The following is a 70,178-nucleotide window of genomic DNA, read 5'->3' on the forward strand; positions in this document are numbered from 1 at the left end:
GTCACCTCACTCCGGCCAGTGATCCCCCGAAGTCCAGCCACTGTTTTCTGCACGGCACCATCGTACTTATGTAAATAGAACCGGGGATCTTGGTGGGCTCGCTGAGCCTTGGGACACTGCTCAGAGCCTGTCACCAGGTAGGACCGCCCCCTCCCCACTGGACCCTACACGCGAGACCTTCTCAAACTGAGCGTTCACTAGAAAGTCCCCTACGGCGGCCGGTTTTCACAGCCGCTAAAGGAGCTAACGCAGTTCGGAAATGAACCAAAAGGCACAAGCGACACGTGCAGACTGTCAGAGCCGCAGGCCTCTCTGCCCTGGGTTCACACACCGCCCAGCCGTCCCCACGGCGGCCCCGAGTGGGCACAGCACAAACCACATGCCTGAGCAGAATCTGCCGGCCTCCCCAGGACGGGATCGAGGGGCACAGGGCCCCCGCCCTCAGAACACAAACCAGAGCAGAACTTCCAGGGCAGGGAACCTGGCGTGAGCTCCCTAAGGACTAGTCGCCCCATTTCCTGGGCTCACACGCGGGGCTTCTCCGGCATCTGCCGCTGAAAACGCCCGGCCGAGTTTCGGTGGCAGCGTGCAGGGGACCCCGGGGCCTGGGATGGTCTGATGCCCTCCAGCGCTGACCCCAATAAGGACCCCGGGACCAGGGGGGCGCTCAGAGGGGTCCCTTGATGGTGACATGGTGCAGGCCCAAGTCACAGGCTGGGAGGAGGCTTGTCACTCCTGGGGGTGCTACTGGGTTCTGGTAGTGGCACCGGGGACAAGTCCATGGGGGTTCTTCTGGGCCCTCGAGACCCTCTGAGCCCCGTGCACACTTCTGGTGCCCTGTTTCCACCAACACCCAGGGAGATAGAAATAAACAGCAAATATCAGGGGGAAGTCTTTCCCAAACCGTGAAATACAACCAAATAAAACATAGAAGGTTGTCCAGGAAATAGACCTGCCCACCCCCCCCCCCAGCAGGTGCGTCTCACCCGGACAGTTCACGCAGGCGTTTTCCACAAGCCCGTGCGTCTTTCCTGAGGTCACGTGGTTCTGAGCCTCAGGTCCTCAAGGCCAGTGAAAGGCTCCACTGAACATCCAGTGCTTCTCGGAATAATGTCCACGGGCTGGACAGCAGGTGGGCCACAGTGCATCTCAGCAAAGAGGTTTACGAGTCCGGTGGTGCCGGGAGCCCAGGCATCTAGCAGAGCGCCTGGCGCATAGTGGACGCTTGACAAATGTTTGCCGAAATGCATCCCAGGATTATCATATGCTATTAACTGACACGTCCTTGGCTTGTGAGGAGGAAAAAGAAGGGGAGGAAAAATGCTTGCAGATACAGTCAGTGACATGTTATTTGTTCCATCATGTCTATCCAAAAGCAAAGCTCAGGACTCATGCAGGAAGAAGGTCATGCAAGTAGCAGGAGTACGAAACATGTGCACGGAGCAGGTGCACAGAGCAGGTGGATGGGGCAGGTGCATGGAACAGGTGCACAGAGCAGGTGGATGGAGCAGGTGGATGGGGCAGGTGCACGGAGCAGGTGCACAGAGCAGGTGGATGGGGCAGGTGGATGGGGCAGGTGCATGGAACAGGTGCACAGAGCAGGTGGATGGGGCAGGTGGATGGAGCAGGTGCACAGAGCAGGTGGATGGGGCAGGTGCATAGAGCAGGTGCACAGAGCAGGTGGATGGGGCAGGTGCACGGAGTGGGTGCACAGAGCAGGTGGATGGAGCAGGTGGATGGGGCAGGTGCATAGATCAGGTGCACAGAGCAGGTGGATGGGGCAGGTGGATGGAGCAGGTGCACAGAGCAGGTGGATGGGGCAGGTGCATAGAGCAGGTGCACAGAGCAGGTGGATGGGGCAGGTGCATAGAGCAGGTGCACAGAGCAGGTGGATGGGGCAGGTGCACGGAGTGGGTGCACAGAGCAGGTGGATGGAGCAGGTGGATGGGGCAGGTGCATAGATCAGGTGCACAGAGCAGGTGGATGGGGCAGGTGGATGGAGCAGGTGCACAGAGCAGGTGGATGGAGCAGGTGGATGGGGCAGGTGGATGGGGCAGGTGCATGGAACAGGTGCACGGAGCAGGTGGATGGAGCAGGTGGATGGGGCAGGTGGATGGAGCAGGTGCACAGAGCAGGTGGATGGGGCAGGTGGATGGAGCAGGTGCACAGAGCAGGTGGATGGGGCAGGTGGATGGAGCAGGTGCACAGAGCAGGTGGATGGGGCAGGTGCACGGAGTGGGTGCACAGAGCAGGTGGATGGAGCAGGTGGATGGGGCAGGTGCATAGATCAGGTGCACAGAGCAGGTGGATGGGGCAGGTGGATGGAGCAGGTGCACAGAGCAGGTGGATGGGGCAGGTGCACGGAGTGGGTGCACAGAGCAGGTGGATGGGGCAGGTGCATGGGGCAGGTGGATGGGGCAGGTGGATGGGGCAGGTGCACGGAGCAGGTGCACAGAGCAGGTGGATGGGGCAGGTGCACGGAGTGGGTGCACAGAGCAGGTGGATGGAGCAGGTGGATGGGGCAGGTGCATAGATCAGGTGCACAGAGCAGGTGGATGGGGCAGGTGGATGGAGCAGGTGCACAGAGCAGGTGGATGGAGCAGGTGGATGGGGCAGGTGCATAGAGCAGGTGCACAGAGCAGGTGGATGGGGCAGGTGCACGGAGTGGGTGCACAGAGCAGGTGGATGGAGCAGGTGGATGGGGCAGGTGCATAGATCAGGTGCACAGAGCAGGTGGATGGGGCAGGTGGATGGAGCAGGTGCACAGAGCAGGTGGATGGGGCAGGTGCATAGAGCAGGTGCACAGAGCAGGTGGATGGGGCAGGTGCACGGAGTGGGTGCACAGAGCAGGTGGATGGAGCAGGTGGATGGGGCAGGTGCATAGATCAGGTGCACAGAGCAGGTGGATGGGGCAGGTGGATGGAGCAGGTGCACAGAGCAGGTGGATGGGGCAGGTGCATAGAGCAGGTGCACAGAGCAGGTGGATGGGGCAGGTGCACGGAGTGGGTGCACAGAGCAGGTGGATGGAGCAGGTGGATGGGGCAGGTGGATGGAGCAGGTGCACAGAGCAGGTGGATGGGGCAGGTGGATGGAGCAGGTGCACAGAGCAGGTGGATGGGGCAGGTGCACGGAGTGGGTGCACAGAGCAGGTGGATGGGGCAGGTGCATGGAGCAGGTGGATGGGGCAGGTGGATGGGGCAGGTGGATGGGGCAGGTGCACGGAGCAGGTGCACAGAGCAGGTGGATGGGGCAGGTGCACGGAGCAGGTGCACAGAGCAGGTGGATGGGGCAGGTGCACGGAGCAGGTGCACGGAGCAGGTGGATGGGGCAGGTGGATGGGGCAGGTGGATGGGGCAGGTGCATGGAACAGGTGCACGGAGCAGGTGGATGGGGCAGGTGGATGGGGCAGGTGCACAGAGCAGGTGGATGGAGCAGGTGGATGGGGCAGGTGGATGGGGCAGGTGCATGGAACAGGTGCACAGAGCAGGTGGATGGGGCAGGTGCACGGAGCAGGTGCACAGAGCAGGTGGATGGGGCAGGTGCACGGAGCAGGTGCACGGAGCAGGTGGATGGGGCAGGTGGATGGGGCAGGTGCACAGAGCAGGTGGATGGGGCAGGTGCACGGAGCAGGGATGCACGGAGCAGGTGCATGGAGCAGGTGGATGGGGCAGGTGGATGGGGCAGGTGCATAAAGCAGGTGCACAGAGCAGGTGGATGGGGCAGGTGCACGGAGTGGGTGCACAGAGCAGGTGGATGGGGCAGGTGCATGGAACAGGTGCACAGAGCAGGTGGATGGGGCAGGTGCATAGAGCAGGTGCACAGAGCAGGTGGATGGGGCAGGTGCACGGAGTGGGTGCACAGAGCAGGTGGATGGAGCAGGTGCATGGAACAGGTGCACAGAGCAGGTGGATGGAGCAGGTGCACGGAGCAGGTGCACGGAGCAGGTGGATGGGGCAGGTGCATAGAGCAGGTGCACAGAGCAGGTGGATGGGGCAGGTGCATAGAGCAGGTGCACAGAGCAGGTGGATGGGGCAGGTGCATGGAACAGGTGCACAGAGCAGGTGGATGGGGCAGGTGCACGGAGCAGGTGCACAGAGCAGGTGGATGGGGCAGGTGCATGGAACAGGTGCACAGAGCAGGGATGCACGAACAGGTGCACAGAGCAGGTGCACGGGGCAGGGCTGGGACGATCTCCTTAGGAAGGCCTGCTTGCAAGGTGGGCCCTTGGGCTGGTATCTGGGCTCCCGGATGGTAAACAGTTCCTCAGAGTGATATAAACCCTCCCCTAGAACACGAGAGTGACTGCCTGTGCCTAAATCGTCTGGGGAAGTACTATGCTTTATGAGGAACGCCTGCTTTCCTTCTGGGAGGTTGGAACTCCGCTACCTGCCAGGCACAGGGTCCTCCTAATGAAAACCTGGGGCACTGGACCTGTCGAGAGCTGCCCTGCTTATTAGGGAAGGTCACCAAATGACCCGTGAGCTGAGCCCGGGGCCTCGGAGGCTCCTCAGCCCGTCTCCTTGAGAACACCTGCACCGTACAGGTGACTGAGCCCAGGTAAGGCCTCTTCACAAACTTCTAAGATTTGGAGGGTGGGCGTGGGGCCCCCTCGTCTGGCTGCCGCTCCAGACAAGCCTCGTAGTAAGTTCGCTTTGCAGATTAAAACTGCTGCCCAATAGCCTGGAGGGGTCACCTCTTTCTTCGGTCTCTCCCTGCCCTCTGTCACTGGAGGCTCCCTCGGGGGCTGGAAACCCACCCTGGCAGACGACATCTCACACGTGCTGTCAGAACCCGCTGGGGGGGGGGGGGCTCGGTCCATCCTGCGTGATTCCACTGGGAGGCAGGAGCCTGGCTTCCTCCACACTTTGCCCCGTGTACCTTCTCCTTTGCGGACCCTCCTTTGTTTCTTCCGCGGTAACAGTCCACGTCGTGCGTGCAGAGGTGGGAGTCCTATCGGCAATTCAAACCTGGAGGCAACCCCGGGGCCGGGCAGACACATCACATTTAACCTTCGTTACACAAACAGGCTTAAAACAGCAAACCCAAATGCAGCAAACATATTTTTTCTTTTTTTTACGTTTATTTATTTTGAGAGAGGGTGCGTGCACGAACGGGGCAGGGGCAGAGAGAGGGAGAGAGAATCCCAAGCAGGCTGCGCACCGTCAGCCAGAGCCCGACACGGGGCTCGAACTCCCAAACCACGAGATCGTGACCCGAGCCAAAATCAAGAGTTGGATGCTTCACCCGGGCACCCCAAGCATACTTTTTTTCTTATCTTAATCAATATACAGCAGCATTTTTACCCTTGCATTTACAGAAATTTATATAATCCTCATCAGTACCCAAAGATTAACTTTTAAACTGATAAATCTCAGAAGAGGAAGTCACGGTGACGCACAGATTACCTTCAGTTCTGCACCCACCCGCGTCAGCGTTCTAACCCGTGGCCACGCCGCGTGTCCTGTCTGTCCAGCGCTCTCCTCTCAGCCTGTGGACCGCAGACTCGGGGGAGCCACAGAGTTCCTAAATATTCTCTCTACAGAGAAAAGCTCTCCCATATGTGATCAAGGACACACATCTCCCATCAGTTCTATATCTTATATCAGGATGCAACTATGTTTCCAATGCATATGGTGCTTGAGTTTAACAAAACACGCATCCATTTACAAGCACGGTTGCATTCCTGGAGACGATGGGTGCGTGCAATTCTACAGAATGAAATACAACAAGTTTTTAAAATCTGTGATAGCCCCGTAAAACAGTAGAAAGCGATACTGGTATTTCAGAAATTGCGAAGAAATGTGGACGGTTGTGAAAAAAATATGATTCGATCTGAAAAGAAAACAAATGAGAAAAAAAAATTGCTGAAGGGAAAGGACCATTTTGGAGGGAGAAGCTGTCCTCAGGATCGCCAAATTCAAGGTCCCAGACAGAAGGAAAGAAGAGGGCTCTTTGGGGAGCACCCTCCAGGCAGCCAGACCAGTCAGCCCCTTCCCCGTCCCAAGACAGACGGGAACGAAGCAGAGAGTGGGAAGCTGTGTCCAGCGCATTCTGTGAGGCCCAGATGATACTGACTGCCAGGAAGGACGGGAATCTACAACAGTGCCAGCCACCCCCCGCCCACCTCTGGGTTGGTCCCCCCTGTTGTAAGCCCCACAGGCAGGCACCGCGGGGGATGACAGGCATATATTCCCGGATACGAGGACACATCAGAAACCCACCAAGCGTTCGAGGAAAACCAACACTATGAAAGCCAGGAATCAGACTCAACAACCTGATGAATTAAGGGTTAAATGGCTCTGGGGCACCTGGGTGGCTCGGTTGGTTAAGTGTCCAACCTCGGCTCAGGTCACGGTCTCACAGTTCGTGAGTTCGAGCCCTGCGTCGGGCTCTGTGCTGACAACCGGGATCCTGGAGCTGCTTCGGATTCTGTGTCTCCCTCTCGCTCTGCCCCTCCCCCACTCACACTCTGTCTCTCTCTCTTTCAAAATAAATAAACATTAAAAAAAAAAGAGTTAAGTGGCTCTTGGGGCACCTGGGTGGCTCAGTTGGTTAAGTGTCCGACTCTCAGTTTCGGCTCAGGTCATGATCTCGTGGTTTCTTGAGTTCGAGCCCCAGGTCAGGCTCTGTGCTAACAGTGCAAACCTGCTTGGGATTCTCTCTCTCCGTCTCTCTGCTCCTCCCCTGTTCTCTGTCTCTCGAAATAAATGAATAAACTTAAAAAATACATACATAAAATAAATGTCTCTTGGAATAGGCTTGTGAACGGGCATGAAGTATCTCCTTCAAAGTAATTAAATAACTTGTAAACTGAAATTGTGGCCATCAAAATAAAAAATTCAACAATAAAATACTGAAATATTTTCTCTCTGGATATATTAAATAAGAACATGATAATAGATGAACGCAGAACCAGAACAAAACAAAAGAGCGGACTTGATCGGTGGAGTCCCCAGAATATTCCACCTGAAATTGGATGAAAGTGATTCACGGTTTACAGCACCCGGCAGAACCAAATGGAAAGGAACCAGCCACGTACAACACGTCAGAGAAGATTTGGAAAAGAACCAGCTAGAAATTCTAGGCTGAAAAGTACAATGATTGAAATTCAAAACTCAAGACACAGCAGGAGAGAGAATCAGTGAACTGAAGTATGTACCAGAGGAAAATACTTAGGATGAAGAACGGAAAGACAGAAAGCTGGAGATCACAGAACAGAGCGTGAGAAACACAGCGGGAGCACTGACGCGGATTTAACCAGAGCCCCAGAAGGAGAATAGGGAGAGAACGGGTTGGAAGCAATATGCGAACAAATAAAATGGCCTTAGGATCTCCAAAGCTGATGAGAGAAATCAAAACCACGGATTTAAGAACCAATGACTCTAGCAAAATAAATAAAAATAAATATACATTCAGACACATTGTAGTGAAACTGTGGAACACCAAAGACAAAGACAAGTTTTTTTTATTTTTTTAATGTTTTTATTTTGTTTTTGAGAGAGACAGAGAGACAGAGCATGAGCAGGAGAGGAGCAGAGAGAGAGGGAGACACAGAATCCGAAGCAGGCTCCAGGCTCCGAGCTGTCAGCACAGAGCCCGACGCGGGGCTCGAACCCACGAACCGAGAGATCATGACCTGAGCCGAAGTCGGACGCTCAACCGACTGAGCCACCCAGGTGCCCCCAAAGACAAGATGTTAAACCCAACGGGGGTGGGAGCAGAAGTGCCAGTTAGACCTACAGCCGACTTCCCAATGGCGATGGCAGAAGCAGAAGACAGAGAAATGGTGTTTTCAGAAACACGGTTTTGAAATAAAGACATTTGCAAACAAGGCAGAAAACAAGAGACGTCGCCGCTAACCAATTTGCAGCAAAGAATCTAAACAGATGGAACACTACAGGGGAATGAAAAAGAGGGGTTTTTAAGGTAAATATTTAGATAAATCAAAGTGAAAATCAGTCATGTAGAACACTAGTAATAATATTGCCTTGCAGGGGCATGAAATACGGACAGAATCAAAAGACAACAGCACCTGAGCCAAGAACGGAGGAAGGAGAGAACACTGCTCTGAGGCCCTCACCTTGCGCAGGAAGAAAATACCATGAGTCATGCATGTGCTCTGACCTGGGGAGGCCGATAAATAATAGCAGGAAAGTTGGGGCACCTGGGGGCTCAGCGGGTTGGGCGTCCGACTTCGGCTCAGGTCACGATCTCGAGGTTCGTGGGTTCGAGCCCGTGTCGGGCTCTGTGCCGACAGCTCGGGGCCTGGAGCGTGCTTCCGATTCTGTGTCTCCCTCTCTCTCTGCCCCTCCCCTGCTCGTGCTCTGTCTCTCTCCCCTTCAAAACTAAATAAACATTAAAAAATTAAATAAAAAATAAATCATAAAAGGGTTGGAATAAAACCATAAAGCAATTCTCATAATCTCGGTGTTTAAATGATTTTCCTCGAACAAGACATATAACCCAGAAGCCACATAATCAAAGATTAGGATATTTAATCGCATCAAAACTTAAAACACTGTGCTGAAAAATGACGCCTTCAATGCAAAGTTGATTTCCAAGCAGCAAATCAGAAGCCATCATATGTAGCACATTGAACACACAAAGAATTTACAGCCAGAATACATCAGGATCTTAAACAAATCAATAAAAAAAAAAAAGACACACAACACAATAAAAATCGGACAAATGATACGAACAGGCAATTCACAGAAGAGAAATACAAATGTTAATAACCACGTGAGAAACACAGAGCTTACGCCAGCCGCCAGGGAAATGGAAATTAAAAGACTAATAAGATACGATTTTGCCCTCATGATATTGCCCAAAATTAAGAAGACTCATAGTAATAACTATTGGCAAGAATATGAGGAACCAGTTGCTTTCAGAAACTTGCTAGAATCGACGTAAACCTGTGAGTTCACTCGGAAGCCGTCGGGCGTCCCCGCCCGGGTGTAGATGCACGTTCCCTTTGCCCCAGCGACGTCACTTCTGGAAAGCCGGCCGGAGGAAACGATGGCACTCGCCCGCGATCATACACACGCCAGGGTGGGGCTGGCGTGCTCTGTCCCAGAGGAATCCCGCACCCGAGGGACGTGGCCGCAGACATTTCGGAACAACGGCGTTCTCTGCAGACATTAAATAACGTGCAGACGTCCACCTACTGACACAGAGAGACGATCGGGACGTCGTCGAGCACAAAGAGGAAGCTAACGCGTTTGCTGGGAAACCACCTGTGCTCGCGGTGCAAGGCCTGCTGTTCGGCACCTTCGGGGTGCCCCGGGGACACTTTCTGGGGGGCCCGAGGGGCGGCGGGGCCCAGCACAGGTGCGGGATCCGGGTGGCTGTCGGAACATCCAACGGAGGGCCCCGAAGGGACTTGTTCTCTGACTTCTCAGATATGTGACCTGATGGCTGTGATTAATGAGTCATGTCTGATGACGGTTCCAGACGACCCGTGCCAGCAATTTAATCCCTCCCGGGAGGCATGCGATTTCCGTACAACGTGTGAAGTCTGGCGGCCGGCCGGGAAGCGGTCTCCTCCCACCCCCCACGTGGCTCCCCGGGCCGTGTGCACGGCAACCCCCATCAGTAAGCAGCGAACTTGGCTCGTGTCTGGAAGTGTTCATCTACCCCGGTTGGCTCTGTATCACTGAAATCTCATAAAGCAAGAACATATTAACATAATACCTAAGAAGTATCTACTTACATGAATAAATGTCCCCTAAGTGCAGCTTTCTATTCTGTGTCTTCTTGATCAGTGGATATTAAAGAATTCTCTCATCTGCAAGTTCAGAAAACATTTTGATGTCGCCAATGGGCTTCTGCGCTCAAAGGGCATTTGGGGCCAGCTCACGGGCTGGTGACCCGTCTTCTCCTGGAGCGAAGGGGGTGAGGACGGACGAGGAGGGTGTGCAAGTAGACGTGTTTTCCCTGGTGGAGTTCACACCCAAAAAGGGAAGGGCCGTCACGAGCCCGGATCCGCCCTGTAACGCCAGCCCCTCGAGCTCCGTGCACACAGACAGCAGCCGCCTGGGTCCCCAGCTGTCACCCCGGTGCCTCCAGCCTCCCTGCCTCCACCCTCCCAGCCTCCAGCCTCCCAGCCTCCACCCTCCCAGCCTCCAGCCTCCCTGCCTCCACCCTCCCAGCCTCCACCCTCCCAGCCTCCAGCCTCCCAGCCTCCACCCTCCCAGCCTCCACCCTCCCAGCCTCCAGCCTCCACCCTCCCAGCCTCCAGCTTCCACCCTCCCAGCCTCCAGCCTCCCTGCCTCCCCCCTCCCAGCCTCCAGCCTCCCAGCCTCCAGCCTCCCAGCCTCCACCCTCCCAGCCTCCAGCCTCCACCCTCCCAGCCTCCAGCTTCCACCCTCCCAGCCTCCAGCCTCCCTGCCTCCCCCCTCCCAGCCTCCACCCTCCCAGCCTCCAGCCTCCAGCCTCCCTGCCTCCACCCTCCAGCCTCCACCCTCCCAGCCTCCAGCCTCCCAGCCTCCAGCCTCCCTGCCTCCACCCTCCAGCCTCCACCCTCCTAGCCTCCAGCCTCCCAGCCTCCACCCTCCCAGCCTCCAGCCTCCCAGCCTCCACCCTCCCAGCCTCCACCCTCCCAGTCTCCAGCCTCCACCCTCCCAGCCTCCAGCCTCCCTGCCTCAGGATCCCTGCTCCCTGCAACACTGCTTCCCAGCGGCAGGACCAGGAAGAAGCACAGACAGGCCACGGCCACCCTTGCTGTCCCCCGGGCATTTCACACGCATCGCACGCCTGTCCCGGAAACAGCTTCCAGAAGAAATCCTGCTCCTGTTTTCCCTGGACCATTGAAGTCATTTGGACATAACGGAGAATACGGGGTTTCTCTGGAAATCCTGAGATCCACCCAAACGGATGGCCGAGGTCACCCACCCCTGCAAAGTTCACGCTCAGCCACCTGGAACCTGGCTTTCTGCCCCGTGGCTGGTGATCACAGAGGGAAAGAAAAGGAAAGGCCGTTTAGTTCATTTGTTAAACACACGTTTTAAAGTCAAGGTAATACACACACACACCTTCAGAATCCAGGTGACTCAGGAGGGTTTCTGCTGAGGAGTGGCTCGCCTCCTCCCCGCCGCCGGGGGCACATTGTGAGAGACTCGGGGGACATGCGTTGGTTGAGATTTTAGCGATTTTGTCCTCTCGGCACCCGGTGGGGTAGAGACCCACTCACTTCGTCCAACGTCTACCCGTGAAGCAGCTGCTCATCGGGGCCAGGGGCACGGACGGGACACAGATCAGTCCAACGTGTCCCCACCTTGCAGTGGCCTCTGTCTAGGAGGTGTGGGGGCTGGACATTACGCCAGGCATCTAAAATGCCAGAAGGAAGGAAATCACTGGTAAAATGAAAATACCAGTGGGCGTTTCAGAAATCCAGGGGGAGCCCAGCCAGGGGCCCAGGTGGGAGCCGGGGGGGCGGGGGGGGTGGTACGGGCCGCTGGGCACCCACGCGTCCCCCAGATCAGAAAGGACAACAGAGGAAGAAACGGGCGAGGTCTTGCGGGTGGGGAGCCGCTGGGGGCTGAGACAGAGAACGCTGGAGCCGGGCGCGGGGAGCCAGAAGCTCGTGGCCCTCGCCCCGCGGGCGCTCGTCTCGCTCGTCTCACTCGCAGGCCTCGGTCTCGCTCGTCTGCAGGAGGCCAGAACCGCAGGACGTAAAGCAGCCTGGAAAACAGTAAGCTCAGCGCGTCCCAGCTGATCATAGCGCCACCCGCCCCCCGCCCCGCGAGCCCGGCCACCGCGGGGCGGCGGTGCGGAGAGGGAGCTCACGGACCCCAGGGCAGGCCAGTCCCGCCGCCGTGCGCCCTAGCGTGATCGGCGACGGGAGGCCTGACTCCGACGAACCTCCGGGAGCTGGTCTGACACTTTGCAAACGCCTCCAGCGACAGGGGTACCTGGGGCCGAGATCCTTCAGGATGAGCCGAAACCCATCCTTCCCTGGAAGGGTTAATGAGACAGTCACCAGCCCCCCCCCCCCACCGAGCCCCCACCCACCTTCTGGTCTGTCTGGAGGCATTAATTCCATTATCAACTGGTCAGCCCTGGGGAATGAACTTTGAACGGCTTACAGCAAGGCAGGTTAATTAAAATCTTTGATCAAAGCCCCATACACAGCATAAAGCTTCTCGCTCTTAATTATCCTGGACGGTCTCACAAGCACCAAAGCCAAAGGCGGGGCTGGGGGGGATGGGGGTGTTAAAGAGGCTGGGAGGTGAGGGGCCCGGCGGGGAAGCGGTGGCCCCCATCAGCTCTCCACGCGGCGTGCCAGGGAGGCGGTGACGCACCAGCACCCCCCGTGCACCCCGCGAGAGGCTGGGGCTCCGGAGGAAAGACCCACACGTGCCCCTGAGGAGGCGCCAGGCTCTCGCGGGGACCCGGGAGCGGATACTTGTCGTGCGAGCCTGGGGAGACCACCACGAACGCTTCTCAAGATGGTGGCCGTGAGCCCAGACCGGGAGGTTGTGTCAGACACCGCAGAAGGCAAGCGGAGAGGCCTGGAGGGGAGGGCGGGCGGGGTCTGAAGCCTGGGCTGTATGTAGGGCCCAGGGCACTGGTGCCAGATGAGACCAGGGGGCTGAACAGGGGCCCGACCCCAAGGACAGCTGCTGAGGGCCGTGGGCCGTCGTCCTGGGGGGAAGTCTAGCTACGCAGAGGGGGAATGAGCTGCAGGGGGTGAGTCAGGAGGCAGGAAGTTCAGGTTGCTGACTGTTCAAGTGAGAGAAGTTGCCGTCCCACCTCAGGCGACGGCAGGGGAGGGAAACAGTTGGATACGAGGGATGCTGGGAGGAGACAGAAGTGTGCAGGGGTGGCCAGGCTGACTGGGTGTCCGGGCAGGTGACAGGGACACTCACTGAAGGTGAACGTGGGAGGGAGAGCAGGCTGAGGCCTGGGGAGATCATGGGGTCCATTTGGACGCTCTGAGTATGACGGGCCAGGGACCTAGTCGCGGCCCGCAGCTAAACCCTCAGTGGCTCTCCATGCGTGTCAGGATGCACCCAGCTCGGGCTCTCCCCCGAGAGCCCCGGCCTGTCCGCTCGCCTCCTGCAGGCTGCCTTCCGGCCACCCGAACGCCTGTCCAGTCCACATGAGCCCCAGGCCCTGTCCCACCTGGGGCCCCTGCTCCCTGACGTCCAGAATCCTCCTCCCTCCGCCCCTCTGTCATTCATTCCCGGTGACTGTCCAGAGGAGCCCCCCCCCCACACCCCTCAGCAAGGACTAAAGAGACTCTGGACCGGCCTCTCCCCACGTCCAGACTCTGACACAGCGGCTCATTTTCAGGACCCAGGAATCTGCGTTTCCAGCAAGCATGCCCAGCGGTCCCCGGGCAGGATCTGAGAAGCCTTGCACGCCACACCCACCAGCTAGCGCGTCACCCCCACCCCACCCCCATGCTGGTTGCAATAATTTTGGAAAAGGAAAATTCATGTTTCTGTAATCTTAAAGTTTTTTTTAATGTTGATTTATTTTTGAAAGAGAGGGAGACACAGAGCGTGAACAGGGGAGGGACAGAGAGAGAGGGACGCAGAATCCGAAGCAGGGTCCAGGCTCCGAGCTGTCAGCACAGACCCTGACGCGGGGCTCGAACTCACAGACCGCGAGATCAGGACCTGAGCCGAAGTCGGACGCTCGACCGACTGAGCCACCTAGGCGCCCCGTGTTTCTGTAATCTATTTGTATTGATCTTTATCAACATATAATCCAAGCGATAACAACGTACTTTCTAAACAGTTACAGCGTCTGGGGTTCACCCCTTTCAGCAGAGCTGTTCCCGTTCAACCTCCTGTGCACAGAAATCCGGGCGTGGCTGTGGCGAATCGAGTGTGAGCCCCGCGCCCGGGGAGAACGGCGGCGGTCCAGGGCCCCGCGCCCCGCCGCCCCTTCTGTGGCGGGGACACACATGGCAGTCGGCAGGCCCGCCCCTTCCCCACGTGCCCCAGCTCGGACGGGCAGATGTCCCCCTCGTTTAGCTGCCACGGGGTCGGACACAGACCCTCTCGATTCCCTTGTTTTGTCTCGGGGTTTAGCTGCCACGGGGTCGGACACAGACCCTCTCGATTCCCTTGTTTTGTCTCCTAAACGATTGGCTGAAATGCTTGTCCTCCTGAGACTGTGTAGACAGAGATCAACGCTTCTGACCGGCCCGGACTCCCCGCTCCGCCCCCGGACCCCATCAGCCCCGGCTGTAACCTCCCCGACCTATACCTTGGCTAATCCTCCCCCACAGGAGTCTGAGGCCAGACCTCCCCGAGGAGACACGGATGGGCATCCAGGAAGCTCTCCCGACTGCATAAATGAAAGCAGTTTTGTCTCTGACGGGCGTCAGCGCTGGGAGCATCTGTGATCTGGGGTCTGGGGACAAGGTTAGAACGTGGCTTCCGGTTGGAAAACGGGTCATTGCCCAGAAGAGGGGCTCTCGTGATGGGCTGTCCTTCCGTCTCGACTTCCTAACCCGGAGGCGTCGGCAGGCTTAGGTTCTGGTTTGCTGCCACACGCGGCCGAGCCGTTAGAACCACGTGGGTCTAACGGGTTCAATCAACTTAACGGCAGCCGCCAAGGGAAAGTTCTGGTGAATGACACTCGTCCACCTCCTGTCTGCGCCCGTCCTGTTTCCTCCACCTTAGATAGATAGGCTTGTCCCTTCCCTGCCGTCCTGGGGATGATTCAAAGGCCCCCTCTTCCAGGAAGCCCTCCGGGCTGGTCCTCCCTCCAGAAATGCAGGGAGGACTCCTTCCCCAGTGCTCAGCTCCCCGGCTGTGCCGCAGCCCAGGCTTCCCCGACACGATCTGAGCCCCGACGCTGCAGCACAGAGTGGGAAACAGACCGGCTCATGTCCCCGTCGACTTCTGTTGCCTGCGGCCTCCACCAGCCGCGCGGTTCCCACTGGGCCTCTGTTTCTTTATCTGCAAAATGGGGATAAGAATCTGGCCAGCACCCCGGGGTTCCTAACAAGGTCTCAGGAGACGCCGTTGCTGTGGGTCCACGACCACACTTCAGTAGGACGACCTGGAGTGTTCTAAAGGGCCAGGCCCGTATCCGGAGCTCAGTAAGCTGGGGGCCCTACCGATACTGTAATTATCAGACACCAGAGCCTGACACACAGTAGGTCCAGCGGCTGCTTCCACCACCAGTCACCTCCCCCGCTCCCGGCAGGACCCCGAGGGCAGCCAATTCCTCCTTTGAGATGCCTTCCCTCAAGGAAGGAAAGAACAAAGTCGTTTCTATCAAGACTTGGGGGGAGGGGCTCTGTTCTGGGGAGACCAGGCCGTCCCGGGTTCTGAGCACAAATGCGGAAAATCCCAGAAAATCCCGGCCGGCCGCTGTCCGCCCCAGGCCCACAACCCCGTCCCACAGGACACCCGCCAGTCCTCCCCCGAAAGCTTCCCTCCTCCTCGGAGGCCAATTTCTGATGGAAACGAGTTCCCTGCCTGAGCGCAGCTGTAAGCTGAGGGGAACAGTTGGCTTTGTAACCTTGGGGGAAAAAAAGACAAACAGAGGAGCCTCGAGAGGTTTATCAGGGACCCCGGGAAGCTGTAAAACATATGCTGTGACATTTCGGTCCTTGACAGGTTGTGGCAACCGGGGAACAGCCTTTTCCTCCGTGCTGACTCAGCCAAGTTAACGAGGCTCTCTGCTTTGCCTCCCTCCCCGGGCGCCGGTGGGGCAGCCTTCTCTGGAGAGCTCCTCAGGCCCGGCCCGGCATGCCGCTGTCTCTAGGACCCCCAGATGCAGGCGTGGGTCCCCAGGTCATGCAGCTCTCCCACCACCACGGACAGGGAGGCCAGGCCACCGTCCCGGGGTGACCCGTTCTGGTTACACATCGCAATCACTTGGCAGATGCTGGGATGCGCCCTCAGGGGTTCTGAATTCCGGGCACTGCCCGAGCCTCAGGGTTCTGCAAAGCCCCTGGGTCATCCCGCATCCGAGGGCCGGAACTACCGGCTGAGAAAAAAAAATTGTGTCGTTCAGATTTAATTTTCAAAACGGAGCTCTTAAAGATCCCATGGGGCCGTCGTCAGAGCATGTGGATTTGCAACAGATTTTTCTCTTTCAACGCCACCAAGAAGGATCAGACCCTGGAGGACCAGCATCACAAAGCCGGAGGACGGGGGACAGAATGGCGACAGCGAGAGCCTCCTCCCTCCTCACCTCTGTGTGGCTCGGGGACTGTCCTTGCACGCGGACCCCACCGGTGGCTTCAGCAGGCCTGATCCAGCAGGCTGGGGCCTGGACACGGAGGGGCGGGTGGCAGGTGCGACAGCGGACCCCCAGACCAGGGCACCTGCCAGTGGCTGTGAGGCCCGTCACCCTTCCCACAAAGGGACAGGACGGGAGGGGAGAGGAGAGACGGTTCACCCACAGGTGACGGAGCGATAAGTTACTCTGAATCCAAAGCGGGTTTGTCTCCGCCTGGGACCCCGCGAAGCTTGGTTACAAAAACTGAAGGACGTTCCGTTTCCGCACTTCTGAGCGTGGCTGTAAATCTTCAACCCGCTGTGAGGTCTGTTCGGGAAGCAGAAAAACACACCGCCAATGAATGGGAAGAGACCGCCGGCCTCAGCGCCCATCCGAGAAACACAACTCAAAACACCAGTGACACACACGGGGTCCCCCGGATGGGAGCGCTTTGAAAATCTAACAGCCACGTCGGCAAAGGCACGGAGGCCAGCGTCTGCCGGGTGAGTGATGGATGCCGGCCGTCCCCCGTGGGGGGGGGGGGGGGGGGACGCCTGTCCGGGGAGAACCGAAAGAATTGTCATAAGCACACTTTGGTGCAGTAATTCTGGGAATGTGTCCTTTGGAAATAATCGGGGCTTATAGGAAGGTCCACAAATAGGACTGTTCATCAGAATTTTTATTACGATCCTGAAAAATTGGTATAAATATCCAGTAACGTAGAACTGGACAAAAGGTGTTATATTAGAAATATTTCATGAGGGGCGCCTGGGTGGCTCAGTGGGTTAAGCGTCCGACTTCGGCTCAGGTCATGATCTCGCGGTTCGTGGGTTCGAGCCCCGCGTCGGGCTCTGTGCCGACAGCTCGGAGCCTGGAGCCTGCTTCGGATTCTGTGTCTCCCTCTCTCTCTCTGCCCCTCCCCTGCTCAAGCTCTGTCTCTCTCTCTTTCTCTCTCTCTCTCTCTCAAAAATAAAATAAAAACATTAAAAAATTTAAAAAAGAATTATTTCATGAAATGATATGAACCATTAAAACAATTTTAGAAATATTTTTAGTAACTTGGAAAGGTATTCAGAATACATTATTGAGAAAACAGGTTAAAAATAACATGCTTACTGATTCCCAATCATTGGAAACATATATAACATTTACGTATGATTCACATACGCGAAATAATAGAAGAAATTACCTCTGCAATATTAGCAGTGTTTTTTGAGGGGGTGGGGTAAGGGCATTATTACTCTGATGATTTTTTTCTTAACTATTTTTTTCGGTTTTTCCACAGTAAATCTGTATCACTTGTGACTTTATGAAAAGACCTCCGTTAGAGACGGTGGGTCAGAACGTACATTTAGTTTCTGCTCTATCCCCAATTCCGCTAAAACGACAATTAAACATTTTCTTTGAAAGGATAAGGACGCACCCATAAGACTGTTTGAGAGAAAGTGACCCGAAATTTTGGAAGCCGGCAAGTGCTGGAGAAGCAGTGGGGGGCGGTGGGAGGTTGTGCGCTCCGCGGAGGGTAAGGGAGGCCCAGACCCCCTCCCCCGACCTGCCACCTCAGGGGGAAGCAAGGCTGTTGGTTGAAAGTCTACGTAAGAAGTAACCAGACTCCAGGACGCTCTCCTTATGCTCACAGAGGACTGAAGGCTTAGCCTCTGGACGCCGTGTCCTCCGGGCACAGGGGCCTCGAACGCCAAGAACAGTGCCGGCCGGCTCCGTCCCTTGGCTCCCAGAGCACCAAGCAGGATGTGGGAAGCCCTTCCCTGGTCACCCCTCGTTCCCAAAGGAAAATTCTACAGACACCAACATGGGTGGGGCGGGTAAGAAAACCTTTTAAAGAAGGAAAACATAGCTTTCGGTCATAACAGGGGGGAGAGGGCCATCCTCAGAGTCCAGAGCGAGGAAACTCACAAAGAGCTCTCGGAAACGGAAATTAGGCAGGAATGAAAAATTCAAGAGAAAGGAAGAAGACAAAGGTGAGAGAAAGGTCCGGAAAGCAGAACCAAAGACTAAGAGATGGGGAGAAAAATACAAGGGGTCGGTGGATTGTTCCAGAAGATCCAACGTGCAAACAACTGGACAGACAATTGAGAAAGAAAAAAAAAAGGAGAGAAAACTCGAACAGGCCTCGGGTTGAAAGGGGCCGCCAGGCGTCCCGCACGGAGGTCCAGTAACTTGCACAGCGGCACGTGCCCCCACGGCACCGGAACGCCGGGGACAAAGGGTTTCCAGAAGCTTCTGGACCTCACAAAAGGATGGAGAAGCAGAACGGCTTAAACTTAACAGCAACCCTGGAACTCAAAACACTCCGCGACGCCCCGAGTGTCCGAGGGACAGCGATTTCCAGCCCGGAGTCCGTACCCCCCCACGTCACCAGGCAAGGTCAAAATAAAGATGTTTTCAGACACGAGAGATATCAGACCATCTACCTGCAGGCAGTTTCTCGGGGGGCCCTGCAGACGTGGCCGGGCAAACAGGGAGAGGGAGAGGAACACTGACAGGGGTAGAGAGGACACAGCAGACCCCACGGGGCAGAGGCAGCGGGAATCTCGGACGAAGGGACGGGCTGTGGGTGAAAATTGCTGCCTCTGGGGACGGACACAGGGAGGGACTATTCCCGGGGCCCCTGGTGGCTCAGTTGGCTAAGCATCTGACTCCCGATCTCAGCTCAGGTCACGATCTCACGGTTCGTGGGTTCGAGCCCCGCGTCGGGCTCTGTGCCGACAGCTCAGAGTCTGGGGCCTGTTTCGGATTCATTGTCTCCCTCTCTCTGCCCCTCCCCTGCTCGAGCTCTGTGTTTCAAAATAAATAAGCTTCAGAAAGGGGAGGACTGTTTCTAGAAACAAGTTTCACCGGCCCATTGGGCCCTTTATATTATGTATAATTCTGATTAAAAAAACAAAAACAAGCAGGAAGAAACTCTCGATGTGCTGACCTCGGCAATCCCACTAAAGGATTCTGGAGACACCTGGAGCTCTAACAGCCTGTGACTCTGTTGTTTCCCCGGGATTCACGGGAGGCAGCTCCCTGAGCTCTGGGGTCCTTGGGCATCGCTTGGGAATTGTGAAATGACTCCCCGATGTCAGCGAATAGATCAGGTTCTCCTCCCTCTGTGCCCCTCCTTGGGGCTCCTTTGGGCACGTCACTGCCTGTGGCCGCGGGAATCAGTGTAAGTGCGGACTCACCCCTGCTCCCACCCTGGCCGGACCCCTGAGCCTGGGCCCCTCGGGGCAGCTCCTGACCCTGCCGGAGACACCCCAGCGCTGTCCCCTCACCGCACCCCCTCTGGGATGCGTGTTCCCTGAGCTGGCACAGAACCAACTCGGTCAGGCACCAGCCTTGTCTCCACACGTTGGTGCCTCGGCGTCTCCTGGGGCCGCGGCAGCTTCCAGACAGAGAGCGGGGGACACCAGCGGCCACCAGCTTGGCCACCGGGGAGCACGGCACACGGGCTTTACCACTCGTTGACTTAGCATCCGTTTCGCTTAAAATAAAGTGGTGCCACGTGGCATTAACTCAGGAAAAGAAGCTGAAAATCTTAGGCCCTTTTGGAAGATGAGTTTTCACGACGAATTAATGGACCTTCATTTTACTCTGTTCAACAAACAGGGCCTCTGAAGGGATCCAAGGAGCCGCTTTCCGCCCTGGACCTGGCCCTCGGTGGCCACACAGGACCAAGCTGCTCGCCCGGAGCAGGAGAGAGGAGACAGCCAGTGTCCCCTGACCACTGACTGTGACTCAAGCACTGTGCTCAGTGCGCTTCCTGCCTTATTTGTGCTTGCTTCACAAAAAGCCTCTTTTGTTTAACGTTTGTTCATTTTCGAGAGAGAGAGAGAGAAAGAGTACGAGCGGGGGAGGAGCAGAGAGAGAGGGAGACACAGAATCCGAAGCAGGCTCCAGGCTCCGAGCCATCAGCACAGAGCCCGACGCGGGGCTCGAACCCACAGACCGTGAGATCGTGACCTGAGCCGAAGTCGGAGGCTCAACCGACTGAGCCCCCCAGGCACCCCCAGACAATTCTGGATAAAATATCAGCAAATTAAATTCAGTAGTGCGTTAAACGAAGACTCTCTTTGCATGCACAAGCAGGATTTACTCGACCAGTTCCAAAATTGTTCAACACCAGCACAAATATTAACGTCCTCTTGCTATAATAAGAAGTCATAAAAAACCCACCGGGGGATTTTCGGCTTCCAGAAAGATGGAGTAGGTGTGGTTTTACGGGAGGACGCGGTGTGTGAGGGGAGCACGCGCAGACTCAGGGAGGCGGACAAAAGACAGGCTGGGAACACCCAGACCCAGGGAACGGTACGCCGGTGAGATCGGCGTGTTTTCTCTGGGCCTCGTGTACCAGACACGGAGCTGCAGAAGCCAGCCACCCGCACACCGACAGGGCAGACGGGAAAACCCCAAGGGAAGCTTGCTCTCTCAAGCCAAGGGCCCAAGGAGGCCGAGCGGAGAGGCGGGACGTTCATCCCCACCCAGATGCGCCCGGGAGGTGCCCCTGGAAACCACCTGCAGAACCGTGATGAGACTCCCACTCCCCTCCAGCCAGAGCGCATCAGTGGCGGCCTCACGGGGAACCAGGGAGCCCACCCCACCCCCGGTGCTGAAGAGGCCACCAACCAGTGTCACTGGGACCAGGACATCTGCCCCCACCTGGCAGCAACAAGGCAGGACCCCCTTCCCCTGCTGGCGTGGGGGTCACAGGAATCCAAATAAAACAGAAGGTTTAAGTAAGACCCAGGGTCTCGTTACCTAATATCCAAACAGTCCCCAAATACCCAATGTTGTTCGTCACACTAAGCAGGACAATCGCAAACCGAATGGTAAAATATGACCAGTCGGTGGCACGATGGGTTGAATCGTGTCCCCCAAAACAGTGTTGAAATCCAAACCCAGGACCACCAAATGGTGGACCTTCTTTGGACACAGGATTGGTACGCATGTAATTAGCTCCGGGAAGGTCACACGGGAGCAGAAAGGGGCCTTGATCCAATGTGACTGTTGTCCTTAAAACAAGAGAAGAGGGGCACCTGACTTCTGCTCAGGTCATGATCTCACAGTTCGTGGGTTCGAACCCCACGTCAGGCTCTGTGCGGACAGCTCAGAGCCCGGAGCCTGCTTCGGATTCTGTGTCTCCCTCTCTGTCTGCCCCTCCCCCACTCACGCTGTCTCTCTCTCTCTCTCTCTCAAAAATAAATAAACGTTTTGGGGCACCAGGGTGGCTCAGTCGGTTGAGCGTCCGACTTCAGCTCAGGTCACGATCTCACGGTCCATGAGTTCGAGCCCCGTGTCGGGCTCTGGGCTGACGGCTCAGAGCCTGGAGCCTGCTTCTGATTCTGTGTCTCCCTCTCTCTCTGCCCCTCCCCCGTTCATGCTCTGTCTCTCTCTGTCTCAAAAATAAATAAATGTTAAAAAAAATTTTTTTAATTAAAAAAATAAAGAAATAAACGTTTAAAAAATTAAAAAAAAAAAAAAAGAGGAGAAGAGACACAAAGACAGACAGACAATGCCAGCCAAAGATGTCACCAGCAGTTAGGAGAAAGATGTGGGACAGATTCTTCCCCCGGCCTTCTATTGGACTTCCATCCTCCGGAACCGTGGGAGAATAAATAGAATAAATTTCTGTTGTTTTTAGCTTGCCGGTTTGTGGTATTTTGTCAGAGAAGCTCCGGGAAATGAATACAGATTTTAACACCAATACGACAGAGAGGCTAGAATAATCTGATAAGGATTTTATACCCGTCGTCATCAAAATAATTCAGTGAACAACTGCCAAGCTCAGTAGAGACCAACAAAAAGCTAGAAAAAAAAAAAACCCAGCAAAGAAATAGAAGCTATAAATAGAGAGACCAAAATAGAGACTCGGATGATGGACGTGGAAGGAGAGGAGGGGACAGAGGTGAGAGCCAGTGGGCTTGAATACAGACGACAGAAAGTGGAGGAACATTTAACAGAAACCCAGGGACTTGTGAAACTACAACCAAGAAACAGACACTTGTGTCAACAGAGTTCCAGGGAAAAAAAAAAAAAAAACAGGAGAAAGAGGGCGGGGCTGAAAAATTCCTCCCAAAATGGCAGAAAACGTTCCAAATGTGGTGAAAGACATACACCTACAGATTCAAGAAGCTGAGTACATTCCAAATAGGATAAAACCTAAAAACACACCGTAGTCCAACTTCTAAAAATTAAATACAAAAAAAAAATCTTTTTTGAAGAAACTTATTTATTTTGAGAGAGACAGGGGCAGCATGAGCAGGGGAGGGGCAGAGAGAGGGAGGGAGGGAGGGAGGGAGGGAGAGAGAGAGAATCCCAAGCAGGTTCTGTGCTGTCAGTACAGAGCCTGACGTGGGGCTCGAACTCACAAACTGTGAGATCATGACCTGAGCTGACATCACGAGCCAGATGCTTAACCCACTCAGCCGCCCAGGTGCCCCAATAAAAAATCTTGAGGGGCAGGGGCGCCTGGATGGCTCAGTCGGTTAAGCATCCGACTTCGGCTCAGGTCATGATCTCGCGGTTCGTGGGTTCGAGCCCCACATCGGGCTCTGTGCTGACAGCTCAGAGCCTGGAGCCTGTTTCAGATTCTGTGTCTCCCTCTCTCTCTGCCCCTCCCCTGCTCATGCTCTCTCTCTCTCTCTCTTTCTGTCTCTCTGTCTCTCTCAAAAGTAAATAAACATTAAAACATTTTTCAAAATAAATAAGTAAAAAACTCTGGAAAGCAAGCTAGAGACCGGGTGACGCAGAGAATCGTTGAGCCACGACATCGTACGGCTGAAACGAGTCCTACGCTCTATGTCGACTACACTGGAATTGAAACAGGAACTGAAAACAAGGTCTCCAGGGAGGCACAGCACCTCACCTATCGGGGAGAAACCGGGTATCTCATCGGGAATCGGAGGCCAGAGGCGAGAGGGAAGGTCTCCAGTACCACCTGAAAGCCTCCGCCCTCCGCCCAGAAGAAGAATCGCAGAACAAAGCCAGATCCGGTGGGAGGAGAGAAACAGCAAACAGAAGAGCAGAAATCGATGAACTGAAAACAGAAACTCGGCTGAGAAAACCAGTGGAACCAAGAGCCGGTTCTCCGAAGAACGCGATGACGTCGCCACACCTCGAGGAACACTGACAAATGGGGGCGTCGCCGACTACCAGGGCGGATCTCAAGGCGGCTAGGGTGGCGGGCGGGTTGGCGGGGACAACGGTGTCTCTGTCTGAACCCTTCTACGTGGGACACTGCCCTGCTCAAAGCTGTTTTGGAAAAACCCCTCGGGGCAGAGTGCCGTCAGCAGAGGGGTCTGGGGCCGCGGAGCTCGCAACAGACGAGTAAGCCAGTTGGAGTGTAGACCCAGGAAGCCGGCTCCCGGAGGAGGGGCTAGAAGGTGGGTCACCAGGGCCTGGCAAGGACAAGCCGCTTCGGACATGCGTCCCCAGGGCTCCCCGAGCCCGGCGCCCACAGACGAGTGGACAAACAGGGCTCGCTGCCCCCACGTGTGCTTATTCACCACCAGGGTCAGCTCAGAGACCCCCCCACAGCCTCCACGGACGGCCCCGGTCTGGCGCTCCCTCTGGCCACCCGGCCATGAGCAAGGCAGGACCAGGGACCTCCCCACGTGGAACCTTCTTTCTCCATGCTTCCCTGGGGCCACAGGGGATGGGGCTCAGGGTCCTCCCCGCTCCAGACCCCACGGGCCTCCCAGAGCTCTTCCGGCAGGCGGGGGCGGGGGGCTCACGACTTGGGTCACACTGCAACCACACTCAGCCTTTTCCCCACCGTTTGGGGATTTCTGATTTCCTTCCCCAGCATCTGGGCTTTTTCCTGTGCCACAGACCAGATGGCAGAATCTCTTCCAGACTTAAACATTTCTGTCTAAATGTCCAAAAGAGCTTTCTGTCCTAATAGTGTTGTTTCTGGACCAAAAAATCCAAGCAGAGGACGCACAACTGTCTTTCCCACCACACACACACACACACACACACACACACACACACACATCTCTCCTCCGGGGAGACACCCACAGAATGATGGGGCGGCTGAGAACCAGCGGGAGGGCTGTGCTAAAGGAGGAAAAGAAAGGTCCGGAAGGTCTGGGAAGTTCACAGGCCGGTTATTCATCCTTTAATAAGGTGACGTCGCCTCGGTGGCACACACCTGCTTCCACAAAGGGGTCCCAGACGCTAACGGGGCCCGACCACAGCCTCCCCCGAAACGCCTCTCCGGGGGTTCACCCGCGTCGATCTCCGTGTCTCACAAGCAAAAAGCCCCGATGGAAACATTTGGAAAGACCCTGGTTCCCCCCACATCTCACATTCCCCCCACGCACGGCTCAGCTCAAGAAGGAACATTTTGACAGAGTCGCTCTCCCATTGGGCTCGTTCCAGAGGGGGTGGGCGGCCAGGCTTGCACGGGAAATACGGCAGATGGGGGGCACCCGGGGGCCCGGTCAGCGGGGCGATCTCGGCTCAAGTCACGATGTCGCGGTTCCTGAGTTTGAGCCCCACATGGGGCTCTGCACCGACAGCACGGGGCCTGCTAGGGATTCTCTCTCTCCTTCTTCCTCTGCCCCTCCTCCACTCTCTCGTGCTCTCTGTCCCTCGAGAGAAAGAAAGAAGAAAGAAAGATCTACGAAGAGCAAAGTAAAGCCCTCCGTGTGGGCCCAGAAATTTGGCTGTGTCAGCACAGGAGGCAAAGAGTCCAATTCTGCATCCACAGACATAGGGGAAAAAATAAACTCGGAAAAAAATTAGTTAACCAACTTCACTGAAATAGCAGCATGATGCGGCTAGCAAGAAATGAATGCCTTCTGGGCCACATCAATAGAAGCAGAGTGTCCAGAATGTGGGAGGTGGCCGTATGCGACACCACACTCACCTGGGGTACCGAGGCTCCCACACTCTCCAAGGTCCATGAGTGAACTGGACTTGACCAAGTGAGCGTGGCTTCAGCTACACAAAGGACCAGAATCCACTGCGTTGGAAAACATCGGGAGGGGGTAGGAGTGCTCCTCCTGGAGGAGGGAAGACAGAGGGGAATAGGACAGCCTGAAGGGCTGTCACGGGTCAGCGCAACGGGCTTCAGCTGTGCGGCTCTGTGCTCCAGACCCAGTCCAAAGAACCCCAGTGGGTGGGAAACACTGAGAGACGGGCCACGGCCCGTCTGAGTGTGCCGCTGCCTCAGCGGGACGGGGGCTGGATGGACCCTGCAGGGCCCGGACAGAAGGACCACTGGTGGGTGCTGTCTGCGGGCCGAGGACTGAAGTTGGCGCCCCACGTGTCCCCTGGGAGGCAGGCACGACGGGCCCCGCTCACAGGGAAGGAGACCGAGGCTGGGGCGGGTGGGAGATCCGGGAATAGAGACCCCGCCCTCTGACCCCAAGGTATGTGCCTAGACGTGACCGAAGTGGAAAGACAGAAGCGCCAGCTGAGAGCCCACGGACGACAGTGGCCAAGGTCTGCGTGGCGCGTCGGAGGGGCCGGGCGCAGTTCTGGGGGTTTTGCGTCATCACGGCGCATTCCGCCACAGCTCTTGGAGACTGCGGCCTCCGCGCCCGGCTACGGGAGGGGAAACTGAGGCACAGAGAATTGGAGTTACTCGTCCAAGGTCACTGGTTAGGAACCGGTGGCACAGCTGGAGCACACGTGATCCCCGCCCCCCACCTGAGCCAGGACGATGTGGCCTCCCAGACCGCAGTATCCGCTCCTCCCCATCCGGGGGTCTCAGGGGCAGGCAAGCCCCTTCCCCACACACATTCTCGCCGTTCCCTCGGCCCCCTGCAGCCGCCGGGTCCGGTCCTTCCTCAGGCCCAGCGGCCGGCCGCTCCCGGAGCCCTGGCCCCCGCCTCTCCGCCGCGTCACTCCAGACTCTGACGAGGGCGGCTACTTTGGGTGAGAAATGGGGCAGGGCAGGAAAAAAAATTTCATTCGAGCAATTAAAGAATCACTTCATTTGTCACGATCAACCTCCTGGGCGCAGGCTGAATGCAAAAAGCTGTTGGCCGAGCCCTTCCGTGTCTGCACCTGACGGGAGCAAGGGGGATATTCGTTCTACCCGGGAGGATTGCACCTCCCATAAGTCTCCGTTTTATTGAAAGTTTAAATAACAGACAGACACAATGTGATCAATTAGCGGGGTAATTCCGAGGAGATGTCATAGTAAAATTAAATCCCGAGCACATTCGGGGCAGAGATGCCTGTGCCTTCTCTCCGGTCTCTTTCCACTGCAGTGTGTACATTTTAATTGAAAGTTTATTCTGCTCTGCGCCTCGTCTACTAAATTTTAATTTAACATCGTAATGAGAAGGGTGTTTTCTGAGCAGCTCTTTGTAGACAAGCGGAGGAGGCTTCACAGACAAAGACAACGAGGGAATCTACAGCACTTTCCAGGCAGCCCCCATCCACCCACCCCCCTCTGGAGAGGGTCCCAGGGCCTGGAGGACCAGCCTAGGGGACATTTGGCACCTGTGACAGCTGGCCCGAGAGGCGACCACACCACAAAAGCAGCAAGGGGACCCAAGAGACGGGGCGGGGTGGGGGGGGGGGTCTCAGGCCTGGCCACACACAGGAGCGTCAAGCAAAATCAGAAGGCGGGGGTCTCTCCTCCCTAATCCCACCTCTGGTTTCCCTCTGGCGCCTCCTCCTGGCTAAACCCGAGGGGCAACCAACTGGCCGGGTGAGAACGCGGTTTGGGGAGCCCGGCCTGGCTTTGCGGAGCAGAGCGTCAGAAGGGGCGGGTCTGGAGGTGAGAGGCGGGAGCTCAGAAATCAGAAGATACTTGTGGGAACGTCACTTGGCCTCTCCGACCCTTAGCTGTAAAATGAGGACAGTGAGGCCCGATTCTCAGGGCCGCACGGGACCGGGACCGTGAGGGGGGTGGGGGCCTCCCATGCAAAGGTGGGAAGGGTTGTTCCTTTCCACTGCCTCTCGGGAAAGCCACAGGGGAGCTTCTCCAGGAGGGTGGACCCTTTTGTCCTGGAGGGTGACCCCAAGCAGGCGCTGATTTCCTGCCTGGATGCAGGCGGGTGATGCACCCCGACCTCGGACACAGACAGCGGCCTTGCCTGGAGGGGGAGGCGGTCCGAGTCTCAGGCTGCAGGAGAAGGGAGACGAGGGACACAGCCTCGTTGTCCCCAGCGGCAGACCAGCCGGCTCTGTCTCATGGTCACCGCAAGGACCCCCGTCTGGAGTCTCAGCGCCCCCAGACTCCTCTCACCTGCTCGCCTGCTCCGGGGGGACACCTGTGAGGTGGCTCAGGTGCAGGGAGGCGCGGGGGGCGTGGGGGGCGCTAGTGGCCACTGCTGGCGAGAGGCGGTATTGCACCCCAGCCCTCGGAGGAAGCGGGGGCTTCCGCCACCTGCCAACGGGGCACAGAGGGGCGCCCGGAAGGGGACGTGCCAACGGTCAGGATTCAAGTCGTCCAGCGCCAAGGGGAGGAAACAGCCACAGGACTGCCTCCCGCTCCTGCCTCGCTCACATCCACCCCAGCCCTGCTGCCTTCCGGCGCATCGGGGACGCACCGCACACGCTCCCCACCCCCACCCCCCACCCCCCGTATCCCTGCCGCCCGCTGCCCCTGCTTGCTTCTTGGTCCCTGCTCACGTGTCACCTCCTCCGGGGAGACCACCCTGACCACTGCATCGTTAATAGCTCACTCTTCCCACTACACTACCTGCCATTATACTGCATATCTCGTCATGTTTTCCTTCCGTGTCTCGGGAATGTGAATCCCCCTGGCGGTGGGGGGGGGGGGGGGCTGTCTTCACTGTTCTCTGCTACGTCCCCAGCACCTAGTACGACACGACATGATAGTCACTCAAACATCATGTGTTGAATTATTAGAGAGAAAAGAACGTGGCATGACTTAGTGGCGGTCCACTGAAGGACATCCCCACACCCCCTAACAGACTTGGTGTGCACTGTGCTGTGAACACATTTCTCGGGGGGGGGGGGGGGACTTGGCAAGGGTCCCGTGGGAAAGGAGCCTACCACCCGAAATCGGGAGTCCGTCAGGGCAACCGCCGGGTCCCGCCATGGTCCATCCTGGTCTCCCATCGGTGAAGCGCGCCCCAGAACCCGGAGGGGACCCCACGTCCGCAGCGGAGGGAGCATGTCCTGTGCTCCCGTTGGGGGTAAGAGAAAAGCAGAGAGGCCGGTTCCCTACATGGCATGTTCCCCTCTCCTCGTGTCCACACAGAGAACGGCCATTAAACTGTCACGGTTAGGGGCGCCTGGGTGGCTCAGTCGGTTAAGCATCCGACTTCGGCCCGGTGGGGGTGATCTCACGGTTCGTGAGTTCGAGCCCGGTGTTGGGCTCTGTGCTGACAGCTCGGAGCCTGGAGCCTGCTTTGGATTGTCTCCCTCTCTCTCTGCCCGTCCCCAACTTATTCTCTCTCTCCCTCTCTCAAAAACAAATAAAACATTTAAAAAAAAAAAAAAAGTCATGGTGACATATCTCTGCCCGAGTAACAGAGGATAACGGGGAGCTAGGGTTTGCTTTGCAGAAATTCTCTTTGCCACCAACCTGGCTTCGGTAGAACTCACTCGATGAAGCAACAGCTGTCTGACCCTGCTGTCCTCGATCCCAACGGGGCGGGTGGGGGGTGGAGGGGCAGGCCAGGCAACTAACAAGCAAGTATTTGCTAACTCGATAGCACAAGCAAGCAGACACGATCACACCTCACAGGTGTCCAAGACTTTCTGGCCCTTAGACCCCTTCGGCCTCCTCACGAGCGTCTCCCAGAGTTTGCGTCCAGTGCAGGAGGGTTTGCGGCCCGGGGACCTCCCCACCCGGACGTTTCCCAGCCGCCCCCTCCATAGCCTCGCAGACCTGCCAGCTCCCCGATTCCACCTTAATTGCTTGCATTGTGCTCCTGGCCTAGAGGGAAATGTTTCCCACAGCAAAACTCCTCAACGGGTTTCGGGTTTCTGATTTTCTTATCAGAGATGTCACTCTGACATTGTAAATACCGACTGTGTCTCTTCAGTAAGGTGGCTTTGCTCGGGGCCTTCCTGCATCGAGAGAGATCTTCAGTTATGACAACCGGGCCTTCCAAAAAGCGGGGGCCCCACACAGCCCCCACCCGCCAAGGTCAGAGCAAGCCGCACCCCGCTCACGCTCTGGGGAACAAAGCCGCAGCCAGGGTGACAAGGCCCCGGGAACAGGAGCCTGGTGCCAGCAGGGACCCAGCTGGTCCGAGAGCCCACCTGAGGTCAGGGGAAGGACGGGGCCCAACAGAAGGGACCTCTCCCGGCACCATGGGCCAGAACGAGGGGACCCAAAGCTTTGCAACCGTGGAAGCCATCACCACCCGTGGGCTCAAAGGGGCAGAAGGAGGAAACAGTAACAGGAGCCCATCAGGCAGGGCATGGAAGGATCCAGCAACTTCCAGGGACACACCCCAGGCCCCCCAATCCTCTCTTGGTGCTTGCTGGCCAAATCCAACAGTTCACTAGTCAGCCAGGACCTGCCCCCTGCCCCCCGCCCCCCGCCCCGGCTGGGGTCCTCCAACTGGGTCAGCCCCCACGGGCACAGCAGCGGCAGGGGGGGGGGGGCGCGAAAGTAACAAGCATCCCTCCACCCCCCCGCCACCGTGCTCTGTCCTGCTTCTACAGGCTCAGTCTGTCTGTCGTCGCTCAAGCCCGCAAGGCCATCGGTGAGCCCGAGAGCGCAGAATCTCCTTCCCTTGTCTTGCAAACTCCCTTCCCGTCCCATCCAGTGCACCTCCCACCTAAGTCCTGGTCCCGGCCACTTCGCGGAGCCGGGAGCCAATTGGTAATGCCAGCAAAGCACAGGGGATTTGAGGGGTCAAATCCAGGATCCAGGGGCCCCACATGGGCCCAGGGCCTCACAGTCTCTCCTGTGCCACGGGGCCAGGGCGTGGAAACATGGCCTTTCTCTACGGGGTTCTAAACCCAGCGCAGCCACTCACCCCCCTCTGGCGGGCTATTCTCCACGTGCCTCCAGGCGAGGCTTCTTCTAAAATCCATGCAGGGCGATGAGGCACGAGGCTAGAAGCCGCTGTCGTTGTCCCCTTGAGGTAACAGGGTTGGTGGCGAGCCCGGCGCGACAGCAGGAACACGCAGCGAAGGAAGAGGGTTCTGCCCAAGCCCCGGGGGCGGGGTGGGGTGGGGGGAGACCTCGTCTTGTCTCGTGGGCGGCCCCCTCCTGCTTGCCTGCTTTCTGGGGTCTCGCGGGTGCCCGCGGGGCGGGGATGCCTGGGAAGAACGAGCCCCGCTGTCCGTTCTGCGGATTCACAGCCTTGCCTGGCAGCTCGCAGTTCCGTGGCCAGGAAGTGCAGCAGAGTAAAGGCCCAATTACGGCGGAGGAGAGCCCCGGACAAAGGGCTAACTGCGCTAACAAGCCATTTGGGAAGGGCATTTCGGCCCGCCTGCTGTCAGGGAGGCAGCAACACCGGGCAGTGAACCGGCAGCCCCAGGCTGCGGCCTGGTGTTTGTCATGAATCTGTCTTGTTCATCAGTGTCGGTGACAAAAAAATAAAAAAATAAAAAGAGAGAGGAGGAAGACATCACGAGGCAAGGAAGTGATCTTCGCCAAGCGCCGTTCTGGATGGCTGCTCCCGCCCAGGCTCCAACACCTTCAGTGCGGTCCCCGCTGCCCCCAGAGCGCGGGACGAGTGCCCTGCCCCATGACCCTCTTCTGGTCTCTGGGCCTCTCAGAGGGCGGTCTGGGTCCTGGGCACCAGAACGGCCCCGGGCACTTGCTTAAAAGGCAGATTCCTGAGTGAGAATCTCGCGGGGAGGGGGCTGGATCCTGATGCTTAACCGGCTTTCCTGGGGGGGGATCTCAGCTCACTGGTTTCGTCACTGTCCTGCCCCCTGCCCCGTGCATCCAATCGGGAAGTGAGTCTGTGCCAGGCAGTGTGCTGGGGGCTGGCGAGGGTGGGTGAGCGCTCACGGTCTGCTCCCCCGGGGGAGCCCCCGGGCAAAGTTGTGCCGCGCACAGCCGAACACAGGACGCGTGGCCGGAGCGCCCGCGTAGGGCCTGGGGAGGCAGCACCGGCGGGGCTGAAAGCCGCCTGCGCCCCGACTGTGTGGCCCCGGGGGAGTCCCTGCACCTGTCCCAGCCTCGTGTCTTCCTCTGATCACACACACCCACCGCCCCTGAACCCGAACTCCGCTCCCTTCGGCAGGTGCGCACGGCAGGCGGCCGTGGAAGGTGCTTCCCGAGGGAGTAGGAGCAGTTTGGCTGCGGTGCCCCAGGCTGAGAAGCGCAGTGTCCGCACGGCCAGCGGCCCGGCGTCGCGCAGGAGCGGGGCCGTGCCGGCCTCGCCCGCCAGCCCGAGCTGAGCGGGGCCCCTGGAGGCGTTTCCTTTCCTCACCTCCTGTCTCCGTGTCTCCAGGCGGGGTTTGCAGGCCCTCCGCTGTGCATTCGGGGAACCCAGAGCCAGGCCGGACTTGGAAGGAGCCACGGACAGGAGCTCGCGGAACCATAAGGTCACGTGACTGGGTCACGTGACAAGCCACAGCCACGTGGCCGGCAGCCCAGAGGAGGGACATGCGCTGTGGGGCGGAGGCCTCGGCCAGGATTACTCCCCCTGTGGCTTCAAGGGTGAGCGGGCCAGCCTGGGCCAGGTGAGGCCATTAGCACAGCGCCCCCTGTTGAGTCCCAAGTACCTTTGCTGTTGGTGTCGGGTTTCTGAGGGTCACTTTTATAAATTGTGGTGGAAACACACATCCCGTAAAAGGTGCCACCTGAACCACTTTTAGGTGAATGGGGCTCATTCACCAGCGAAACCGCCACGGCCGTCCGTCCCCGGGACTTCTCCACCTTCCCAAACGGAAGCGCTGTCCCCATGAAGCACGGGCCCCCGCCCCGCGTCCCTTCTGTGCCTCTACGACTGTGGCTGGGCCGCGTCCCTCCTCTGAGCGGGATCACGCAGTACTTGTCCTCCGTGGCGGCTCACTTCACTCCGCGTCGCGTCCCGCAGGGGCACCTGTGCTGTCGCAGCAGGTGTCGGAACGTTCTCCCTTTATGAGGCCGAATGACCCCCCACAGCGTGGAGGGGCCACATTGTTCTTGTCCGCTCATCCTACCGTGGCTTCTACCTTGAGGCTCGTGACTAATTCCGTTATGAACGTGGGTGTGCACATACGCCCGGAGACACCGCCTTCAATGCTGGGGGGCCGGGCAGTGGAGCTGCTCCCCCCCTTCGTCATGCAGCACGGCTAGGGGGCTCCGCGCCTTCTCTGCTCGCCCTCCACGCCCAAACCAGCCCCCTACTGGTGGCGCAGACCCGTCGTGAGGCACAGCCTCTCTCACTTGGTGTGCACCTGGCACCTGTCTGTGGGTTATCCTCTTGGGCTGGGGTCTCCTCGCAGCCTTAACAATAAAAGGAAACCAAGATTTGCACCTTTTTCTTAATTACTCTAAATAAGCCCATCTCCGGGACTTTCGGGTACAGTTTTTCCCACTTGGCCGGCAAAAGTCTGTCCCCTCAGGCCCCAGTCGGTTTCCCAGGGAGCCTCGCTTGCGGAGAAAGCATCCTTCTCATAGGGCTGGGCTGTGAGGACCGGAAAACGGGGCAGAGGCCCAGCAGTGCCCTCCCAGGCCAGCTGTGCAGAAAGCGGAGACCGAGGGTGGCCCAAATCCACAGGGACAGCCGGGGCCGAACGTGGCAGTGGTCTGAGAGCTTGGAAAGGGGGAGGCAGGTGCAGGGAAGGGGCTGGAGGTTCCCTGAGTCCTGCCCTCGCGAACTTGTTGAGAAGAAATCTCTGCCACGCTAAACCGGGTCATCTGGCACAAGGGCCCGACACAAGTGGCGGCTGAAGAGGAACCCAGTGCGCCGAGAAGGTGGCCGGCTCGCGTCCGAGGGCGCCCGGGGTTGTTTTACGGGCGGCCCCTCTCCCCTGTGTGTGACTCTGAAGGTGCCACCTTCAGGAGGTAGAGTCCACACCCCCCACCCTCGAACCCCCCTCCCCAGGGGCCTTTGATGCCCTTTGACCAATAGAATTCAGTGCAAGAGATGTCCACGCCGGCTTGTCTGCTCACACCCGTTCTCTGCCCCGAGACCGCCACGGAGCCCATCCTGCCGACAGGAAGAGCGAGGCAACAAGAAGAACCGGGGAGCCCCCGCCCACAGCCACAGCTGGGCCTGACCTGGGGGCGAGGCAGCCAGGACCCTCCGCCACCAGCCTCTCTAGTGAGCCCCTCCCCATGCATGAGCCCCGCCCCTGCGTGAGCCCCGCCCCGTGCATGAGCCCCGCCCCCTGCGTAATCCCAGCCACTGCGTGAGCCCCATGTGCAAGCCCAGCCCTGTGCATGAGCCCCGTGCGTGAGCCCCGCCCCCTGCGTGGGCCCTGTGCTTGAGCCTCGTGGGTGAGCCTCTTGAGTGAGCCCAGCCCCCCGTGCGTGGGCGTGAGCCCCGCCCCATTCGTGGGCCCCTCCCATGTGTAGGTCCCGCCCCCTGCGTGAGCCCCGCCCCGTGCGTGGGCTCCGCCCCGTGCGTGGGCTCCGCCCCGTGCGTGGGCCTTGGGCGTGAGCCCCGCCCCATTCGTGGGCCCCTCCCATGTGTAGGTCCCGCCCCATGCGTGAGTCCCGCCCCGTGCGTGGGCCCAGCCCCATGTGTGAGTGAGCCTCCTGTGTGATCCTCACCCTGCGCATGAGCCCCCTGCGTGAGCCCCGCCCCCTATACAAGCCCCGCCCCGTGTGTGAGCCCCGCCCCCTGCGTGAGCCCCGCCCCAGCAAAGCAGCAGGGGGTCTGCAGGCCAACCCGGCGGGTCATGAGGGACAAAGTCACGGTAGTCCTGTCGCTGAGGCGTGGCAGGGTGGTTGTCGCTGAGCCATCGGTAACCGAAGCTGGGGGCCCCGCCGCTAACCTGCCCCGTGGCTTCAGGACGACGTTCCGTTCTCCGGGCCTCTCGTGTCCTGCCATAAAATTCCAGGAGCGGAGGAGCGCAGAGCAGTAGGAAAACCCCTGGACTCCCGGCTCGGCCGCTTAACTAGCTGTGTGACCTTAAACAAATGACATACCCTCTCTGAGTCTGGATTTCCTCACCTCTCGTGGAAGAGAAACACGCCCGGGCTGGATTTCTGCTGGGATTGACTGAAATAAGGTGTTTGGCAGTAAATACCGAGGCCTTATTATGGTTTCGCGCACGGACGCCGGAGCCGCGCTTTCTGGGTTCAAATCCTATGTGTGCCATTTTCCAGCCGTGGGATCTCGGGGAAAGGGCTTAATGTCTGAGCCTCAGTTTCCTCGTCTGAGTGATGGGGAGGACAAGGAGAATTTAAAAGGTCGGTGTATGTAAGGTGCCTGGAGCCCACAGGCGGCTGGGTGAGTGTTGCCTGGGGGGTGTTTTCGCGCCATCTCCTGGACCTTCACCAGGGCAGGATCGGGGCTGAGGAAGCTGCCCGGGGGCTTTGCAGGTGACTCTCCAAGGTCGCAGAGCTGACAAGCCCTGGAGGAAAGATGTCTCCTCGGGCCTGCGGGACTCCAAGTCCGGATGGGTCAGAATAATTCAGCCCCCGCCCCCTGCGCGCCTGCTCCGTGCTGGTGCTGGAGCCACAGGAACCAACGCGGGCCGCCCCGCAGCCCCGAGGGCTTAAGGAGGGCGGACACGCGCACAGTCACAGCGCACAATGAGGGCACAGAGGGGGGGCAGGACCCCGCGGCGGGCCCTGGCCGTCACGGAGGAGGGTGTCCTGAGCTGGATCCCGACGTGGGGACGACTGGGTCTGGGCCACGTGCCCTTGTGGGGGAAGGCACGCGTGTACAGGAGCTCAGAGTATAAACGCACAGCTGGTGTGGACCCGGGTCCCGGGAGGAGGCTCCTGGGAGGAAGCGTGTCCTTTCCGCCCTCGAATGAAAGGCCAAGCCGGCTTGCGAGGGGCGACAGTGCCCAAGCGCCAGCCAGGCCCCTGGGCTTCCGGACCCCCTCCCCACCCTGCCGCTGGCCACCCCCACCTGCGTCCAGGCTCCCAGAGCCCGCATCTGAGGCCCGGACTGGAGAGGTCTGCTCTTAAATGCTGAGCCGGCAGCTGACCCCGGCATCCCCCCATTTCACAGGGTTGGAGGGAACTTGGAGGTCGGGAGCCCAGCCAAGGGGGTCTAGTTGGGGAGCAAAAGGCCGGTGACCCCCCCCCTCCCGAGGCAAGCGGGGTGCCCCACTTTTAGATGGGCTCTCGCCCTGCGTGTGCCTGGCGTTTGGGTCTGGGCGGCCCGTCGCCTTCGGGGTGAGCTGCCCCCAGAATCCTGAGCCTCCTGTCTGTTCCACACGTCTTCACCGACGGCCCTGCATAAATCACGATCCTCGACAAGCTTGCAGCCGAGCAGGGGCTGGCGGGGGGGGGGGGGGGGATCCATCCCGGCTCTCAAATTCTCATCTCCAGTCTCCTCAAGAAATCATTGAGAAAATCAAAACCCCGTGTTTCCAAGTGCTCTTCAAACTCACCGCAGTCAAACGGTTACCATAAATCCAGAACGCAGAAGCCATACTTCAAAGGTTTACTGTTCCCCAAATGACAATAATGTCATATTGACCGACTCCTGGGGAGCTCTGGGAGTTTGGAAAAAGCCAGGCAAGCAAGCAAGATCTTTAAGTGAAAAAAAACAAAAACAAAATTGGTGAACTTGACAGTTTTGTTGAAGTTCACCGCATTTTCCCGGTGTCACAGCACGTTTGCAGGCCTGATGCCTCCGGTGTCGGTAACGGCACCCCCTCCTCCCTGGATCTCGGGCCACCAGCCTCCCCCTGCAGCCCCCACCCCCGCCCCCGCCACTGGGGCCACGTTTCTGGAGCACAGATCCAACATTCCTGCCGGAAAGCTCACCGCGGCCTCTGGCGTTTTTCCCGAAAGAGACGACGAGGGTCCTTCAGCTTCTGGGGCCCCCCACCAGCCTCCGCGGAGGGTAGCAGACGCTGGCCACACCGAGGGTCTGGGAATTGCCATCTAGACCTGCAGTCAGCCGTTCCACAAACGTTCATTAAGTAGCTATCCTGCACCAGACCTTGGAGATGAGGCAGTGTTTACAAACCAACAAAGGGCAGCCAGAAACCCGTGCCCCCCGGAGGAGCTCGTATTCTAGAGCGGGAGATGGGGCGAATCCGATAAATTAGTGACAGGCCGGACATCAATTTCTGGACGGTGGGAGCCGACCCTCGGGGACGTGGGCCCGGGGTACGGAGGAAGGGGTGTCGCATCCCTACCAGGGAGGCAGACAGGAAGGGACGTGCTGCCCGGCGGGGAGCAGGACGCCCAGCTCGTGCACGAGTATCTTCCCTCCGAGCCGCCCCTCCCCCCGGGGCCAGCACACCCCTGTTCCCGGGAACGAGCCCGAACCCTGTGCCTCGGTACAAGGCAACGTGCAGCCAGACGTAACAATGAGACTCTTGCAACAGAAATGAGACAGAGGGTCCCCGACGGGTTTCCTAATCACACGGGAGGACTGGCCCAGGGGGAGGTAGGAGGCGTGGAAGTTCCCAGAAGCAGAATCTGAGGACGCGCGTCTGGGAGAGAGCCTGGGCTGGGACCCAGAGGGAGGGACCCAGGAACCCAGCTGGCCCAGAGAGGCAACGGGGCTTGCCTGTGGCTGCACAGCTCGTGAGAAGCACAACTGATGCCAAGCGTGGGTCTTCTGGGGGGCACTGGAGTACGGGGCTTAAGAACATGGGCTTTGGAGGCGGAGAACCCGGGTCCCACACTTCACCCCGCCTTTTGCCGTCTGTGTGGATGTGTATCCAGCGGTTCTGAGCCTCGGTTCCCTCGCCCGGAGAACGGGGTGGTGCTGGGGAGCCCGGATCCCGGGAAGGTGTGAGTGATAAGGGAGGTGAAGCCTGAGATACACGCTACACGGTCACGTGCATGTGGGTGTCAGGAAAGTCAGCTCTTGTCACTGTCTTGCTGGAGGGTCACACGTCAGCTCCCTTCTCTCTGTCTTTCTATCACTGTCTCCGCGTCTCTGTGTACCTTGCTGTGTTTTCTCTGTGGGTCTGTGCATGTTGGGTGATGTCCCTCCCTCCCTCTCTCTCTTTCTCTCTCTCTCTCTCTCTCTGCCTTCTACGTGTATCTGCTTCTAAATCGTTTGGTCTTTATGTTTTTCTCTCTTGCCTCTTGCTTTCTCTGCATCTGTCTTGTCTCTTCCTCCCTCCACGTCTCTGTATCTCTCTGTCCCCCTCTCTTTCTCCCTCTGTCTCAGTCTCAGTCTGTCTGTGTGTTTCTGCCTCTGTGTGTCCGTCTCTGTCTCCTCGAAACCAGGAGTGAGCGGCAGCCCCTCACAGGTCATTACGAGGAGAACACTGAGTAGTCGTTCTTGGCTCGTGCAGGGAGCTTTGCAGGCAAACGGGGAGGAATTCAGAATTAACGGGGTGCCGATTACTTCCGGGGGAGGGAGGAAGGGGGAGACATAAACGAAACAAAAGACAACCTAGCAACAGTTGGGAGCCTCCGCAGGTGGCCACAAAAGCGATCCTACTGAAGCCAGACGGTGCCAGTGACAGCGGCCACCGCGGGCGGAGAGGAAGGGGGACAAATGTTAGTGTCGCCCAGGAGCCAAGAGGGGCCACTCGGGGGCCCCCGGCGCAGCCCCCAGAACCCCCGTGTTGAGGACCCCGGAGATCCCAGCCTGTGCCCGGCTCTGGACCCCTCTTGAGCGGTTCCCCATAGAAACATTGTCACGGGCACCTGTGATGCAGGTGGACGTGACCCAGATGGGATCCCTGGGCACCCGGACAGCAGGGGGGAGCAGACAGACAGCGCTCTGCCACGGGGAGCTCCAGCGCCGGGCACCGCGAGCCCAGAGCATCTGTACCGAAGGCTGCACGGAGCCACGTTTCAGAGGAGGTGACGCGAGCGGGCAGCGTCCAGGGGGATGAAGGGCGGGTACGGGAGGGAAGGGAGGGGGCTGAACGAGCAGGAGGACGTCGCCCAGCAGTGAGAGACGCAGGGCGCATGGACGCCCAGGCTCCACAGCCGAGGCGGTCCCCCGGAAAGCTACACCGTACGACCCAGGGCCTCCACTCCGGACGACGGACACAGAAGAACAGAAAACAGGGACAAACGGACCCTCGTATGCGATCGCTCGCGGCGGCCAAGAGGTGGAAAACGACCCAAAGATCCATCAACAGTCGAGCGTGGAACACACGATACGACGCGGATGAGCCCCCACAAAACCGCGCACAAAACATCACATAGTCAGTGATGCCACTGATGTCCACAACAGGCAAATTCGTAGAGGCAGAGAGCAGAGGCGTGCTGGCCGGGCGCTGGGGGGACGAGGAACGGGGTGGGCGGGTGCCCGTGGCCGGGGGGCTTCCTTTCGGGGCACCGAGAATGTCTTGGACGTCGGAAGAGGTGAAGGTTGCACAGCAGCGTGAACTCACCCCATGGCAACGACTCGTACACCTTTGAAGCAGTTAGTACTTGACTTTAGGCGATGCAGTCTTTTTTTTTTTTAATAAAAAAAATTTTTTTTAACGTTTATTTTTGAGACAGAGACAGAGCATGAACGGGGGAGGGTCAGAGAGAGGGAGACACAGAATCTGAAGCAGGCTCCAGGCTCTGAGCCATCAGCCCAGAGCCCGACGCGGGGCTCGAACCCACGGATCGCGAGATCGTGACCTGAGCCGAAGTCGGACGCTCAACCGACTGAGCCACCCAGGCGCCCCCAAGCCGATGCGGTCTTTACCTGCGTGAAATAAAGATCATAAGGGAAAATACAAAGGAAAGTAAAGAAGAAAGAGCCGAGGTATAGCCCCCGTGGAAGCTGGGGGAAGGGGGGCGGGACCAGATCGCGGGGGGCCCTTGAGTGACGCTGCCTGCGCCCCGTGGGCGATGGGGGGCTCTCCAGGCCCCGGCCCAGCTCCAGAACCGTTAGCATCAGCTTGTGCGCCCGTTAGGACTGTCTCCCAGGCTCGTGGGCAGGAAGGGCCAGCAGGAGGCCGGCGGGAGCGTTGGAAGGGAGGCTGGGCAGGCGGGAGGCACATCTGAAGGGCGGACTGTCCCACAGGGATGTGGGCTGGACCCAGAAAACCCTCAGGAGCCTCGGGAAGGCGGGACCCCCGAGCTCCGACTCCAGGTCGAGGGAGAGGAGGTCGGGGGCCGGAGGCCCAGGCCGTTCCTCAAGGAGCCGGGGAAGGAAGGGGCCGCGGGTGCAGGGCCCCGTTGCGTCGTTAGCGGCTCCCCTGAGGACAGGTGTCCGTCCCCAAGATTTCCATTCCCTCCGGGGCCACCTTCCAGGTCCTGCGCTTTAAAGATTGGTTTTAATTCGGCCTGCCTCCATCGGAAGCACTGAACTTCCTCTCCGTCTCGGCCCCTGCTGTCCTTGCTTCTGTCTTACTGACTTCCAGAAAGTCTGCCAGCCACATACGGACTTCGAGGTTTTTTTCACAAAGGAAAAGGCAAAGCGAGCTGTCAGAGGCACGGAGCCCACGCCTCTGGAGAGTTCAGGGCGGAAATGGAGGGTGGGGGTCCGACGGCCTTTGAAGACATTTCTCCGCAATCCCCCCCACCCCCAATCCGGTGCTAATGCTGCGTGTCCCGGCCATCGGACGCTGCTGAAGGCCCCTCGCAGGGCAGGCCACGGTGGAGGGTCGCAGGGATCAGAAACCAGCCAGACCTGCCCACACGCCCCGGGCAGCTGAGTGGGGGCGCCAGACAGAGGTTCGGGGAGGCGGGCGGGGGTCTCGGGCAGGCCGGCGGTGGCCCTGGAGGCGGTGGACGGAGACAGGACCCGGGGCTCGTCGCTGCCCACGCGAACCCGACTACACGTCCACCCGCCCACCTCTCAGTCACTCAGTCTTATACGGAGTCATTTCCACCCATGACTCACCCACTCTGTCTGGTGACGGTGCCTTCACTCGGCCGAAGGCTGTGTTGGAAGATGGAAATGGGTGCAGACAAGAACCAGGGGCCGCGGAGCCTCCGGAGGGGCTGAGCCTGTGGCGGGTTGGGGAGCGCCAAGCCAGCTGAGAGGCTGGGACACTTCAGGACAGAGGCAGGGACGGAGGCCCAGGGGCCCAAGCCGTGGGGCCCCCCCAGCTTCACCTGTGCTCACCTCTGAGCCCGCCGCTGGCCAGCGTCAGGGTTCCAGGGACCCGCTGGCTCCGAAGCCGTCCCTGTGTTTCGCCGGTGAGGCCAAGGCGGAGGCGTGGCCGACAGAGCTGTGCCTCAGGGTAGACCTCCGTTTGCTCAAGTTTGAACAAGTCAGAAACCAAGGAGGATCCCGGCAGGCCCCCGCTGATCCACTAGTGGCCTCGACAGCCAAGGGGGAACGTCCTCCCTGGAGGAACGTGGTAAGCAGAGAACGGGCGATTCCGGAGCTCCTGGTTTGCCGGGTCGAAATCAGAGCGCACGGCCGCTTGCCCGAGTATCCGGAAAGGAGACCCAGGCACAAGTGTGGGGCATCTGACCTGCAGGATTCGGGCTCAGCGGGCGGGGCCCACCAGGCGGCAGGTCCCCCGCAACCCCCGTGTTGGCTCCCTGGGTGCCAGCGCAGCCCAGGGAGGGAAGCAGAGCCGTGGCCGGAAAAGGAAGCTGCCATTGGTTATGCGACAGGCCCGGGTCATTCAGTGGGTGACCGGTCCGCATGGACACGGAGGCCTCCCACCAGCAAGCTCACTGCTCCAGCCACCGTGTCCTGCGTCTGCCGGGGGCAGGCGGGACTCTGGTGACTGGTCGGGAGCCCAGGGCTGGGAGGGGATGGTCCTTCCCCCCGCCCCCGTGCCAGGAAGGCTTGGGGCCGAGAGCCACATGGGTGGAGGGGCTGAGCCCCAGGACCATTCCTCAAATGGGAACGGATGTCACCCCCCAAAGAAGACGGAGAGGAGCAGAGGCGGAGTCAGGTGCCACAGCAGATGAACGGGAGGATGTGTGCGTGGGCCCAGCCGCCAGCCGTACCCCACAGACGGCCCCGATTAGGGTCCAGAGGGAACATCGGGGACACGTAGGGGCTTGGACGGAGCCCCTGAACTCACCCGTACCACGTACGACGGCCCAAGAGGGCGCCAGGCAGACAGGAAGGCGCTCCCGGGCCAGCCCCTGTGCCGCCTCTTTGCACAAAGACCAGACGTGCCACCCGCTGACCCCACAGCCAGGGGAGCTGACCGCTGCCGGCCGTCGGGGGAAACAGCCCTCCCCCCAGAAAAGAAGGGTACATGGCCCCCCCAGGCAGTCTGGGCAAAGCCGCAGGAGAAGGTCGCGGCGGAACAAATTCTGGAGGGCGAAAGCGCGCCCGGATCTGTGGGGGCTGGACACGCACTGCAGCGCCCCCCCCCCTTTCTTCTTTAATCGCCAGCCTCTAGCTCGGGGACAAAATTACAAGCTCGTTGACAATGGTCAGTGATTTAGCGGTGAGAGCGCGGCCCTGATCGAGAGCAGGAGAAGCTGACGTTGCTTTTCGACTTCCCGCCGAGGTCCAGCCAGGAAATTACCTGCTTCTGCAGAGCGGGCACGCGGAGGCCGGGCTCGCCGACGAGCGTGCACTTGGCTGAGTTAACAGGCAGAGAAAGCTGCTCCGCATTTGCGATTTGCTGCTAATTGATGAGGGCCCTGGGGCGCTGGGGGGAGCCGCTCTGTCTGCCCTTAGAGGCGACGGAAGTTTCCAGACCCCTCTGGCTGGGCCCAGGATGGATCCCACAGCCTCCAGAGGGGCTGAACCTGTGGGTGGGGGAGGGGAGCGCTGAGCCAGCTGAGAGGCTGGGACACTTCAGGACAGAGGCAGGGACCGAGGCCCAGGGGCCCAACCGCGGGGGCCCCCCAGCTTCACCTGTGCTCACCTCTGAGCCCGCCGCTGGCCGGCGTCAGGGATCCAGGGACCCGCTGGCTCCGAGGCCACACGTGCGTTTCACTGCTGTCGGCAGAGGCCTGACGGACAGAGCTGTGCTGTGGTGTAGACACTTCTTTTTTTCTCCCCCCCAAACAAATGTTCCACTTAAAACGCAGCTGACGCCGACCTAAGCAGCTAGTTCATGCTTTTTAGCGAAGCCGACGGCTTTGTGCACGCGTGTTTCCCTTTTCGGTGGCAGGTCCCGCGTGTTAACGCCACACGGTGGCTCGCGGGGGAGGAAGAAAGACGTAGAAACTCGGTTACAGTAGACAAAACAGCTTATGGTCCTACGTTCAGGGGGATTCATGGACAAGAGCCGTGGACACCTCCCCCCTGGCTCCCGTAGCTGCCTGGGGGTCAGGGGTCAGGGGTCGGTGTGGAGCCTGGGTCTTGGGCTTGGATGGAACCAGAGCTCAGGGGGTGGTCGGGGTGAGCCGCCAGTGGGGGCCGGTGGGAGGGGAGTCTGTGTCCACAGTGGGGGGCCGAGTTGTCCCCCACCCGCCCGGGCGGGGGACTCAGGCCTGTCCCTCCCACATTTACCGCGGCACCTGCCCCCCTCTGTGCCCCCAGAAGTACCCCCTCCTGGGTGTTTCTCATTTCTTGCTGTATCTTCCCTGACCCCAGACGCAAGAGGCCTTTGAGGAGGGGCCTCTCCAACCCCCGGGCAGAGGCTCAGACTGCTTGCAGTCATCTCCAGGGAGTGGCTTGTGTCCCTCAGGATGGAGATGCCCCCTTCCAGGCTCTGCAGCCCTGAGCACAGGCTCCCGGCAGCACCCCTGCCTCCCCGTGTGCCTCATCAAAGCACAGGTGACATCTGTGCCCAGAGCAGCTGTCACACCGAAGGCCGGTCAGCTCAGCTCCGATGTAAGTGACGGGCTCGTCCCACACCACCCACACGGTGGTCTTCCCGGGAGGCTGCAGGGACTCTTCCCAAGCAGACGGGTGCCAGGGAGGAGCTGACACCTGGCTCAGCATCGTCCACACGGCTGGTGACGAGTCCTGCCTTGGGGTGGCCAGCCCAGAAGTGAGTGGGACGCTGTGCATCCCGGCCCCGCGCCCCCCATTAGAAAGACCAGCCCTCCGGGCGCCTGGGTCAGAGGGGCTCCGGGGACATGGGACTCGGTGCTAAAACTGGGACAACCTCAGGCAAAGCGGGATGGCCGGTCACCCCGGATTCCTGGGAACGCTGGCTGGTCTGGTCTGGGAGCCAAGGTCATCCCGATCCGCTCAACCCCGAGCTGCAGACAGGGACACAGAGACTGGCCACATACGGCCGCTCCCTCGCTCCTCTGGTCCTGACGTGAGAGCGTGCCGTGCGGCCTCCCGGAGCCGCCCGCCGCGCTGACCTCCTCCCCTCGCCCCCCATCACCCTCCAGCCACCGCCCCACCCGAGATCACCGCCCAACAATTTCCCGGCACTCGAATCCTTACCTCAGCGTCTGCTTCTGGAGGGACGCAACCCAAGGCGGTGTTTTTGCACAAAAGCCGTAAGAATTTGTCAGTTACACCCGATAAATATTTTGAGGTGCCTCCTGGGTGCCAAGTACCCCGCCAGAGAGACCACCTCCGACCTCATCAAGTTGACAGTCTGGAAGAAATAAAAAGTCTTCTGTGCAAGTTACTAGAAACAGCCACTGTTCCCTTTCTGCAGATGCGTGGGATTCCGGTCTTATTTTATTATGGTAATAATATTATGGTAATAATTCCATAGACACATACACGTACGGTCACTGAGCCTGTGCCTCGCGCCCGGCTGCGTACTTTTGCATCCAGGTTTTTTTCTCATAAAGTTACAAATATTTTTCTACGTATCTCGTCTTTAAAAACATGAGCTTTAGGGGCGCCTGGGTGGCTCAGTCGGTTAAGCATCTGACTTCAGCTCGGGTCATGATCTCAGGGTTCGAGCCCCACGTCGGGCTCTGTGCTGACAGCTTGGAGCCTGGAGCCTGCTTCGGATTCTGTGTCTCCCTCTCTCTGCTCCTCCCCTGTTCGTGCTCTTACTCTGTCTCTCAAAAATAAAGATTAAAAAATTTAACAGAATTTAACACCATGAGGTTTAACGGCTGTGGAGTATTGCCTCGTTTATGCGACGGTTCCCCAATCGTGTCCAGTGTCCCTTGATTACAGATAAACGCCGTGATAGGCTCGAAAGAGATTCTCGGCGTGCGGTGATATAATCATAATAGCATTTTAGAAAAATACCCTGGCAGCTCTGTGGAGCCCCGAGACCAGCTGGAGCCCAGGGAACATTCTGGGTGTGGCAGCTGACGAGGCTGAACCCAGCAGCCGGTGGTGCGGACGAGGCAGGTGGGGAAGTGGGCTTGCAGAGAGGGCTGGACACCCCAAGGGGCTGCTCTGCGTCCTTACAGCCTCTTGTGTCTAATTTAGAGCTGTCGGGCTCTTTCGCCGTCCCCGCACCCTCCTGACTTGGCCGCTTAGCCATCTGTCCCTTCGGGGAGAAGCCGGTCTTGTCCTCCAGAGTCCCTGTCAGGTCTAGGACCGGTCTGGACATGTCCAGACCTCCTTCAAGAGAAGTAATGCTGGGGACATAGTTACGCCTCTTAAACTGGCCTTCAGATGACAGAAATGATAGAAAGCCTGCCACTCTGGGTACCCGTGTGAGTAAGGGTCATCCAAGGGAACCTGGTGGGTGGGGTGGACAGAACAGGTCACTTGAGCAGGAAAGGGTTTCCTCGCTCATTGGACCCAAGACATGTCAATCATCTCTGCTCTGCCAATAGGTCGTGATCTGGAGGCTGCCCTGGGAGGCAGCCCCAGGAATGTGGAGAGGGGGGCTCCTGGGGGCTGCTAGCCGACAAGGAGACTCCAGGGTGGTGGGAAGGGGTCAGGAAAGAGCAGGTGTCCCCCCTTCAGAGAGTCCTGGGGACTGGAGAGGGCACGGAGCCAACGGTGAGCGAGGCTGAGTACAGCAGACCCGGAGGAGGGGAGGCCCTCCCGGACAGAGGCGGGGAGCCAAAGGGGTTTGCCCAGACCGTGAAGCTGGGGTCCGGTGGGAGGGGGCTGAGGTCCAGAGCGGCCCCGGGCACCACTCCCCTGCTGGGCCCTGGTGCTGCCGTGGTGCCGCGGTGACGACACAGCACCGTCCCCCCCCCAACCTGCTACACGCTCACACGTGGCGGGGACACAGGCGCGTGACCTCCCCTCCCTATCTCGCAACCGTCCCCTGAAGCAGGCACCGTGGTGGATCCCATTTCACAGGCACGCAAGCCGAGGCTCCGGGATGTTATCAGCCAGGTCCGCAGGTGGTGGGTGAGGGGCCAGAACGTGAGGCAGACGCAGCTAAGCCCGGGGTCCCCCCTGCCTTCGACCGGACGGTGCCTGTGCCTCTCGGCCAGAGGCAAGCCCTTCCTGCCGGGACGGTCGTCAACGTCGGGACACGTTCTTGGTTGTCAGCACTGGGGGGCGGGGCGGGGGGCCCCGGGGAGACCGCCAGACATCACGTCTCGGCGACACCCCCCCTCACAACCTTGGGCCAGGCCGGAGATGTCAGCCGTGCCGATGCGCAGGAGCCGCGGGTCGGCGTGGGTGCCACGGACCCAGGACGGCAGGGGCGCAGGGCCCCTGCGACCCTCAGGCCGCCTGAGCAGTGAGGCCGGGGGCAGTCCCGGCTGAAGACTCACAGGGTGGGCAGAGACGGATAATTGCCCCGACGCCAGGCACACAGGGCCCGCGGGAAGCGAGGTGGGGGGGCCCAGACCGGGGCCCCCCACGCCCGGCCCCCAGGACGTCGGTCCCCAGCCGCAGATCCCACGGCTCCTTGAAGGATCCAAAGCAAACAGTTCTTAGAGCCTGCTCTCCCCGGACAGCGCTGAGCCAATATTTGCTTTAGCAAATGGCTAGGCTGTTCATCTTGTCTGCCTTGGGGCTTTGTCGTCCTCCCGGGAAATGGCTGGGACTCTGTGTCGGGGAGGCCGACACCTGGAGGGCGGCGTCTCCCCCGAGGCCCGATGCGCGGGAAAGCGGGCTCCGTGACCGAGAGGCGACAGCAGAGGGACGTGGGGGCGACGTTAGCTGTGGTCCCACTGTGCGCACCATCGTCATCTCCTTCCCGACAGCCCCGAGAGGAGCGGGACTGTCCCATTTTGCAGAGAAGAAAACTCCCACCGGGAGAAGTTAGGCGACTTTGCGGAGGCAGCACAGCCGTAAGGGTCGATGATGGGATTTGAACGCCCGTGCGCACCTGACCTAAAGCCCCTGCACGTGGGGCACCCGGCATCAGCACTGCCACGGAGTCAGCACCCTCCCCCCGGGTGGCACAGAGAAGGGTCATGCAGGACAGAGAGGGGAGCCGGTGAGCAGAAAGCTCTACAGACCTTGATTCCATCAGGGATCTTGTGTCGCAAGTCAAGGAACCAACAGACTGGCCTAAACAATCTGAGGATTGATTCGCTCGTGACTTGAAAATTTCTGAGGGGAAAAAAAAAAAAAAGAAAAAAGAAAAGAAAATTCCTGAGGGAAAGCGCACTTCAGATTTGGTTGAGTTCAGTGGCTCAGCAATGTCGTCAAGGACCCGGTATGCTCTGTTTCCCCCCTCTGCCTTCTGTCGTGTCGGCTCCCCTCACGGTGCCAAAGTGGCTGCAGCAGTCCCAGGTATCCCTTCATTTTTCCCACCATCTGGATGGAGGAGGATTAGCTTCCAGTCAGTCTCGCGGGCCAGGGAGGAACCTCCTTTCTCACAACCCGCTGAAAACTTCTCCCATCTTGATGGCCCAGTTTGGGTCATATGTCTATCCTTAAGCTAATCTCTTTGGCCAGGGGAAGGCCTCGCGTTGACTGGCTTAAGGCTGGGTTAACTGAACTAGCCACTGCAGCAAAGGGGATGAGACTAGGAACCTGATTGGGTGAAAAAAAACAATCGGGATCAACTCTTGGCACTAAGGCTGTGCTCAGTGCTCTGACGTGGTCATTTCGTGGGGCCATGTCACCCGCCAGTGAGAGAGGGAGGAAATGCTGGGGAGGGAGCTACCAGCTTCTGTTTGAGTCAGGGGATCAGGAGGTTGGAAAATAGGACTCTTACAGGGAGTCGGCTCAGTCGGCCAGGAGGGCTGCCCGTAGTGAGAGGCACGGTGAGGACAGACAGGCGCAGATGATCTCAGATTTGCGGGCAGCTCCGGGAAAGTCACCCCCTCCACGTGATAGGGCCAAGATCCCTTTAATGTCAGGTTATGGAATGGTCCGGCAGAGAAAGATTATGAGGGTCTGGATGTAGGGGTGTTTCTTCGAGGAGGGGTGGTGAACCTTCCATGAATAAATGATTCCTATAAACCTGTCAATTCCGTGAGAGCACAGACTGAGCTTTTCATCTCTGAGTCCCTAGAGCCCAGCACAGGGCCTGCCACATAGCGGGGACTCGGCAAATGTGTTGAATTAACACAATCAATAAGGTAGAACTTCTGGATATGGATATCCAACCTTATACTCTGATGAGAGCGGATATATTTTCTCCCCGAGCACACGTGAAGCATCTACAGAAACAGATCAGTTACCAAGCCACAGAGAAAACATCGGTAAGTTCCTTAAAGCAGAACTGTTCCTAAAAACACTCTCTGATCACCGTGTAATAAAACTAGCAGTCAGAACCGAATCAACACACAAAAAGGACTTTTCACCTAAAACTTTAAAACTTCCTTCCCAGTTACTTATCCCTGCATAAAAAGTTACCCCAAAAGTTACTTGACAGGTGCAGACAACAGACATTTAATACGTCCCCACATACATGTTTCCCAGCTCTGTCTGCCAAGGGCCTAGAGAAAAGGCAGCCCGGTACCGATAAACACACCCAGAAACCGGATCTTGGCTTCTAAATACCATTCTCCATTCAACAGAGTCAATGGAGACACGGCTCCTTTCCTTTCTTTCTTTCTTTCTTTCTTTCTTTCTTTCTTTCTTTCTTTCCTTCTTTCTTCCTTTCCTTCTTTCTTTTTTTCTTTCTTTCTTTTCTTTCGTCTTTCTTTCTTTTCTTTCTTTCTTTTCTTTCTTCTTTCTTTCTTTCTTTCTTCCTTTTTTTCTTTCTTTCTTTTCTTTCTTTCTTTCTTTCCTTCTTTCTTTCTTTTCTTTCTTTCTTTTCTTTCTTTCTTTCTTTCTTTCTTTCCTTCCTTCCTTCTTTCTTTCTTTCTTTCTTTCTTTTTTTCTTTCTTTCTTTTCTTTCTTTCTTTCTTTCTTTCTTCCTTTTTTCTTTCTTTTCTTTCTTTCTTTCTTTTTTTCTTTCTTTCTTTTTTTCTTTCTTTTCTTTCTTCTTGCTTTCTTTCTTTCTTTTTTTCTTTCTTTTTCTTTCTTTCTTTCTTTCTTTTCTTTCCTTCTTTCTTTCTTTCTTCCTTTTTTTATTTCTTTCTTTTCCTTCTCTCTTTCTTTCCTTCTTTCTTTCTTTCTTTCTTTCTAAACCACCAAAGGTTTTAATTTTTTAAGAGACGCAATGTGATGACTTAATACACATATTCATGGGGAGCTAGTCCCCTAATCAAGGTCAATAACACCTCTGTCACCTCACATAGTCACTTTTGGGGTGGAGATAAGATTTAAGATGTTCTCTCTCATTATGAACTCTAGTCGCCGTGCTGAACCTTAGCACCCAGAACTGATCCACCTTGTAAGTGGAAGTTTGTGCCCCCTGATCAACTTCTCCCCATCTCCCCAGCCCCCCCCCCCGCAACCACCGCCCTATCCTCTGGCTCTGTAGTGAGATTAAACAGGATTTGTCTTTCTGCGTCTGGCTTATCTCACTCAGCACAATGTTCTTCAGGGCCCTTCGAAGACGGCCGATTCCAGGCTGAGCTGGGAAAGTGAAAGTGACCCTGAGACATCTTGTGGCCCCAGAAAGAAAGGAAATGCAGAAAACCATACGGAGGACATACGGGCTAACTTGGAGAGGGTCACAGAGGTCAAAAGAGATGAATGATAAGTTTCGATCAAAGAAACCCGCCAGATGCCACGGCAAGGAGGGGTCAAAGTTGACATCACCAAGTGATGGGACGTTTCCACATCACGCGCTCCTCACAGGAAGCACTGAGATCACAGAACCACTTCTGTGCTATTCTTTCCAAAAACATATAACCTGAATTAATCATGAGGAACCAGCAGATAAACCGAAATCGAGGGACATTCTACAAACTCTCCACAGTCTTCATCAGTGACAAAGACTAACTGAAAAAAATACTAAGGAATGCTTGGAAAAATTCGAATAAGGCCTACAGTTTAAAAAAAATTTTTTTTAACATTTATTTATTTTTGACAGAGAGACAAAGTGCCAGCAGGGGAGGGGCAGAGAGAGGGGGAGACTCAGAATCTGAAGCAGGCTCCAGGCTCCGAGCTGTCAGCCCAGAGCCCGACGTGGGGCTCGAACTCACAGTGAGATCGTGACCTGAGCCGAAGTCGGATGCTCAGACTTCTGAGCCACCCAGGCGCCCCTGGTCTACGGCTTAAATGAGAGCACCACGGAGGTGTTGATCACCTGGTTTCTAGAACTGTACCGTGGGTGTCTACCAAGTTAACACGAGGGAGATCTGGGTGAAATGTTCATGGACACAGTTGGTACTATTCTTGCAGAGTATTTTCTAAGTCTGGAATTGTTCCCACGGAAAGGTTTGTAATATTTACAATGAACCCCCCCTCCCCCCAGAAAAGGTCAGGAATGTCTAACGTTAGAACTTAGGTTGTTGGTGATTCGGGGTTACAATTAATGCTCCCCAACCTTGACCAAAATGCTCTGACAGCCACCTGCTGCCCAACGGCTGGCCCCTCGGGGAACCCAGGTTTGGGCTGACAAACAGGCGTGGGAGTGACGTGGACAGCCAGGAGCGGGAGAAGTTAGGGGTTTGAAAAATTCCCGGAGATCTGAGGGCACGGCATCGGGTTTCCCACCTGTGATGGGGACCCCGCTCCACCACCAACCCCCCGGCTTTTTTTTTTTTTATCAATAAAGCACAGACTGGCCCACAGGCGTGTAGAATTGGCAGGCTTGGGTGGTGACGCCTATTAATTAATGCAAGAGTCAGTGACGCGGGTGGGGGAAGGCCTGGCCCTCTCTCTCCGTCGTCCCCATGACCAGGGGCTGAGTCGGGCGATTCAGGCAGGACTCCCTGCTGTGCTGGAAAAGAAACCAACGGTCGTGGAGCCCCGAGCCGGAGAGGGAGGCGGGAAACTGGCAGGAGACGGGTCATAAGCCAGAGGGGGAAGCCGGGCGTCCCAGGATTCCGGACAGGGAGGAGTCCTGCAGGGCGGGAGCACCGAGGGGGAGAGAGATCGGGAAGGAAGTGAAGCTGAAGAAGATAATCCCCGGCTGGAAGGAAATAGGAAGGCGGCCACACGCGCACACACACGCACGTGCACGCACACACACGTATACGCACTTGCTCACGTGCCGGGAAAATGCCGTGTCTCCTTCCCCGTCTCTTCCGCCGGGTGCAGCTCTGGGTCGGAAGCGGATGAGAGATGTCGGGAGCCTGTAAACCAGAGTTCTCGGGGCTGAGAATCCCCCTCAGATCAGAGCGGGAACAGCCGTCGCCTCTCTCTTGATAATCCACACGGAAAGTGGCGGCCGGGGACAGTCCCCAAACCAGCTCATGCCAGCCTCAGAGCCGATGACCTTGGGGACGGAGGAAGCCCCCCCCCCCCCCCAGCTCGCAGCTCGGCCCAGGTTCCGCCCTGGGGTGGGGGTGCGGGAAGGGAGGGCATGTGGATAACATAGAAGAGGCAGCCGGTCGGGCTGAGGGTCCCCGCAGGACAAAGTTGAAGTCCCAGGACCGGGGGACCGCGGCCTTGAGCCCTCGCCTGTCCGATGTCCTTGACACCTCAATCCTCAACTTCTCCCAGACGATTAGGAACCACGGACAGGAGCCAGGAAGGGACCCACGAAACAGGCAGACACACAGACAGAGAGGAGAGACATAGAGACAGAGACAGAAAAGAGAGAGACAGAGACAGATAGGAGAGACAGAGAGGAGAGACACAAAGACAGGGACAGACAGAGACAGAGAAGAGAGACACAGAGACAGAGACAGACAGACAGAGAGGAGAGACAGACAGAGACAGAGAGGAGAGACAGAGAGACAGAGACAGAGAGGAGAGGCAGAGAAAGAGACAGAGAGGAGAGACAAAGACAGCAGAGATACAGAGACTGACAGACATGGAGGAGACAGAGATACAGAGAGACAGGAGAGACAGGGATATAGAAGAAAGACAGAGACAGAGATAGAGAGAAGAGACACAGAGAGGGACAGAGACAGAGACAGGCACAGAGAGAGAGGAGAGACAAAGAGAGAAGACACAGAGATAGACAGACATGGAGGAGAGACAGACATAGAAGAAAGAGACAGGAGAGACATAGGAGAGACACAGAGACAGACACATAGAGGAGAAACAGAGACAGAGAGGAGAGATAAAGACAGAGGAGAGACACAGAGAGAGACAAATATCTAGGAAAGAGACAGAGAGGAGGCGGGGAGAGCAGAGAGACCTGGTGGACTGAGGAGGAGGAAGGGCAGAGACCCTGAGACCTGGGACAAAGACAGGTCATGTATGGGGACAGAATCTTGGGGGGAGGGGAGGGGGGGGCTTGATGGGACCTGGCCTCCGTGGCCTCGGTGGTGGGTCAGAACCAGGAGGAAGTAGAGGCAGGGACAGGGAGTGACGCGCAGTGACGAGAAGCAGAGAGACACGGTGAGGGGTGAGTTTGGGCCGCGGTTTCTGTGGGGCCAGCGAGTCCCTTCGTGCCTGACTTGAAAGGAGGGGCAAGGAGATCGTTACGGGAGCAGGGAGGGGCTGGGAGTGGGAGGCAGAGCTGTCCTGGAGGAGGACAGAGGACAGGAGACAGGAAAACAGAGGACAGGAGGACAGGAGGACAGGGGGCAGGAAGACAGAGGACAGAAGACAGGAAGACAGAGGACAGGAGGACAGAGGACAGGAGGACAGGAGGACAGGGAGCAGGAAGACGGAGGACAGGAGACAGGAGGACAGAGGACAGGAGGACAGGAGGACAGGGAGCAGGAAGACGGAGGACAGGAGACAGGAGGACAGAGGACAGAGGAAAGGAGGACAGGGGACAGGAGACAAGAGGACAGGAGGACAGAGGAAAGGAGGACAGGGGACAGGAGGACAAGGGATAGGAGGACAGAGCAAAGGAGGACAGACAGGACAGGAGGACAGGGGACAGAAGGACAGAGGAAAGGAGGACAGGAGACAGGAGGACAGAGGACAGGAGGACAGGGAGCAGGAAGACGGAGGACAGGAGGACAGGAGACAGGAGGACAGAGGTCAGAGGAAAGGAGGACAGGGGACAGGAGACAAGAGGACAGGAGGACAGAGGAAAGGAGGACAGACAGGACAGGAGGACAGGGGACAGAAGGACAGAGGACAGGAGGACAGGGGACAGGAGGACAGAGCAAAGGAGGACAGACAGAGGACAGGAGGACAGGGGACAGAAGGACAGAGGAAAGGAGGACAGACAGGGGACAGGAGGACAGAGGAAAGGAGGACAGGGGACAGGAGAACAGGAGTACAGGGGACAGGAAGACAGGGGAGAGGGGAGGTCGGCCCTGAGCTCCGAGCTGGGAGCAGGGGGGCGGGGGGCTTGTCCCCCGGGTCCCTAGGGCTCCCTGCTCGGCAGTAAGTGCTTCTCGCTGCGACAGGACAGGCGGGGGCTCCAGGGAGCGGGTGACAGTCTGGTGGAGCCCCCACGGCGGGACCTGCCCCCCTACCCCGGGGCTCGGTGGAGCACGCGGCCATCTCCCCTCCCTGACTTCCTCCCGCAACCCCTCCTCTCCCACACGGCGCTGTCTAGCACTTACTATTTTTAAGTGAAAATGCATGAAAATTAATTTTATTTTGAGAATTATCTGGGAACTTCACAGCCCCTCTTGGGAACATGGGTGGTGTCCCGGGGGAGCGGCAGACGGAGAGGGGACCCTCCCGAGCAGATGTGTGCCATCCGCCAGCCTGGGAGCCGTGGGTGGCGGGGCCCCCGGGGGTAGGAAGGGCTCTGGGAGACCCTGAGCTTCCCCAGAGAGGAGAAGCAGCCGGAGGCAGGCAGAGCTGGTCCTCCAAGGGCAAGACAGAGGAGTCCCCTCCTGGCCCCCATCGCCTCCCTGTCCCATCGGGGCCGTGCCCGGGCCCTGCTCGCCCCTGCCTCCCGTCTCCCAGAACCTCTGTAGCTTTGCAGTCAGACGTGCCCAGTTCAGGCACTGTCACCGCAGAAGTCAAGGAGCACTCTGTCCCTCCCCACCTCCCGGGGGTACCGCACCGTGGAGATACCCAGCACTGGCTGAAAACAGACATGTTCAAGGACACAGCAGCCCCCTGTGCGAACACGGCTTCCTGTATCTGTCAGATGCGCCCCCGGGGACGCACGGCCACGGTGCCCATGAACTGAAGGCGGGGGCTGCCCAGGCTCGGCCGCATGTCCCTTCCCTGCGACAGCGCCAGAGGAGGATCCCGGGGTCCCCTCCACAGATTCGGGAGCGGAAGCCCAGGAAGGTGCCCGGACTGTCCGTGTGGGCAAACGAGCCGGACCCTGGGGCCGGACGAGTGCGGGCAGGGTCTGACGGTCCGGCAGCAGGTGGGGCGCTTAGGTCCACAGAGTAGATGGACTCGGGTCTCACTCGGCCCAGCCTTCTGTGACCCTGTGCCCGAAAGCATCCCAGGCAACAGGGGAGAAGGGCATTAAGGGGGGGGGGGGTCACGAGTTCTCGTCACCGGGAGAAAAGCCTGTTCAGAAACACGCCCCCTGTGCACAGCCCGGGAAGTCTGCACAAGCTGGAAACGTGGCTGGACGGGCCCTGGGTGAGCTGGTCGGGAGATGGAAGGCCGGGGGACACACAGACGGGTGGCCGTGGTGGGCGTAGGGAACGGGTGAGGCCTCAGGCATTTCACGGGGCATATGGTGGTTGGACGCGGGGGAGAAGTTACGGGAGCAGGAGGGGCTCTGGTAAGAGTGAGCGCCGGGGGGCACGAGTGCGTGTGAACGGGTGTGGGTGAGTGCGTGTGATGAGCATGAGAGGGCCGGAGCGGGCCAACAGTGACGCATGGACCCCCCACCTCCGGCCACACCTTGCAGCCAGGCTGGAGCCGTGTGTCTGTCCCGGGGGCGAGGGCAGAAGGGACTTGTGTCCCTTCTTCGCCGAAGCTTGGGAGAGCCAGTACGTGACCCTCTCAACGTCCTGACTCCACAGCGACCAGCAGCCTTCCGGGGGGAGGAACATCCTCCCTTTGGGTCCCTGTGTGAGTGAGTCCCACCCCGCCTCCACCTGCCCTGCTAACCCGGGCTGGACAGGTGCACGAATGAGGAATAAATCTTAGTTTTGTTATTGTGAAACCACTGAGACTTCAGACTTCGTGTTTCTGCGACATGACCTGCCCTAACTGGCTAATGCAGGAGTCCGTGGGTGCGAGCGACTCTAGGTAGCTCTTTGTCCATTCGTTCCACTTATGCAAAAGATTTTTGTGAGGCATGTTCTGGGGATTCATCTGGGCTCAGGTCCTGGCCTCGCTGCTGGCCCGGCCAGGGACTCCCCCCCCACCAGATGAGGGGACATCTGGGCCCCAGGGAATGTGAGCTGAGCGGGGACCCTGTGTGTCTGACGTGCCCCCCTGCCTGCCACCTGGGACAGAAAAGGGAGCCCGGAAATGTGCTGACTTTGAACCGTTCTTTCCTCCTGACTTTCTCCCCTTTCCTGGGTTCGGGTTTCAAGGTCCACAGACCTGAACCCCTGGAAGAAAGACGGTGACTGTGCTGTCCCTTCCCTGAGAGCATAGACTGGCGGTCGCCGTCTCCAGACGGCCACCTCCCAGCCCGGGGGCCAGTGCAACACACACCGCCTCCCCCACTCGCCTTCTGGAACCTTCCACGGTAAACAGGAGGAGCGTCGCTGAGCAGGAGAGGGATCTCAAGGACAACATTCGAAACCACGAGCCGCCTGCAGTGCCGACAGACGGCCTCGGGCCCCTGGGAGGAAGACACGGCCCAGACAGTCTCTTGATTGTGCGGAAATTAAGTACGGTTCATTAAAACACAATATTTAGGGGTAATAATTCTGTAGGAGCAGCTCTGAATAATTGAAGACGCATTTAATTTACTGTATTGCTCTGTTGTGAGTACGAAGAGTGGAAAAATAGGGATTTTTGAAGTTGAATAAATAGTAATGAATTCTCACCACGGAAGCTCCGTGCTACCAGGCACATGGTTTAATTCTCTGTCCACAGGTGTCCGCTCGCACGTGCAGGACCGAGTCTGGGTCCAGCTCCTCCGTGCTCCCCGTGAGTTTACAGTCATCCCCTGGGCCAGTTCCCATGCACCAACCACGGACTCTGATCCCTACCCTGCTTTCAAGATTCCGGAAGCCCGCCGAATCCGTGTTATCTGCCCGTAATTTTTTAACTGCCGATTTCATAGCGATAATATCTTCCACACGAAGGATGTATCACACTTTTTAAAATACACATTCGTGTTTTCCCGGGGACTCTCACAGCTCTGTACGGGAACCACCTGCCCTTCTAATTCAGGACAGAGGGGTTGCTCCTGGGTCCCACTCAACCAGTCGCTGGCTGTGGGTCGTAGTAAGTGAACTGCGGTTTTCTGGCGACCTAAGGAATTCCAGCGTTGACGTAGTGGCGTGGGTGGTAAGGGGAAATGGATGTGCGGAAAAAGCAGAATGTCCACTGAAGGCATGCGGCACGATGATTAGATGGAGACGGGGGTGTGGGTAGGATTTGGAAGAAGTCTCGTGGACAAAGTCCCGGGCTCAGGGGCGGGAGATCCGGCCGGTCCCCTCGAATGTGAGCTTTTAAATGCCACCTATTTTCACAAGAAATGCCCCAAAGTGTTACACGTTGCAATGTAATTACACGGCCAGACACCGTGATACAAACTGCACAGTGGATTATCCAATGTCACATAAACAGACATAAAAACGTGTCACCATCCGAGCGCACATCTGTCCGTAAATCCCCCCACGTGCTGGTGTCAGCTCTCCAGAGGTGACGTCATCCAGCTCAGAGAACGCGGACGTCTTCCCTGGGGACGGACGGGATCCCAGGTCTGCCCACGCCGAGCCAGGAGCCAGGGCCGGGCTGACTGGCATTCGCCTGGCTGTGGTCTCATCACCAGCAAGACCCGGGTTCCCTTCTCACGTTCTCTTTACATCTTTCCGGTTAGGCAAGTGAATAAAGACAGATTCCAGTTGTTACAGAACAAGGACAGCAAACTTCCCTCGATCGTGACCCTTGACGCAAGCGCTTTTGGGGGGAAGTTACCACTGTTGGGTTGGTGACGGTGCCTCCAGAACTGGGCAGGTGTAGATGCGGGTACAGGTGCACACAGAGACGCATGGACCAGCGGACGCAAATACAGCGTACTTAGGATCAAGCCGCAAGATCCTTCTCATGCGTGTGTGCAGCCTCTGTGTGCACTGTTTTCACGCATCACGTTCTGGAGCCCTTTCCAGGTCAAAGAGGAGTGGATAGGGACACCTGGGTGGCTCAGTCAGTTAAGTGTCCGACTTCAGCTCAGGTCACGATCTCGCGGTCCGTGGGTTCGAGCCCCGCGTCCGGCTCTGGGCTGACAGCTCGGAGCCTGGAGCCTGTTTCCGATTCTGTGTCTCTCTCTCTCTGACCCTCCCCCGTTCATGCTCTGTCTCTCTCTCAAAAATAAATAAACATTAAAAAAATTTAATAAAAAAAAAAAGAGGAGTGGATAATTAGAGGCAAACACAAGTTTCCAGCCGGTGCTCCGGGGGACTCTGCCAGATGGTGCCCATGTCCCCTGGGGTCTCCCGTCCTTCATCCCGCCTGGAAAGCAGTCTGACGGCCGGGTCTCGGGCCATGAGAAAACTGTGAGGAAGGAAACCCCTCATTCAGGACGATAAAGCCGAGAAGCCCAGGGGAAGCGGGGTTCCTGATGTCCACGGCGCAGCTGGGCCAGCCCTGGACAGAGCTCCTATTTTTATGAGAAATGGTTAATTCAGCTGAACGCTGGTCCAATCACATTCTGGGTTTTCTGTTATATGCAGCTAATGTAGTCTTAACTGATGCAGATTTCTGGTACCAGAAAGAAGGTGCCCAAATAGAAGAATCTAAAATATGGAGACCGCTGAAGGCAGGAAGTAAAGAGTGGCTATTAAGGACCCAGACGCCGCAGGCCGGAAAGCGGGGACCCCTTTTCACGAGAAGGAAGAACATAGGCCAGGCTTTTACCTTCAAAGCACGCCCCTTGTTATCGGAGACTATAGCGTCAAAGGACACGATACGGAAAGTCCCAGAAATGAAAAGAAATGCCGTGTTGCTAAGGAAGATGCTCCTCGCCCGTGACGAACAAAGCAGGCTGAGACCAAAGCAGTTAGAAGCTATAATTCAAGCAGCCTTCGCAAAAGACTAAAGACGCCCCAACGAGGCCGGCGGGCCTGACAGGGCAGGGGAGGTGGGGTGCGGGGCTTCGAGAATCCCCCTCCCCTCGAGAGTGAGGGGGGTGGGGCATAGCCTCCTAAATAGGCTCGAAAGCCCAGCCTGATCAAGGTCTTTATGCAAAGGCACATTCCCACCACATCCACCAGAAACGGACAGACCTCTAGGCTGCAAGGCTTTCCGGAAATTATATTGTCGATAGTCAGAAAAAGAAAGGAAGGGGAGGAAATATGTATATTTTCATTTGTTTTAATGTTTATTTATTCTTGACAGAGAGAGACAGAGTGCGAGCAGGGGAGGGGCAGAGAGAGAGGGAGACACAGAATCAGAAGCAGGCTCCAGGCTCCGAGCTGTCAGCACAGAGCCCGACGCGGGGCTCAAACTCACAAACCGCGAGATCATGACCTGAGCCGAAGTCGGACGCTCAACCGACTGAGCCACCCAGGCGCCCCTATGCATAGTTTAAAATAAAATATAATCATGGCCGGCCATCAAGAGCTTACGACTCTAATCCCTAAAGCCATTTCTGCATAAAATGGGCTCTAAAAGTCGTGCAGCCTCCATGAGCCAAGTCCCCGGGACCCACCTCGGGGGCCACCGTGGGGAGAACAGACGGACGGTGCCTCCCGCTGGGTTAGGAGATGAAACCCAGGTGCCCCGTTACCTGCGAATCTCACAGAAGCAACAGATAACGTGTCAGTAGATGACACAATACCTGGGACACGCTTACACGTAAAAATTACTTGTTACGTATCAGAAAGACACATTTCACTAGATGCTCTGTATTTGCATTTGCTAAACCCGAGAGCAGAACCAGGGGCGGCCAGACTGAGCAACGAAGACATTCACTCGCCCCCCCGGACAGGGGTTCCTTGCCGTTGCTGCCAGAGGCTGCGGGTCAGTGACCCTGTGTGATCTCGTCTCCCCTCTGCCGGTGGACCGTTTGGGGCACGGGTTTGTCCCTCCCCGCCCGGTGGGCCGGGTTCGCTGGAGGAGGGTAGAGTCTAAATGCAACACCAGGGGAAGAAGCTGCAGGTAACCCCAACCAGAGAGGCCGCTGGCTATCAAGCCAGAACCCATGCCGTCTCCTAACGGGGTGGCGAGGTGCCCAGCTGAAACATTGTCCTCTCTGGGGGGCACCCAGGTGGCTCAGTCGGTTGAACGTCCGACTTCGGCTCAGGTCGTGACCTCATGGCTCGTGAGTTCGAGCCCCGCGTCGGGCTCTGTGCGGACGGCTCGGAGCCCGGAGCCTGCTTCGGATTCTGTGTCTCCCTCTCTCTTCCCCTCCCCTGCTCGTGCTCTCTCTCTGTCTCTCTCTCGATGCAGGCAGGGGTGGCCGATACCTCGTAAGCGCATGTCACCAGCTCAGGCTCGCAGGCAGGTTCTTGAAAGGGGTGACGCAGCTAAGACTCACGGCCTTCGTCTCTCCCTCCCCCTACTCCTTCTTCCTGCCTGGGATGAAGACGTGATGGCTGGGGCTGCAGAAGCATCTTGAATCCCACGAAGACCTGAAGATCAAACCAGCGTACCGAGGAGGGCGGGGCCGACGGGTGGATGTGGTCACAGGGGCTCCCGTGCTGGTCCGGGGTTCACGCGCTCCGGCTCTCGTCCAGGTGAGGCGCAGCTAAGCGGGCGTCGTCTGGTTTCCTGGATTGCTTCGGCTTTCTGTCCCGGGCAGCCACAGCTGATCGACGAGGACGCATCGGTCCCCTCCTCGCTCGTTTCAAATGCCACCTGCATCAGATACTAAGTTCCCAAGTATTAACTTTCTCTAGCCTATTCTGGTTCATCGGTTTATTGATTTTTTCCAGCACCAACAGCACACTGTTTTATTACTAATGCCAGATATACAATATTTTTAAAAAAAATTTTAATGTTTATTTTTGAGAGACAGAGTACAAGCAGGGGAGGGGCAGAGAGAGAGGGAGACACAGAATCCAAAGCAGGCTCCGGGCTCCGAGCTGTCAGCACAGAGCCCGACGTGGGGCTCGAACCCACCAACCGTGAGATCATGACCTGGGCAGAAGTCGGACACTCAACCGACTGAGCCACCCGGACGCCCGGCCATATAATATGGTTTGATATCTTGTAGGACGAGATACTGGACGTCACGGATACCCTTTTACAAATTTGTCTCAGTCACTCTTGCGTATCGACGCCTTCATATGAATTTTAGAATCTGTTCCATGCTGGGCACTGTTGAAAATTGTATTGGGATTTTAGATAATTTAGAGTAAATTAGCTTCTTTGCCATCGAGTGCCCCTCTCTATAGAGCTGGTATCCTCTCCCCATTTATTTACGTCGTCTTTGGTTAAACACAATTACCTTCATAAAGGTCTTTTACATTTTTTAGGGATTTTTTCCTATTTCATTTTTTCGTTACGTTTTTCCTCATTGAGACTTTTTATCACATTTTCTTATGTATCGTTAATACCACGTAAGAAACCTTTTTTTACACTGACCTTCCGAACTCTCGTACTCACTTGTCCGGTTTTCCAGTCAATTCCCTTCGATATCGCAGGTGAATAATCCTACAGTTTCTTCTTCCTCTGTGGCAGCCATGCCTTTCGCTGCTTTTCTTCGTCTCATTGTTTCCACCCCATCACCCAGCGAGCTCGGTGGCCCTCCTGCGTCCGCCCCACTCACCCCTGCGACACTGTGCTGCAGGTAGACTGGACCGGGAGGGGCCGGAAGCCACTTGCACCCCGGGACTCCCACGTGATCCTGATAGACAGTCTGGACTGAGGGCCTGGGGACGAGGCTGGGGACGGGGCCTGGGGACCCCACGGGGCTGAGCAGCCACATCCTCGCCCTGTTTCTGAGTCGCTAGGCATCCCAGAAATATCGAGTGCGATATTCAGTAGGTCCCGCGGAAACGCCCGTCATCAGGTGAGGGAGGCGTTCTTCTACACGTACTTTGGGGAGAGTCTTTTTAAAAATGGAAAGTGGAGTTTTAATTTGTATTTGTGGTTTTTTTCCTTTCTTTAAAAAAATGTTTATTTATTTTTGAAAGAGAGAGAGGGAGAGAGAGACAGAGCACAAGTGGGCGAGGGACAGAGAGAGGGAGACACAGAATCCGAAGCAGGCTCCAGGCTCTGAGCTGTCAGCACAGAGCCCGACGCGGGGCTCGAACTCACGGGCCGCGAGATCATGACCCGAGCCGAAGTCAGACTCTCAACCGACTGAGCGCCCCCGGCGTCCCTGCTGTTTGCCTTTTGCCTTCGTCATCAGACAAAAGCTCCCCTGTCGAAGTTGGTGCCTCTCCGCGGGGCTGGCTTCCCTCAAGTCTTGCTGGTTTCTGGTGTCTGTTCATCTGTAGACTCCCCCGCTTGCCGGGCTGGAGATCGTGCATCACATAGAAAGGAGCAGAATGTGCTTCCCCGGGCAGATTCCCCGGCCTCCCTTGTGACACCAGTGAGACCTGGTCGGGGGGGGGGGGGGGGCAGGGAGCAGGGCGTTACCTAATCTGGATCGAGGGGCCATCTGTCTTTTCTGGGTGACGTCAGCCACCCCGGCGCCTGGCCCTGCCTCTCTGCTCCCCTTGAGACAAGACCCGGGACGTACCACTGTCCCCTGACAAGAGGACTGCGTCCCCATCGATCACCCGGTCAGGGGCCTGGGGGTGCCCTCAGCCTGTGTCACAGTCTCCAGGCTCCCCACGTCGGGACGTAGCCCGTCTGCTGTGGGTGTTCCCTTCCGATCTGGTTGGACTGCAGGTTCCTGGCTGAGTCTAAGGGGCTTCTCGTCACCACTGCCCAGGAGCAGAACCCCTCCTTCCCCGCCAGCCCAGTTACGGGACCTTCTTAAAATAATGACTCAGTCACTGCTCGAAATTGAGGGCAGGAGGACGAGGCTGCCAGGGCCCGTCTGCCACCTTGAACTGGATTTCCAGTTGCTTTTTTAAAGCCCCTTCTTCTCAAATTGCCAGCGGAAACCAGCAGAGGCTCTGATTTGGGGGAGGATCACAAGACAGGGCACAGACAGTTCTAGGAAACAAATCAGAACTATTCGGTGGCCAACTATTTTGACAAAAGCTCTGCAGTTTTCTTCTTGTTCTCTCCCTAAGGGATAGCTTTTCTTCAACCCAGAGAGCCTGTCTTTTTTTTTGTTGTTTTTTAATTTTTTTTTTAACGTTTATTTATTTTTGAGACAGAGAGAGACAGAGCATGAACGGGGGAGGGTCAGAGAGAGAGGGAGACACAGAATCTGAAACAGGCTCCAGGCTCTGAGCTGTCAGCACAGAGCCCGACGCGGGGCTCGAACTCACAGACCGTGAGATCATGACCTGAGCCGAAGTCAGACGCTTCACCGACCGAGCCACCCAGGCGCCCCCCAGAGAGCCTGTCGATGGTGGTTGGCCTAAAAACGTGAATATTCCTTTGAGTAATTTGGGCTCATCGTAACCCATTCCACGAAGAAGCAAGCAAGCACTGGGTTTCACACACCTGTGCAGATACAAGGAGAAGTTATTCCAGGACAAGAATTCCTGGCAGGTTTAGGAAACGCACGTTCGCGGGGACGATTCCCAGACAATTGCACTTGGGAGAGACGCTGGAGCTCTGGAGGTGAGGGCTGAGTGTGAGGAGTGTGAGGGAGGAGAAACTTTTCCTCCACCCTCTTAGGTTCATACACGAGGGCCTGCTAATTAAAGTGACAAGAAACAGAGAAACAAGAGAGTTACACAGAGTTTATTGACGTATGCAACACCCATACACACAGGCGTGCTCAATGATGAGGAATTCAAACAGGGGGGTAAAATTTAGGGTTTATGTGCGGGGGGGGGGAAGGAAGAGAAGGAAGAGGCTCTCATGGGAAGTGCAAATAGGTCTCTTTAGGGAAAACAAGTGGGCTCTTTAGGAGAACAAATGAGAGACAAGAAAGTTTATGACCAGGTCTGTCGTACAGATACGATTTTTAGTAACTGGGTGACGGTATGCCTTCACGCTTCTCGTGCTTGAGATTTGCCGAGCCTGCTGGAGGTGGGCTTACGGTCTTCATGAAATTTGGAACCTTTTCAGCCATTATCTCAACTGAGTTCTCTGCCCCACCCATCTCCGACTCCGATGTTACAAGGCCCTTCGAGGAGGCGACACGGCCCACCGGTGCCTCTGCCCGTTTGTTACCTTCTTCATCCCTCCGTGTTCCATCTTGAACGGCTTCTCTGTCTCCCGCTCCTGGAGTCTCTTCCTCCGGGAAGCCTGGGCTGCGTGAACTCCCCCTGATGTGTTTTTGCAGCTGTGGCCGCCGTTTCAACTCTGGAAGTTGGGTGCCCGTCTTCCCCTGGTGTCAGCTCCCTGGTGTCCACTTAGCTTTTCCAAGGCTGCAACCGTGTCACGGTAACTGGTTCGACGTGTCCATCTGATGGTTCTAGAGTCTGTCTCCTTTCCGGGTGGATCCGCCAGCCCCCGGGTCCTCCTGATCATTTGGTGCTGGATCCCGGACTTCCCCTTGTTGGGTGCTGGATCCTGGGGGCTCCCATAAATGTCCTTGCGCTACGTTCCGGGTGAAGCTGTTACTTGAGGGCAGTGCTCCTTCCGGATAGGCCTTCCCCGCTTGCCAGGCAGGACCACAGCAGCGTTCGCGTTTCCCCGTCCCGGGGCGGAGCCTCTTGGGACTCGACGCGGCGCCCCTCGGACCTGGGCTCCCGGCCTGGCTGGCGGGACCAGGAACTATTCTCAGCCCCGCGCTCACATGGGGCGTTTGACCTCGGGTCCCTCGGACAGCACTTCCCCGGCCTCGGTGGTTTCCCCACATGTGGGCGTGGCCAGTTCTCAATGAATCCGCCCGGAGCTCCGCCCACATGTCCTGATACCCAGCTCCAGCTCCTGGGCTCAGGACGCCTGCTGGGCTTGCCTTGGTCTCCCTCCCTGCGTCGCAGCCTGGAAACCCGAGTTCCCAGCAGTAGGGACGAAATTACAAGTGAGGGAGGCTGGGAGGCAGGGGCGGGGGTGGGCTGTCAGAGGCCTGCTGGCCGGGCTGGCACCGAGCCTGGATTTCATCCAGGGCCACGGGAAGCCAGCAAACGAGCAGCGGCGGGCATCCTCGGTTTACCTGCGCAGTCATAGCGTTAGCTAACATCCCTGTCTGCTTCACGAGTCCACACGACAGCACTGGCAGGTTGGCTCTGTTGTCCACACTTCGCTTACGGGGGAAATGAGCCACGGGGAGATTAGGTAACCGGCTGCGGGCCACGCGCACAGCCGGTTCGAGCCCGTGGCCCAAGACACAGCTTGGCCGCTGTTTGGAGACAGCCACACCTTGGGGAAGGGAGGAGGCCTGAACCAAGGCGGGGGGGGGGGGCGCATATGGGGGAAGGACCGTCACCAGGGTGTTATTCGTAGGAGCGAAAGGGCGAGGGTCGATATGGAAGACGGTCCGACAGCACCATCCACGGGGACGGGGACATGGGCAGGGAAGGATGATGATTTTGTCGGGCGTGCTAGGCTTGCATTGCCAGGGTCCCATGGAAGGAGGCGTCCAGGGGACGAGCCGGCAGAAGAGAAGTGGGGGGAGCGTCCCAGCAGGATCAGAGTGGTGTCCGTGGCCACGTGACCTCCTCAGGAACAGGTAGACAAGACCACGGGCTCCATCTAAGGACCCAGGTGGGGACAGGGACGCAGGACCAGGCTCAGGGCTCCAGCCTTAGGATGAGTCAGTCCTTCTATTGAAGCCATCCCAATTATAGAAACTTCTAAGAACAGTTTGCTACGTACAGCTTGTGACAGCCGGTCGCGGCCGGGCGTAACCACCCCCGGGGGAGGCCGCCTGCTGAGATGTGGAGTCAGACTCAGACCCAGACAGACCTGGGCTGGACCCGTGGCCCCACCCGTTCCCAGCTGTGTGACCTTGGAGAGGATTTTAACTTCTCTGGCCTTCATTTCCTTAAAGACAACGCCAAGGACAAAGCGCATCTCCTAGAGTGAGGACGGCGGGCAAACGCACAGCAGGTGCCAGGAGCGCTGAATTAGCCGTGTCTTCTCCGGTCCGAGGAAGGAGCGGCCTGTCACTTCTTCCGGGAGTTGCTGGCCTCTCGGCCTTTCGCAGCTCCTTCCCGTGCGCCGACGGGGACAGGAAGGCCACAGACCACGCGGCAGAGAGGTGGTCCTCAGTGAAGTGACACATTCGGTTCCAGTCCAGACTCTGATGCTCGCTGGCCGCACAGCCTCAAGCAGATCACCCACCAGCCTGAGCCTCAGTTTCCCCGTCTGTAAAAGGGGTCATAGTCCTACCTCACAGCGCTGTTCCAAGGATGGAATAGGTCCCAGATGCAAAACGCCCAGGACGCGGTCTGGCACCCGGCATTTGCTCCATAAATGCAGTTCCTGGCACCTCCAGCTTTCTCTCTGTCTTTCGTCCACAGAAACAAAGTCAGGAGCTTTTCCGTGCCCTGTCTGGAATGTTCCTTCTAATGAGATGCTCACATTCTGCCTCCCGTGACCTTTATTTCCGAGAAAACGCTGCCTTCCTGCTAGACAGGGAGCCGTCTGGAGGACAGAGACTGTGTCTGACCCAGCTCATCTCCCCCCCCCCCGACTGTCCGGGCCACAGTAGGTACATGATAAATGGGCACCGAGAAGGGGGATGAATGAATAACCGTGTGGTTACGTCAGGAGCTGTGAGCGAGAGAAAATTAGTTTGCGGGTGGAATTATTACATCATGCACCCAGTCCCGCAAAACAATGAGGCATGGCTTGTAGGAGCTTCAAACGCTTTTTCAGAAACTTAATTGCCAGTTAATTTTCCTGCAAAACACAACAACCTCCATGAGTTCTGGAACCCTCGTCCGGCTCTGCCTGAAACTGAGGCAGCTTTCTCTGAGTCAGCGACCCGAGGACGCAGGGTGCCGCGATTGTCACATCTTTGGTTATGAGCAAGATGTGTCTACCCTGATCCTTCCGCCTCTCATGTCCCCGTGAGAGGACATGTATCTCCCACCTGTGACTGCAGAAGTGGGGGTGACCTGAGCTGAGCCACTGCCAGTCCTTCTCTCGCTATGTTCTCGTTTGATCAGAGCTGAGTCTGTGATAGTGATCGGGGCTCAGTATGTGACCACGATCAGGGTTCAGCCTGTGACCACAATCAAGGCTCAGTATATGACCATGACCAGGCTCAGTCTGTGACCAGGACTGGGGTTTTGTCTGTGGCCATGGCTGGAGCTCATTCTGTGACCATGATCAGGGCTCAGTCTGTAACTACTGGGCTCAGTCTGTGACCAGGACTGGAGCTCAGTCTATGATTGCAATTAGGGCTTAGTCTGTAACTGGGACTGGGGCTCAGTCCATGACCATAACCAGGCTCAGTCTCTGACCACGATCAGGGGTCAGTCTGTGACCAGGACCAGGGTTTTGTCTGTGGCCGTGACTGGAGCTCATTCTGTGACCAGGACTGGGGTTCAGTCCATGACCATAGCCAGGTTCAGTCTGTGACCGTGACCAGGGCTCAGTCTCTGACCATGATCAGGGCTCAGTCTCTGACCATGACCAGGGCTCAGTCTCTGACCATGATCAGGGCTCAGTCTGTGACCCCAACCAGGGCTCAGTCTGTGACCACAACCAGGGCTCAGTCTCTGACCACAATCAGGGCTCAGCCTGTGACCGCGACCAGGGCTCAGTCTCTGACCATGACCAGGGCTCAGTCTCTGACCACAATCAGAGCTCAGTCTGTGACCATGATCAGGGCTCAGTCTGTGACTCCAACCAGGGCTCAGTCTGTGACCACCACCAGGGCTCAGTCTCTGACCATGACCAGGGCTCAGTCTGTGACGCCCAACCAGGGCTCAGTCTGTGACCACCACCAGGGCTTAGTGTCTGACCACAATCAGGGCTCAGTCTGTGACCATGATCAGAGCTCAGCCTGTGACCACGACCAGGGCTCAGTCTCTGACCATGAACAGGGCTCAGTCTCTGACCACAATCAGAGCTCAGTCTGTGACCATGATCAGGGCTCAGTCTGTGACTCCAACTAGGGCTCAGCCTGTGACCACGACCAGGGCTCAGTCTCTGACCACAGTCAGGGCTCAGTCTGTGACCATGATCAGGGCTCAGCCTGTGACCACGATCAGGGCTCAGTATTCATCCCTAGTCACACCTCTCAGCCACAGCTGAAGTCAGCAGTGGACCGGTGGGTCAGACATAACAAACACCTGAGGTATCTGCTACCCAACTCGAAAACTAATTATTAAATTGAATTAAGTGAGGGCTGGATGATTCCTCGGACTACTAAGATGAGGTGGGACGTGTGGAGGAGGGGAAGAAGGGTGTCATTGACCCTGATGAGGAAGGACCCCGAGCTCAGGTGCAGCAGACAGAATTAAATCCTGCCCTGACCCATTTAAGCAACTTCTTGGCCAGGGGGCTGGAGTCGTCACCTTGAGCCACACGGTCACCCACATAGAGATCACAGAGCCTGGAGACGTGTGCCCGGGGGGGCCAGAGGCTGCCAGTAGCCGTCACCTGCTTGGGCATCACAGCTAAGTGGGTCAGCACTTCCCGGCCACTCCGGTGATTAATGGCATGTGAAGTGAGTAGCTCACGGTGGCTGGGGCTCCGTGACTCGAGCCCGGGCCAGCAGTGAGCTCATTCCGCGAGCACCTGCGGCACTGAGGCTCTGAGGTGGTAAATCTCCGCGGCTACTTCTGTGGGCGCTCTCGAACTCTCTGCATCAGTCTGTGCCCTGTTCGGTACCCCCTCTCTGTCTGCCTCCTCCAGTGTCCCAGCTGAAGGACACCTCTGACGGGTAACGTAGCCAAAGTTAATCCAATCGGACACAAGAGCCGAGGCGGAAGGCGTCCCGTCCGCATACGATTCACTTTTGTTTACTATTCGCCGAGTTTGTGAAGGACTCGCGGTTAAGCGTCCAACTCTGGCTCAGGTCATGATCTCGGTCTGTGGGTTCGACCCCCACGTCAGGCTCTGTGCTGACAGCTCAGAGCCTGGAGCCTGCTTCCGATTCTATGTCTCCCTCTCTCTCTCTGCCCCTCCCCTGCTCATGCTCTCTCTCTCTCCCTCTCTCTCTCAAAAGTAAGTAAACATTAAAAAAAATTTTTTTTTAATAAAAAAAAAAACAAGTGTCTACAGATGGGCTCAAAGAACCTGGTTGCCACACGTCCGAGCCATTCATTTCTTTTGTCGCGCACTGATTTATTCATTCGGGGGGATCCCACCGAACGTCGACTCCGTGCCGGGCCCTGGCCTAGGCCGGAAACAAGCCAGCCAAAATCACAGTCGCTGCTGTTGGCTAACCTCTGTTGCAAAGGGGCCCCGCACGGCACCCCGTGCCGAGCACCCATCAGCGTCGTCTAACTTCAGTTCACGTACGCTAGGAAGTAGCCGTTAAGTGTGCACGTTCTACAGACCCGGAAACTGAGGCACGAAGCAACTAAGCAGCTCGCTCAGAGCTGAGCAGATAGCAAACTGGTTCCGCTCGATTCCGATCTGCCCTCCCCAGCATTTGAATGACTAAGAGGCTCAAGGATGGACCGAGGTTCACTTCTGCCCCAGGCAGCGCCCAGACAAGACGGCCCCGCGTTCCTGCCTCTGGTGGCTCGCTGGTCCTTTTTTACTCCAAGCCGTCAGTGTCCCCCACCTCGTGCCAAGGAATCCCCTGGGCTTACGTCGTACAGACCGGGCTCCTGCTGGTGGCGGTCAGCTCCTCATCAGGGGAGGGGAGGCCGCACCAGTGGGCGCTCGGCCGTGAGGACGGGGTTCGCGTGTGAAATGGGGTGCCAGATTGCGTTTCCCAGACGCGGCTGCAGGGAAGTCTGCCTCCCCCCACACCATCCTCTGGAATCTGGCCACCTCCCCCTCGAGCGGTGGGCTCCACGTTCCCTCCCCGCGGACCGGGACGGACATCCGCGCACGAGAGGAGAGACACGTCGTGACCTCCGAGGTTGGATCGTGAACGTGTGTGCACAACTGCATTGCCTCTGCCGGGATGCTCACCCTCGGGACCCGGTGTCTGGATGATGCCAGCCCAGAGCCACAGAGTGACAACCCCCCCCACCCAGCCTTCAAGCCTGCCCGGGGTGGGGCCCCAGACGTCACGGAGCAGAGATTCACCAGCCCCGCTGGGTCCTGCCCACGTGCCTGACCCCACAGAATCCGTGAGCCTGATCAGACGGCGGCTGGAACGGGTGAGTGTTTGCAACAGCCGGCCTCCAGGAGCGCGTCCTACCCGGACGCAGTCCCTTCCCAGAATCACATCAAGGCAGGGCTGTCCCCTGCTCTGGGCTCCCCGCCCCCCCGCATTTCCGGGGCGAGTCTGAAGGCACCCCAAGCTCGGGACCTGAGACACCAGGCATGCGCTCAGCAGACAGCCCGTCGGCAGGATATTCATCTGTCGCCTGGGAGGAAGCGGCTTCTGGGGGAGGCGCGAGAACGAGAGGGAGGGACCGCTTGTATCCGAGGAGCAGCACCTCCTTGGGGGGCCGGGGAGAGACGGAGCCCGGCGAAATAAACGGGGCGTGTGGCGTGATAGCATCCGGAAGTTACCCAGGGAGACAGACGCAGCACGTCCCGAGCCTGCCGAGAATTTCACCGAAGTCCTCGTCAGAAGCGACGGTCTGTTCTCGTCTCTGCCGTGACCCTGCCGTCTCTCTCCGGTGGGCAGGACGGTGCTCACGCTGGGGACAAAGACAGTCCAGGCTCCGTCCCTGCCGTGTGGGCGTGTGTCCCCAGCCCCCTGTGGTTGTCCCTGTCTCCGTGTGGTGACGAAGGGGACGGACTCCTGAGTCCGGGTGCTCGAATGCTGTGTGGCCTCAGGAAGGTTGCTCGCCCTCTCTGGGCCCGTTTGCTCATCTGTAAAAGAAAACAAGGATCGTAAGGGTACCTGTCTGGCAGGGCCGCTGCGGGGTTTAACGCCACATTAGCACAGTGCTTGACCCCCAAGGAGACTTCAGCTTTACGGTTTTTACCACTGGGACCGAGGGGTTTCCGGCCACGCAGGCATCTCGGTTGATAGGGCCCCGCGTGCCTGTGTGTGTGTGCACCCCACCTGGGCTTGCTGGACACGCGGCAAGGCCTCTCCATTCGTGGCCCCGCACCCCTCCCCGGATGCAGAGAGCCAGGGGCCACTGCAGCGCCACGGACCAGGCCACGGACCAGGCGGGAAGAACACAGCCCCCCCTACAGCCAGGAAGGAGCAGCGTCAGGGTCTCGGTGACCTCACAAAACTCAGGTGGGTTTCCTGTCGGCGTCACGGCCGCCGCAAGCGAGGAGGCTGTCCTTGGGGGCTGTCCTCCGCGTGGGGACCCAGGGACCCAGGCTCCTTCCGTCCCCGGGGGACTGGAGGGTCATCGTACGAGGTGGTTTGAGCCCAGTCCTGCACCACACATCACCCCTGTCCACACTCCATCGGCCACAACTCACGGTGCGATGAACGGCCACACCGACCGGTTCCGGCCCGAGAGGAGGTTCGGACTTCGCGGAGAAAGGCTGCCGACTGGACAGAAGGAGAGCACGGGGCCTCCCCGGACTCGGCCCAGGGCGTTTCCCCCCTGTCATTCCCGGGGCCCGGGCGGCACTGAGACCGCCCTCAGCCGGTCCCCTTCTCCCTGTTCTCACGCACCTGCCCGCACGGCACCCGCCCACGTCCCGGACTTCTCTGCTCTGAAGCTGCCGTCTCCCGTGTGACTTCGCACACCAGCGAGAAAAACAAGGGAGTGACCCACGTTGACCAAGAACCGTAACTTATTTGTCATCTCCCTCCGTCAGCTTTGACACGGGAGGCCAGTCGGCATGAGGTGGGGACGCTGGGAGCCAGATTTGACACAAGCCGAGCCAGGGGATCACTGCAGGCCTGGG

The 70,178-nt window shown here is 57.9% G+C and overlaps 2 long non-coding RNA genes across 2 annotated transcripts in view; both read right to left on the minus strand.

The window, feature by feature from the left end:
* Positions 1-24,739: 24,739 nt before the first annotated feature.
* Positions 24,740-32,422, minus strand: LOC122233699. Its single transcript, XR_006211365.1, has 3 exons — positions 30,117-32,422; positions 25,064-25,199; positions 24,740-24,779 (listed from the first exon to the last, which is right to left on the minus strand). It is a non-coding gene; the product is annotated as an uncharacterized LOC122233699 (long non-coding RNA).
* Positions 32,423-67,410: 34,988 nt separating this feature from the next.
* The window catches only part of LOC122233736, a 6,574-nt gene continuing 3,806 nt past the window's right edge, over positions 67,411-70,178 (minus strand). Inside the window, exon 2 of the long non-coding RNA XR_006211425.1 lies at positions 67,411-69,173. This is a non-coding gene — a long non-coding RNA (uncharacterized LOC122233736). The remainder of the gene's footprint in view (positions 69,174-70,178) is intronic.

Source organism: Panthera tigris, chromosome E1 (assembly GCF_018350195.1).
Source record: "Panthera tigris isolate Pti1 chromosome E1, P.tigris_Pti1_mat1.1, whole genome shotgun sequence".
Classification (NCBI taxonomy): domain Eukaryota; kingdom Metazoa; phylum Chordata; class Mammalia; order Carnivora; family Felidae; genus Panthera; species Panthera tigris.